This window comes from Capra hircus, chromosome 3 (genome assembly GCF_001704415.2).
Source record: "Capra hircus breed San Clemente chromosome 3, ASM170441v1, whole genome shotgun sequence".
NCBI classification, from domain to species: Eukaryota; Metazoa; Chordata; class Mammalia; order Artiodactyla; family Bovidae; genus Capra; species Capra hircus.
The window spans coordinates 94,299,762-94,361,383 of record NC_030810.1 but is presented as its reverse complement, the minus strand read 5'-3'; the positions used below and the strand labels follow the sequence as shown (position 1 = coordinate 94,361,383).

Here is a 61,622-nt window from a genome sequence, read left to right as displayed (position 1 = left end):
TGTCAAAGCAAAGTAGAGTAAGTTTATACATAATTATCCCTTCTGAAACACCTATACATAAATGTAGAAATAGGAAAGGAGTAAAAAAAACAAAGAGAGACAGTTTCATTATACCCAGATTGTAATTCTTGCATTGAGAGATTTCTATTCATATATTTAATAAATGCTATATTAGGAAAAGTAGACCATGAATATTGGATTTGCAGGACAAGGGGCATGATAATCTAATTATTTCTTTAAAAATGCCTTTTTGAAACAAGACAAAATCAGGGCATCTTAAATGTCCCATTAAGGAGGGACCTCTTCCTTTTTCAAGTATTCAAGCTAGTGTCTCAGGTCAAACCCCATGAAAGGGTGCACAGCCAAATCACAGAATGGGGGATTATTTCTCCCATAAATTTGGTCACAGTCCATGGGGGTGCAAAGAGTCGGACACCACTGACTAACACACATAGAGAATTATACAATATACACTTTTCAAAATATATACATTAGTATGTGTATATTGTTTATATCCTTAATTAGCCTATAGACTCTTTGAGACCCCTTTGGACACAATGTGCTTTATGGACCCTTATTTTGAGTTAAGTTGAGACTTTGAGTTTGTTTTGCTTTTAAACTTGATGTATTCAAAAATGAATGTGTAGGCTAGGTCCTAAAGCTCAGTGGTTTAAATCCACAGGTTAATGAGCCAATAAATTATTTGTGCATGGAGGTGGTCAGACATAAAGTATGTGACGGAATTGCTCTAAAACTCGGTTGTGGTAATGGCTGCACAACTGTATACATTTCCTAAGACTCGGGGAACTATGCACGGTAAATAGGTGAATTCTATGGTGTCTGTTCTTCAGTAAAGCTATTTAAAACAGTGTATGGGCAATACCAAAACATCTGCAAGGAAAAGAAAATCTTGGCTCAATCACCGAAATATTTCAGCATCCTAAAGGCTCTTTAGTTTTAAATAGTACTAATCCTTAAGCAGACTGGTTCTCTGACCTGTGGAATAAAATCCAGACTGGTACAAACTCACATTTTAATTCTTGGGAAATAAAGCAGTTGTATATTATCTAGTCAGCATTGTGCTGGGTGGCATATATTAAACATGAAAGGCATCTATAAGATACTGGTGGTGAGGGTATCAGCTGGAAGTCACCCCTTGTCTTTCTTGTCACTGTCTGGTTTTTCAGTCACTAAGTAATGTACGACTCTTTGTGACCCCATGAACTGCAGCACACCAGACTCCCCTGTCCTTCACTATCTCCTGGAGTTTGCTCTAACTCCTGTCCATTGAGTGAGTGATGGAAATAATCAGCAATTCTAAGTTTTGAGTTATTTGTAAAATTCACTTTCCATGCAACTGATGGCTCCCAAAATCTTGGCTTTCTCTGCCCACTGAAGCCAAATAAAAAGTATGGAGAGAGACTTTGGAGGAAATAGAAAGGTGGCTTTAATCCTTAGCATGTGGAGGGGAGACAAAGCAGACTCAAGCCCCCACTCCATGAGGAATCTGAGGGATTATATGGTTGAAGGCTAGCATCAGAGGTTGGTGATGACCAAAGGTGTAAGAATCTCTCATTCTTCCCCTTGCATTGTTTCAAAAAAATGGTCACAGGCTGGCGTCAGGTAGCCCGGTAATTGGGTCCATTGTCTTCTGTGTATTGTACTGTGGCCTTCTTTCTATTAATGTAATGCAAAAAGAGAAAAACTACAAGGGATGATCTCCAAGAGAGTGCTGTAAAGGTGAGCACCAGATATAGGATGTAATTAGCATAGAGTTAAAAGAAGTAGGTGCAGAATGTAGCTCATGCAGTGCTAGAGGGCAGAAAAGCAAACTTAAGTTATAGACAATAATTAGGAATGGTTACAGTGAAAACTAGGAATGATCAAGCCTGCTCACTGTTCTCTCTATCTTCTTTGTTCTCAGGAAAGAATAGAAAAACTCATTCCTCTTTTTTACCTTTTCACTGTTTTAAACATAAAGTTGTCCAAATATGCCTCTCCAATTAGCTGATAATCTAAGTTTATTGTGATTTTATATCCCTCTGGGTTTTTGCTCATTGCTTTGGGGTGGGGTGGGAGGGGTAACTAATTTTAAAGAGTAGGTAAAGGATTTTTTGTCCCTATGTAGCCTACTTCGGCAGTATATTTTGAGGTATGTGCTTTTTAAAAAAAAATATTTATTTATTTTTGGCTGTGCTAGGTCTTTGTTTCTTCATGTGGGCTTTCTCTAGCTGCAGCAAGCAGGGGTTACTCTCGAGTTGCAGTGCGCAGGCTCCCCATTGCAGTGGCTTCTCATGTTATGGAGCACAGGCTCAGTAGCTGTGGTTCCTGAGCTCTAAGGCATAGATAGGGTCAGTAGCTGTGACACATGGGATTAGTTGCTCCGTGTATGAGGCATCTTCTGAGAGCAAACGTAGAACCTGTGTCCCCTGCATTACAAGATGAATTCTTAACCATTGAACCACCAGGAAAGCCTTGAGATAAGTGCTTTTACAGACAGCACTTATAAGTGATTTTAATTCACACAGCTACCCTGGGAGCAGGTATTCCTTTATCCCCATTTTAAAGAATGGAACACCAAAGTTTAGAGAGCTATTAGCCACTTTCTTACAGAGCCCCACTTGAACTTTGGAACCAAAAGATTAATCTTTTCCTGGCTCAAAATCACAAAGCTGACATCAGACAGACCAGGAACTGGAAGTCACATTGGAGGGACTCCTATCCCAGTTCTTGCCACCACAGTATTTTTAGGAAGCATAAATTGTTCAGTGATGCATTCAGGCATTTAACCTATACATAGCCAAGCATTCAGATATTGTGTTATACAGATGCAGCTCAACAAACCCAAGGAAACTAAACAAACCAAGTCCTGCTGTTTTATAACTGATCACTAGGTAGCAGCATATTAACATAAAAACCGAACACAAGGTCCACTTCTGTGTTCACCCTCTTTAGTGATAAGCAATGGTGATTCAGTTTCATTTTATTTTGTGCCTTTTAAATATATGACCATTTTAAACTTTACCATTGATAGAAGCATAGTCAAGATGAGAATATAGTAAGGACAAATTTGGTTATTTGGAAAAGGGAAGAGATTTTACAAATTCTTTTGTTGTGCCAATATTTTCTATTAGGTTCCAAATGTCACTGGTGTTAAATTATTATCCCCAAAATGGCTCAAACCTGGCACCCCTTCTCTATTTGTGTTTTTCATTAAGTATACTAGTCAGTACTTTTTTTTAGTAAATTTATAAAGTTGTGCAACAATCATCACAATCTAGTTTTAACCCATGTCCATCATCCCCAAAACTTCCCTCAAACCTGTGTATACTCAACTGACACAACACCCTTGTTCTCAATGAATTGAAGGTTTTTGCTTCATCTTGAGAAAGAATTCAGAGTGGTAGCAGGGAGATTAAGAATGTAAAGTGAGAGTTTATTTAAGCTGGAATATGCTCTCAGACATTTCATGGCAAATAGATGGGGAAACAGTGGCTGTCTTTATTTTTCTGGGCTCCAAAATCATTGCAGATGGTGACTGCAGCCATGAAATTAAAAGATGCTTACTCCTTGGAAGGAAAGTTATGACCAACCTAGACAGCATATTGAAAAGCAGAGATATTACCTTGTCAACAAAGGTCAGTCTAGTGAAGGCTATGGTTTTTCCAGTGATCATGTGTGGATGTGAGAGTTGGACTGTGAAGAAAGCTGAGTGCCGAAGAATTGATGCTTTTGAACTGTGGTGTTGAAGAAGACTCTTGAGAGTCCCTTGAACTGCAAGGAGATCCAACCAGTCCTTTCTGAAGGAGATCAGCCCTGGGGTTTCTTTGGAAGGAATGATGCTAAAGCTGAAACTCCAGTACGTTGGCCACCTCATGCAAAGAGTTGACTCATTGGAAAAGACTGTGATGCTGGGAGGGATTGGGGGCAGGAGGAGAAGGGGACGACAGAGGATGAGATGGCTGGATGGCGTCACTGACTCGATGGCCGTGAGTCTGAGTGAACTCCGGGAGTTGGTGATGGACAGGGAGGCCTGGTGTGGTGTGATTCATGGGGTTGCAAAGAGTTGGACACGACTGAGCGACTGAACTGAACCTAACTGATGTTCTCAGACGGAAAGGAGGCAGATGGGTGAGGAGTTGCTGTCCTGGGTTTCTGTGGCAAGCCAGTTTTGAGGGGCATACAAATGAAGGGACGGGATATTTCACTGGAGAAGGAGGAGTTTGGGGATCACACTGTCATATTCTCTGATTTTCATCCCAGCTCCATCTTCCCAAAGGGAGGAGGGATTTTTGTCTTTATAGAAGCGTTGGGCTTCCCTGGTGGCTCAGTGGTGAAGAATCCACCTGGCAGTGCAGGAGACACGGGTTAGATCTCTGGTCTGGGAAGACTGCGCAAGCCACAAGCCGTGCACCACAATTACTGAAGCCCATGTACCCTAGAGCACGACAAGAGGAGGCGCCACAGTGAGAAGCCTACCACAACTAGAGGGCAGCCCCTGCTTGCTGCAGCTAGAGAAAAGCCTGCACGGCAGCAAAGACCCAGCACAGCCAAAAATACATAAATACATAAAATTTAAAAAAAAAAGAAGCACCACAGTGTCAGTGCATTGATGGGTACTTCTTATCTGCAAGCCTAATTTTACTGTGATGAGATCATAATGAGCAACAGGTTACATTCCTACGCAGGAGATTGCCACCCTCCCTCACCTTTCTTTGTATGCTTCCATGGCACTTATCATCCAACATCCTGTGTGTTTTCCTGTCAGTCTGGAGGTTTCTGCTTTTCTTTGTCTGCCCCTGGACCCCTGCTGTTTACAAGCTGTGTGATTTCCTGCCACCTGGCCCCTTCCCCCATTTCTCTGCTCATACCTAGCTACCTGCCTGCTGTAAGAAGCCCAACACCAAGGCCGCCACTGATCTGTTTTCTGTGTTTATTAATACGCCTTTGGGGAACATCTCTTATAAGTAGAGTTTACAGTATGCAGTCTGTTGCCTCTGTTTTCTTTCATTTAGCACAATCTTTTGGAAGTTCATCCATGTTGTAATGGACATCAGTGTTTCACTCTTTTTATGGCTGAATAGTATTCCATTATATTCATCACCAGTTGCCAGATCTTTGGATTGTTTTCCCTTTGGATTTATTAGGAATAATGTTGTTACGAACACTAACAAGTCTTTATGTGGGCATTTGTTTTCATTCCTCTTCTGTAGATACCTATGAGAGGAGTTGCTGGTCAGGTGGTAAGTTTATGTGTAACTTTTTAAGAAATTACCAAGCTGTTTTCCAAGTGGTGGTACCATTTTACAATCCCAGGAGCAACATATAAAGGTTCCAAGTTCTCCACAGCCTTACCAACACTTGTTATTGTCTTTCTTTTTTATTATAGTCATTCTAGAGCTGTGAAGGGGTATCTTATGTCAGCCTTATTGTACATTTCCTAATGACTACTGAGGTTGAGCTCCTTTTCACATGCTTATTAGCCATCATCTTCCTTTTTTATGTTGGTCTTGAAAGGCTTTTTCCTTTAAAGGTTTGTATGAAACAAACCAAAAAGCAAAAATGACATTTGCTGTTGTTGTTGATCAGTCGCTCAGTCATGTCTGACTCTTTGCAACCCCATGGACTACATACAGCACTCCAGGCTTTCCTGTCCTTCACCATCTCCTCGAGTTTGCTCAGACTCATATCCATGGAATCCTTGATTCCATCCAACCATCTCATCCTCTGTCGTTCCCTTCTCCTCCTGCCTTCAATCTTTTCCAGCATCAGTGTCTTTTCCAGTGAGCCGGTTCTTCACATCAGGTGGCCAAAGTGTTGAAGCTTCAGCACCAGCATCAGTCCTTCCAACGAATATTCAAGACTGATTTCCTTTAAGATTAACTGGTGTGATCTCCTTGCAGTCCAAGGAACTCTCAAGAGTCTTATCCAACACCACAGTTCAAAAGCGTCAATTCTTCAGTACTCAGCCTTCCTTATGGTCCAACTCTCACATGCATACATGACTACTGGAAAAACCATAGCTTTAACTATACGGACCTTTGTTGGCAAAGTGATATCTCTGTTTAGGTTTGTCATAGCTTTTCTTCCAAGGGACAAACGTCCTCTAATTTCATGGCTGCAGTCACCATGTGCAGTGATTTTGGAGCCGAAGGAAATAAAGCCTGTCACTGTTTCCATTTTTCGCCATCTATTGCCACGAAGTGATGGGACCAGATACCATGATCTTAGCTTTTTGAGTGTTGAGTTTCAAGCCAACTTTTTCACTCTCTTCTTTCACCTTCATCAGGAGGCTCTTTAGTTCCTCTTCACTTTCTGCCATTAGAGTGGTGTCATCTGCATATCTGAGGTTATTGATATGTCTCCTGGCAATCTTGAATCCAGCTTGAGCTTCATCCAGCCTGGCATTTTGCATGATATACTCTGCACATAAGTTAAATAAGCAGGGTGACAATATACAGCCTTGATGTACTCCTTTCCCAATTTGGAACCAGTCCATTTTTCTGTGTCTGGTTCTAAGTGTTGCTTCTTGACCTGCATACAGGTTTCTCAGGAGGCAGGTAATGTGGTCTGCTATCCCCATCTCTTGAAGAATTTTCCACAGTTTGTTTTGATCCACACAGTCAAAGGCTTTAGTATAGTCAGTGAAGCAGAAGTAGATGTTTTTCTGGAATCTCCTTGCTTTTTCTGTGATCCAACAGATGTTGGCAATTTGATCTCTGGCTCCTCAGCATTTTCTAAATCCAGCGTGTACATCTGGAAGTTCTTGCTTCATGTCCTGTTGAAGCCTAGCTTGAAGGATTTTGAGCATGACTTTGCTAGCATGTGAAATGAGTGCAATTATACAGTAGTCAGAACATTCTTTGGCCTTGTCCTTCTTTGGGATTGGAATGAAAACTGACCTTTTCCAGTCCTGTGACCATTGCTGAATTCTATCCTGTGGCCATTTTCCAAATTTGCTGGCATTAATTTTTATTAACTCAAGGAGACCAAAGAAATATTAATGTATAATATTAATGTTTGTATATTAAGTAAGAAATATGAATATATGCTATAATGTAGTTCTGTGGGAAATATATGTATATATATGTATATATATATATTGGCTGTGCCACCACATGGCACATTTTCCAAATTTGCTGGCATTAATTTTTATTAACTCAAGGAGACCAAAGAAATATTAATGTATAATATTAATGTTTGTATATTAAGTAAGAAATATGAATATATGCTATAATGTAGTTCTGTGGGAAATATATGTATATATATGTATATATATATATTGGCTGTGCCACCACATGGCATTTGAGATCTTAGTTCCCTGACTAGTAATGGAACGCATGCCCCCTGCAATGGAAGTGCAGAGTCGTAATCACTGGACCACCAAGGAGGAACCCTGTGAGAAATATTTTAATAAGCTATTAACTTTTTATAATTGAAGTATAGTTGATGTATAATGTTATATAAATTGCAGGTGTAGAATATAATTATTAACAATTTTAAAAGGTTATATTCTATAGTAATTATAAAATGTTGGCCATATTCCCTGTGTTATACAATATATCCTTGCAGCTTATTTTTTTTAATATTTGTATAATTAGTTTATTTATTTGCCTGTGCCAGGTTGGTTCTTATTTGCAGCATGCAAACACTTAGTTGTGGCATGTGGGATCTAGTTCCTGGACCAGGGTTCAAACTCAGGCTCCCTGTACTGGGAGCTCAGAGTCTTGGCCACTGAACCACCAGGGAAGTCTGCCTTGTAGCTTATTTTATACCTAATAGTTTGTACCTCCTATTCTCCTACCCCTGTGTTGCCCCTTACTTCTTCCATTTTTTCACTGGTAACCACTAGTTTGTCCTCTATATCTGTGAGTCTGCTTCTTTTTTGTTATGTTCACTAATTTGTTGTATTTTTTAGATTCCACATATAAGTGATACCCTACAATGTTTTTCTCTGACTTTCTTTGCTTACCATGATGCCATCCAAGTGCATCCAGGTTGCTGCAAATGGCAAAATTTTCATTCTTTTTTATGGTTGAGTAATATTCCATTGCGGAAATGGCAGTGGCACCCCACTACAGTACTCTTGCCTGGAAAATCCCATGGGGAGAAGAGCCTCTTAGGCTGCAGTCCATGGAGTCGCTAAGAGTCAGACACGACTGAGCGACTTCAGTTTCACTTTTCACTTTCATGCATTGGAGAAGGCAATGGCACCCCACTCCAGTACTCTTGCCTGGAGAATCCCATGGATGGGGGAGCCTGGTAGGCTGCAGTCCATGGGGTCGCTAGGAGTTGGACACAACTGAGCGACTTCACTTTGACTTTTCACTTTCATGCATTGGAGAAGGAAATGGCAACCAACTCCAGCGTTCTTGCGTGGAGACTCCCAGGGACGAGGAGCCTCATGGGCTGCCATCTATGGGGTCGCACAGAGTCGGACATGACTGAAGTGACTTAGCAGCAGCAGCAGCAGCAGTATTCCATTGTGTGTGTGTGTGTGTGTGTGTGTGTATCATATCTTCTTTTAACTTCTTTTAACAAACTATTAACTTTCAGGACTATATTCCATTTATATACCTCTGAGAGATTGGATTGGGTGCAGTTTTCATTTTCTACTGCTCACATGTATTGCTCTTATGACTTAGAAAAAATCCAATAAAGATCTTAAAAGCAGACACAAAGGAAAAATAACAAAGAAATACACAAAATTAATAATGATGCCAATTGAAGGTGGAAGGATTATTGGTGGCTTTTTTCTCTTTCTCCCCCTTTTACTATACAGCCTGCAGTATTATGATACTGTTGGGTAAAGTGACTGTGGGAACCACATCTCCACGCCTCACCACAGCCCCTCTTAAATCTGCTTAGTTCTTTTTTTTTTTTTTTTTGGCTTAGTTCTTAATCTAGCTATTCAATCCTGACCTTCCAATAATTGATCCTTTATTTTATCTTTTAAAATTCATCCCATTTCCTTCTTGGTATCTAATTTCAATTTTATAGCAAAATCCCACTTCCCTTAACTCTATTCTAGTTATTATTTTGCTTAATTCTAACCATATCCTCAGTTCCAATTCTAAATATTACTAGAGAGCAAGGACATTTCTCACTTGTTTTCTAAGACCTTTACCTCTTTAGAAATTATAGATAACCCTAGAAGGTTATCTATAATTTCTAAAGAGGTAAAAGGTCCTAGAGTCTTAAGGATGGCACCCCACTCCAGTACTCTTGCCTGGAAAATCCCATGGACGGAGGAGCCAGGTAGGCTGCAGTCCAGGGGGTCTCGAAGAGTCGGACATGACTGAGCGACTTCACTTTCACTTTTCACTTTCTTGCATTGGAGAAGGAAATGGCAACCCACTCCAGTGTTCTTGCCTGGAGAATCCCCGGGATGGGGGAGCCTGGTGGGCTGCCATCTATGGGGCCGTACAGAGTCGGACACGACTGAACCGACTTAGCGGCAGCAGCAGAGTCTCAAGGTATCTGAGGCTCTGAACTTTTTTGCTGGAATTCACCCTGAGTTGCACTTCTTCTGGAAGGCAACAAATGACACTAGGGTAGATTCCACGTTCTCAGGTTGAGAATGAATACACTGCCCAGTGCTCCAAAGGCTTCCGCCAGGATGTTTTGAGCCTCACTAGTGGCAAAAGTACTGGAGTGGTTGCCATGCCCTCCCCCAGGGGCTCTTCCTAACCCAAGGATAGAACCCACATCTCTCATGTCTCCTGCATTGGCAGGCAGGTTCTTCACCACCAGTGCCGCCTGGAAGGCTACGGAGGTCCTTCCTAATTGATCTCTATCTCAGCACCCTGTTTGTAGTCAGTTGTCTGCTTACCTGTTGGTTGTCTGTCTCCGCCATCAGTTACATAGGTAGGTGCCGAGAGAGCAGCTTCTGTTCTGCTCACCACTCACTGTATACACAGGACATAGAATTTCAGTATATACCTTTTAAGTGAAATAAATTAAACCATAGAGTGGAAGAGACCCCGAAGTCACCTAGTGTGTCCTCCCAATTCCCTCCACATCTTTCCTGATGAGTTCAAGATAGAAACTTCGAGTCACAGTAAATGCTGTATTTGGATATCTCAAAATGTCAATTAATTCTAAAGTATATTGAGTAGAAATCTGTCTTTCTGTCTGAAACTTCCCTTTACTTGTCATCTGGAGGTACACGTAATAGACTTAATTCTTTTCAATGTCACTTTCAAATATTTGAATATGACTCTCTCTTCCTCCCCACACTCTGCACATATTCTCATTCCTCAGAGAAACTGCTCCAACTGCTTCAATTACTTCTCCCCCCACCAGACCCCCCCACCAGCATTTTTCAATGAATCTTTGCTTCATTTGAGGCATCTCAAATAGAATTCAGTATGAAGAATACTGTGGGGTAATTATCTCCCCCCCCTTTTTTTTTAATACGGCCACTTTATGTATGTAATAAAAGCTGCAAAAATTGTTTTCTCCCTTTTCTAACAAATGTCATGCTAGTAATTTATATCAAGAGTGCAATCAGCCAAAACCACTGGTTTCATTTCTCATGCATGTACTCAAGTCTCCCTACCTGGTGCATCTAATTGCTTGAACTTAACTATGGCTTCCATCTTTCATCTTGTTAGCTCTGATCCATCATTCTAACCTGTCTAGATCTCTCTGAATCTTATTCCTGTCAGCTGACTTATTAGTGCTATCTCATGGTTCTTTGTCAACTGAACCCTTGACAGGCTTGCTCGTTTTGACTTTATCCAAGTTGCCAGTAAAAATGCTGAACAACGCAGACACATTAGCACAACCTGGACAGATCTCTTCCAGGTAAACATGGCGCCTTGGACATCACACTTTGGGTTTGGTCATTCAGTCAGGCATGGAGTCTCATTAATGCATATTGCTCCTTTTTGTTCAAATGCCTCACTGCAGGCCATTCACGTTCTATCTGTATAGCTATCCCTTGATGCCCCAGCCTGCAAAGCATAGGAGAAAAGGAAGTGAGGCAAATCTGGGTGACTTTTTTTTCTTGGTGAGCAGCACAGGAAGCAGCCTAGAAGCCGCAGGGGGATGTGGTTCTTCAGGATGAAGGCTTGTGCTTTGCACTGACCTAGTGATTCATTCAGTCACACCATCTCCTGTCTCATTGATTTGCCTCACAGCACCTCTCACTTCTCATATAATCTGCCACCTGCTACTTCTCTCTCTTGGTCCTCTCTCAAGATTTACATGCATTTGGATGAAGGCTAGGAAGTTCTAAGGGAGTGATTTGCTACAGTCCAAAGATGAGAAGAAGAAGAGCTAGTAATCCTTTTGATGAAGATCTGAGACAGCCTTCCTGGGTAGCCCAGGATATCCCCTTCAAAAGATGTAGCTCTTCTTAGCTCTTCAGTTCTTCTTTATACTTTCTCACCTTCCCTTTCCTGGACTGACTCCCACCTTACTCTAAGCAGAAGTTGACAGGTCTGTTTCCACACACAGTAGACGGAGCTTTCTCTACTATTCTGGAGAAACAGTGAGCCTTGCCTCAGGGCCATGGGGCTGCTGCCTCTCTTGGCACCTGAAGGGTTTCTTCCTGAAAGCTTTTTCCTTCAGAAGCCACCAGCACCTGGTGCAGGGCATCAAGAGAAGAGCTTGGATGGGGCTGGGGCTGTGAGGGTCTTCTTTCTGTACTTTGTGGCTTTAATTTCTGCTTTCTTGCTCTATGTGCTAATTGCCCATTTCTTCTCTCCCTTCCTCTTTTTTCCCTCATTTTTCCCCCACTACACCTCCTCCAACCCCTTGGTCCAGAAGAGACAAACCCGACATTAATGATTGGCTGTGGAGGATGATGTTCCAGGTTCTGTATATTCTCACCCAGAGCTCTGCAATAAGCAGTCGCTTTTCAGCCTGCAACTTTTTTCATGATGACATCATACCTGCCACTTCAATCATCACCTATTTGTGATGGAAGAGCTGAAGCACGGCTAAGTGGGAAGTGGGAAAATGCTGCAGGTTTGAATGGCTTTGCTTCTGAGTTGTACACCCTACCCATGTGTGTGCATGTGCAATAGAAAATACCAAACATGTAGCACTCAAATAACTTTCTCCATCTGCCACATGTAAACAGGCATGAAGAGCTCAGGTACAGGGCAAACCGCAGTTCAGGTCATCACGTTGCACTGTCAGATCTGCTGTGGGCTTAACTGTGTTCCCTCGAATTCTTATGATGAAGCTCTGCATCTCAGTGTGAGGGTATTTGGAAGTGGGGCCACTGGGAGATAATTAGGTTTAGATAAGATGAGGATGGAGCCCTTGTGATCACATTAGCGTCCTTATAAGAAGAGATACCAGAGAGCCTCTGTCTGTCCATCTCTTTCTCTTAGTCCTGTGAGGACACAGTGATAAGTTGGCAGGAAGAGGACCCTTGCTAGCGACCTGGCACCTTGATCTGGGACTTCCCAGCCTCCAGAACTGTGAGGGAATAAATTTCCATGGTTTAAGCTACCCAGTTTATGGTATTTGTTACGTCAGCCAGAGCAGACTAATACAAATTCCCAAGCTAATTATTTGCTACCTGCCATAACATTTGTTTTCCAAATGTGCCATTTGCACTCAAATCTACATGTAAATTGAATTAGCTAATTAATACAGGTATAAAATACCTCAGGATAGGAGTCCCTGGTGACTTCATTTCCCATTAATTCCTGTATATTTATATGTCTTCCCTTGGAACTCCTGGTTTAAACTATATTGGCTTCTTATTTAACTGTAAAGCACTCAGACAATTTTATCTAAATGTTCTCCTGTCCCTGTTACCTTGATATCCTGACTGTTTCCTGAAACTTTACACCTATCTATCCCTAAATTAGCCTCTTGGACTGTAGGCCCAAAAAACTGATCCCATTTTGTAGCAAAGCCCATGATTTCATTTCATTTCCATACCCTGTCTCTCTGCTGTTATGTTAAAAACTTAGGACTTAAAATGTAAGTAACTGGTTTCCTTTCAGGAAAAGGATTAAAATGGCCAATTTCTCAATGATGATAAGGATGATATCTAATATTTACGAGTATTCATTTAATTCTTATGACAAATGCTATGAAGTAAGGGATATTCTGTCCATGTTTATGGATGAGGAAGTGAGGGAAAGAGATTAACCACCAAAAATTATACATCCAGTGAGTGATGTCATCAGGATTTGAATTTAGACATCTAAATCCAGATCTCACATTCCTGACGATTAAGCTACCAGACGTATTCATTGGACATACCATCTAAAAAGACCCAGAAGTCAAAGTAGAAGACCCTAAGAGGGAGTTGTTAGCAGCCTGGATTTTGTTTCACTGCTTACTTCTCAGGAGGATTTATCTATTTCTTTTGTATAGAAGGGTTACTAAATATCACCTTGCCATTTGGCCTTCTGTTGCCAGATAGGAAGTCTCCTGGTTTACTTCATTTGAATGATTCATGCTTCATACCATACTGAATACTCTCCATCAATCAAGAAAAAGGTTTAACAAACTCACAGACATAGAGAACACACTTGAGGTTGTCAAGGGCAGGTCGAGTAGAAGAGGGATGGATTGGGAGTTTGGGATTAAACTACTATATAGAGAATAAATAAACACAAGGTCCTACTGTATAGCACAAGAAACTGTATTCACTATCCTGTGATAAACCATAATGGAAAAGAAAATGAAAATATATATATATATATGTTTAACAGAATCAATTTCCTGTATAGCAGAAATTAATACAACATTGTAAATCAATTATACTTCAATATAAATTTTAAAATAAAAATAAAATTTTAAAAAATTCACTTGTTTCAAATGAAGAGTTTAGATGTGTGTGTTAGGAGCTGACATTAGACAGAGCCAGTAACCCTCATTCAGTATGGATGCTAAAGGCCAGTCCACAGGCACTTCAGACTCCTGTAACACTGCTCAATTTTTTGCTTCCATAATGATGCTTTTTACACAAGCATCCTCGTTTGCCAATTTTAAGGCTAGAAGATATTTGGCCCACACATGGGAAACAAAGGGCACTAACACTTGGATCGGCTGATTCTATCTTGGATACTGAGAACAGAAGAATCTTCAAACAATTTCCTACTGCTAGCAGTGTGGTACAAATAGCTGTTGTTGGACAGACCATTAAACAATACAAAGTTTCCCTTAAGACAGACTTAAGAACTCATAACATCTGCCTTTAGTCATAGGAGACTGTAACAAAACATGCTCTCGTGTGTCTATTTGAACAGCATCATCAGGCGGTGCAGAGTAGCCATTTAATCAGCATGCACTGAGCTGAATGGAGATCTGTGGGAACCAGGGCAAAGAGGGCAACGGGATCCTCTGCTCCTCCAGGCCAAAGTGATCTCCCCTTTGCAGAGCTAACTGGCCTCAGAGAGCAAGTGGCGAAAAAGCACATGGCATTGTTTTCTGTCCCAACCATCCTCTCACTACCTTGTAAATATAGATCTTCGCTGGTGATCAGACAGTGGAATCTCCATAGCTAGAGCAGGCATGCTGTGACGGAGCATCGTTTTTGGAGGCCAAGCTTGTGCTCTGTCCCTTAATGCCTGGTGACCTTAAGCATAATGTTTAACTGCTTTTTCCGGGTTTGTGGTTTAATCTCCATTTTTTGCAGGTTGATCATAAAGATCCAGTCATCATCACTCATGAACCCCTTTCTTCTTTCCTCTTTGAGGAAATGGATGATGTCAGTTATTTCTGCATGGGAGCCTGGTGGGCTGCCATCTATGGGGTCTCACAGAGCTGTGCACGACTGAAGCGACTTAGCAGCAGTAGTAGCAGCAGCTCCTAGTGTATGTCTTGGCTTCTGTTTGACATCAAAAAGTGCTTGTAAAATGCGTGTCTCGTTTCTCGCATATTTAAATACCTCTCTATATGTTGGTCATCTAGTTGATTCTTAAATGTTTTTTTAAAGAGAAAGATTTTTTTTTTTAACTCAGGTCTAGGTTATTTACATATAAGCTATCTGTTAAGTTATGTATTAGTATTATTAGCATTAAGTTCAGTTATTTACATACAATAAAGTACTCAATCTTAAGAGGACTCATTCTTAAGTAAATTTTTATATCTCCATACAATCATGGAACCACTACTCAGATAAAGATAATAAAAAGCAATTCAGTTGCTTCAGAAGTTTCCTTCATGCTATTTGTAGTCAAGGCTCCCCTTGCTAGGGAAAATCATTATTCTGACTTCTGTCACCATAGATTCGTTTTGCTCATTCTTAGACTATGTACCTTGCTGGGTCTGGATTCCTTCATTCAACAGTGCTGTGAGATTCATCCATATTGTCATGTACATCAGTAGTTTGTTCATTTTTTCCACTGTGCAGTATTCTGTGGTTTATATAAACTGTAGTTAATCCACTCACCTAATGATGGACAATGAGTTTGTTTCCAGTTTTTAGCAATGACGAATAAAGCTATAAATATACTTGTGTACATCTTTTGGTGCATGTAGGCATTCATTTCTCTTGGGTAAGTGCAAGGAATGCAATTACTAGGTCATAGGGAGAAGGCAATGGCAACCCACTCCAGTGTTCTTGCCTGGAGAATCCCAGGGATGGTGGAGCCTGGTGGGCTGCTGTCTATGGGGTCGCACAGAATCGGACACAACTGAAGCGACTTAGCAGCAGCAGCAGGATCATTGTATGTTTACTTTTATTAGAAACTACCAAATAATTTTACAAACTAGTTGTACAGACTTATAATCTCCTCAGCAATGTATTGAATTCTAATTCCTCCAAATTCTTACATGAGCATTTCCCTTTTTTTCAATTTTATTTTTTGACCACACTGTGTGGCATGTGGGACCCTCGTTCCCCGACCAGGGATAGAACCTGTATCCCATGTGTTGGAAGCATGGAGTCAAGCACTGGGCCAGCAGGGAAGCCCCTGTCTTACGAGCATTTGATATCGTCAGTCTTTACAGTTTTAGCCATCTTGATGTAATGAATTTGGGTTTTCATTTGAGGGTTATTTATAACTTATGGACTTATAAATAATTCGTTTTCCAATGTGGTCCTCCATCTTAGTAAGTGGTTTAATGTGATAAATATGCTTCTAGTCAAAACATCTCTATCTGGCAGTCAGAGCTGCAGAATGAGGTGCAGAAGGAGACTTGGATTCAAACATGACATGGTAGGAACTCCAAATTTCTAACAGGTAAATTAAATGTAAAATCGAGTATTGAAAGATAGAGTAAATAGAACACCAGTTAAGACAATGAACAATGTAACTCTCTTTTGTCCCTACACTTATCAGTAGGAAGTTTGGTTAACAAATATTTACTAAACGCTTCTCAGGTGGCTCAGTGGTAAGAAAAAAAAAAATCTGCTTGCCAATGTTGGAGCCATGTGTTCAATCCCTGGGTCAGGAAGACCCCCTGGAGGAGGAAGTGGCAACCCACTCCAGTGTTCTTGCCTAGAAAAATCCCATGGACAGAGGAGCCTGCTAGGCTAAAGACCATGAAGTTGCAAAGAGCTGGACAAGACTGAGTGACTAAGCACACATATTAGCTACCTCTGTGAGCTTGATAGAATACTTGAAAGTTTCTGATAATTTTGTTCAGTACTCAAAACCTTCACAAAATTGGTATTATCTTCATTATATAACTTGGGAAAGCAGAGATAGTTTGCTGAGGATGACTACCTTGCTTTACCGTGGTACAACCACAGCACTCACCCCAAACCCTCTCCATCACCCAAGCTGCTGCTTTTTTTAAGTTTATTTATTTTTAATTGAAGGATAATTGCTTACAATATTGTGTTGGTTTCTGCCATACATCAGCATGAATCAGCCATAGGTATACATACGTCCCCTCCCTCTTGAACCTCCCCCCCACCTCTCAGCCCATCTCACCCTTTAGGTAGTCACAGAGTACCAGTTTGAGTTCCCTGAGTCATACAGCCAGTCATCCATACTGGCTGTCTATTTTACATATGGTAGTGTATATGTTTCCATGCCACTCTCTCCGTTCATCCTATCCTCTCCTTCCCCCACCCTCCCGCCGCCTTCTGGTCCACAAATCTGTTCTCTATGTCTGCGTCTCCATTAAGCTGTTGCTTTTTCAATCCTCCTAAAGGACAACTATTCTTTCCCTACTAAATAACACTCAAATGACCCACCTTGTCCACCAAATAAGGTCCAAGTTCTTTTTAAAAAAAAGTTATTGGAGTATAGTTGGTTTAAAATTTGTGTTAATTTCAGGTGTATAGCAAAATGAATCAGTTATACATATACATATATCCACTCTTTAAGATTAAATAATCTGAAATGAGCCATTACAGAGTAATCCCATATAAGCCATTACAGAGTACTGAGTAGAGTTTCTTGTCCTATATGTGCGGGTGTGCTAAGTCGCTTCAGTTCTGTCCGACTCCTTTGTGACCCTATGAACTGTAGCCCACCAGGCTCCTCTGTCCATGGGATTCTCCAGGGAAGAATACTAGAGTGGGTTGCCATGCCCTCCTCCAGGGGATCTTCCTAACCCAGGGATTGAACCCTCATGCCTTATGTCTCCTGCATTGACAGGCAGGTTCTTTACTGCTAGCGCCACCTGGGAAGCCCCTTGTGGATATCAGTTCAGTTCAGTTCAGTTCAGTCGCTCAGTCCTGTCCGACTCTTTGCGACCCCATGAATCACACCACGCCAGGCCTCCCTGTCCATCACCAACTCTCGGAGTTCACTCAGACTCAACGTCCATCAAGTCAGTGATGCCATCCAACCATCTCGTCCTCTGTCGTCCCCTTCTCCTCCTGCCCCCAATCCCTCCCAGCATCAGGGTCTTTTGCAATGAGTCAACTCTTCGCATGAGGTGGCCAAAGTACTGGAGTTTCAGCTTTACATCATTCTTTCCAAAGTAATCCCAGGGCTGATCTCCTTCAGAATGGACTGGTTGGATCTCCTTGCAGTCCAAGGGACTCTCAAGAGTCTTCTCCAACACCACAGTTCAAAAGCATCCATTCTTCGGCACTCAGCTTTCTTCACAGTCCAACTCTCACATCCATACATGACTACTGGAAAAACCATAGCCTTGACTAGACGGACCTTAGTCGGCAAAGTAATGTCTCTGCTTTTCAATATGCTATTTAGGTTGGTCATAACTTTTAGAAGGCCCTTATTAGTTGTTGTTGTTATTTAGTTGCTAAATTGTGTCTCACTTTTCTGCAATTCCATGGACTGTGTAGCCCACGAACCTCCTCTGTCCATGGGATTTCCCATGAAGTGAGTTGCCATTTCCTTCTCCAGGGGATCTTCCCCCATCCAGGGATCAAACCAAAGTCTCCTGCATTGTCAGGTGGATTCTGTACCACTGAGCCACCACAGAAGTACTTCTTATTAGTTACCTATTTTATATATAGTAGAGTGTGTGTGTGTCAATCCCAAACTTCCAGTTTAAGGTCCAAGTTCTTACCCATGTTCACAATCTCTTTTCCTGCCCCTCCCCACCCTTAGTTAGAGTTTGTTACATTTCCATGTTTGTCTCTCATTTCTCCCCTTCATAAATCTGACCCTTAAAATCAAACCAAAGATATTCTACACATTGTGCTCTACATGGAACTATCTCTGCCCTCAGACTACTGTTTACTCCAACTTCTATCAAAATATTTCCTGACATTTTGAAAGTTTAAATGACACCTCTTTTGTGAAATTGTCTCTGATTTCTCATTGCCCACAGCACTTCACTGCACTGAGGGGGAGGTAAAAATTGAAAGCTAGCATGATAGAAGTCTGAACTGAGCCTACCAGGAATACCAATTTCTCCAGACCTGTCTGATGAGTGGGGAGCCTCCCACAAGCACAACCTGCATGACGCACCTGCAGGAGAAAGGGGGCCTGTGATGAAGACATTTCAGGGCTTCCCGGGAGCTGAGAATGGGGAGTGAAGAGCACAGTGCGAGGTTTGTTTCCCATATTGGTTCCAGATTGGCCAGCGTTTAGGCCCTATAGAGAAAAAAGAGACGATGAGTGAATGCTAAGGGAGCAGTGTTCACAGGAGAATCTTTAGAGATATGGGGGCAGAAGCAACCTTGGATCTGCCTGCAATCCAGAGTGTCATGCAAAGACAGAATGAGGTTGGGTACTCTCCCAATCTTAGAGCCCAACTTTGGCATTTCATGGGCTCCAGCATTGCAGGGGGAGCCCATAGATCTGATCAGAGCAGTGGGAAGTCCTGTGGGAAGGGACTTGTCTGTGAGTTCATCTCAATTCCCAGAATCTGAGGGAAGCCTCACAAGTGCTTTAAGAATGCTTAATAGATGGCCAAGACTCTGTGTAAGGACTTCCCTGTAGCTCAAATGGTAAAGAATCTGCCTGCTATGCAGGAGACCAGAGTTCAATCCCTGGGTCAGGAAGATCCTCTGGAGAAGGAAATGGTAATCCACTCCAGTATTCATGCCTGGAGAATTCCATGGACAGAGAAGCCTGGCCGGCTGTGGTTCATGGGGTCACAAAGAGTCAGACACGACTGAGTGACTCACACACACACACACACACACACACACACACACACACACACACATACACACAAGACTCTGTGTAAACCTGGGGCAAAAGCCTGTAGAATTTGGATTATTATTAATAATAATAATAATTATTATTATTCAATTTCATTTATGTGCACAGACAAGGAAGGCCTGGAAAAACTTGGGTTATGCAGATGTTCATTTATGACTTGAAATGGTTTAAAACTTATCTTCATGTAAGTATCTGATTTGATCACCTCATAACAACCATATGAGGCGGAATTAATTATCACTAGATTTTTCTGATATTAGTGGATTTGAGCACAGTATTGGTTGTGGAAAGAGTCTAGACTTACTGTCAGCAGGCCCAATATTGAGCCCTTTCTCTTCTACATATAACTGGGTGATCCTGGATAAACCCAACCTCTCTGAGCTTTAATTTCTTACCGGCAGGAGAAGAGTAACAGTTCATTTCGCATGGGGATGCTGTGGACCTCTGAGATGATGAACAACTCCTGTGCAATTGTGAGAAATTATCATGGCATGACTTTCTACCAATGGCATTCCCCTTCTGCCATGAATCAGTTGTTTCTGTCACTCCAAATCTTTGTTGTGACATTTCCATACATGTCTCAAGAGACTGAAAATACCAAAAGGAATGTATTCAGGCCTTATTCCTCTCTGTGTCATCTCATCCTGCAACTTAGGATGGTGTGGAATACCTCAGGGTGATGTGTTTCTCATCTTCAGTGGGAATGTGCAGGAAAGGATTCATGCTTCATTCATTCAGAACTACTTGGACTAGACACCAATCCGGAGAGTCTAAAATTATTTATTAAAGCATCAGCTGTATAACAGAGACAGATATAACTGCTCTAATCAAGCTTCCTAGGAACATAATACATGGCTAAGATAGAACATGAGCTACTGAAAGAGAGCAGGGAGTGGCCAGTTTTTTCCATGAAGGGTCAGATAGTAAACATTTTAGGTTACTGTGGCAACCACTTTATTCAGCCATTGTATCATATCAGCAGCCATAGATAATATGTAGGCAAATGAGAGTGTCTGTATTCCAACAAGCTGCATTTTAAAAAACAGGTGGTGGGTCTATTTTTGGCCTGCAGGCTACAGGTAGCCAACTCCTGAGGCAGAGGTTTGTCCTGTTGCCCAGGAGGATTTACTGACACAAGAAGCAAAAGTGGTGACATAAAAAAGTTGAAGTCACTGAGTAAAAGTAAAGATCTCTGTGAAGTCTAAAAAACTAAAAAGAACAAGCCCATAATCAGAGAGAGTCCATATAAAATGCTTACTGAATTGGATAAAAACAAATTTTATTCTAAAAAAGTTCGGAAAGGTAAAAAGAAGACACACAGGTTTTAGCTGCCAGAAAACTACTGTGGGCCAAACAGCATGATGTGACTTCTTAGAAAATCTAACGCGCTCCAGCCTCCATTAAGGAAAGCAGAGCATCCAGAACAAAACAAGGTGATCATCCCAGGGGGGTGGGGCTATGTCAGCCCAACTCACAATAGCAACCTTCACACCCAGGAAGTGCTCACTGGACAATAAATCTGTTCCAGGTGGAGCAGTTAGATATCTGAGTGTCTGTTGTGTGCAATCTCCATGCTGAATTCAAATGTGAAGAACTGCTGTTTGAGCTGAGAGCTGAAAGGCAGTATCCAGGTAATGTGGGAGAACAGTGTTTGGGGGAAAGGGTACCCAGGCGGGGGCAGCACTAGAATCTACTCTGATTCTCTGATGGAGCTCCATTCCACTCTTTCCCTTCAATATCCAATTAAAATAAAGGTTTCCGGAAAAAAAATGGTGGGGGTACGGAAGGCATCACACTTTCTAAGGTATCTTAACATTAGCTTTGTTTTTGGAAAGTATTGTTCCCTTCACCTGAGAGAGAAGAAATAAATGCACTGACCTGTTTAAGAAAACATTTGGAATATTTCAAATAGGGCTACAAAGGAAGATGAATTCAAAAAACCCATAGGTCTGCAGTGGGAGTTCTCATGGTCACCCATAATCCCCTTGCAAAGGAACTAATTATGTTTGGAGAAGACGTGTGTGCCTGATAAAATAATTAAAAATAAATTGCTCTCCTTGGAAATCCAAATTAACGAATGTTAGAGCAACCCTGTTGGTCACATAGATAATAAATAGACGTGTTTTCTCAAGTCTGTTAGGTGGCCCTGATTGATTTCCAATTCTGGCTACAACAGGGCCTGAGCAGCTTTTGAAACAAAGGTGAGGGGACCTCAGGCTCAGTGGGGACAGTTGATATCTCTTAGGGGATGGTGGTTGAAAGTCATCAGCCATGACACTCCCCATCCCCCAGCCCCTGACTTTTCCTGGCTGAGAATAGTGGACGCAGAGGAGCCAGTTTGACCCTCTACTTCCCCAGAGCTCCTAGTCGCTGCCAGAGCAGGGCAGGAGAGAAGCACTGCTAACCCTCTGCCCTCACATACCTACCACAGCCCCTTTTCCTGCCACTCAGTGCTGTCAGATCAAGGAAAATAAGGCCTTTGGCTAAGAAGGGCCAGGAGCCAGATGGACCTCTGGGTGTGGGAGGAAAGGGAGATTTGAGGCCTTAGGGAGCTGACGGGAGCACTGTTGCAAAAATTAAAAAAAAAATTTTTTTTTTTTACCAATGACTTACTAAGTCTTCTGGAGAAAAAAGAAGAAAGAAAGGCTACAAAATACTTTATCATTCCATTAAGGAACCCATATTGATTAAGAACCTACTATGCTGAGCTTGCTTGTGAGTAGCTAGCTTTTAGAGAAGGGATGGCGATGGGGTGGAGGAGAACATGGGATTTCTGTCTTCAAGGTTGTCACAGTCTGGTTGGGAGGCACATTTGATGCGAATGAAGGGCACATTCCCAACTTCTCTTGCCTTGCTGGCTTCAGGTCCTCTCCTATGCCTCTGATTTGGAGGCAAAGATCACCTAGAGCCAGGATGGCTGGACCGCTGAGTATTCTCCAGAGAATCAGTGACCTAAGAGAGCAAGGTGGAAGAAGCATGGCCCTGGAATCTGCCATAGGATCTCACTTCATCCCCAGCAACTGAGTGAGGGAGGTACTCTTCTCCTTACAGGTCTTCCGGATGAGGAGCCCAAGCCTTGGGAGGTGTGGCAAATGTAAGACCTAGCTCCTGGGGGCAGAGAAGGCAATGGCACCCCACTCCAGTACTCTTGCCTGAAAAATCCCATGGACGGAGGAGCCTGGTAGGCTGCAGTCCATGAGGTCGCAAAGAGTCGAACACAACTGAGTGACTTCACTCTGACTTTTCACTTTCATGCACTGGAGAAGGAAATGGCAACCCACTCCAGTGTTCTTGCCTGGAGAATCCCAGGAACAGGGGAGCCTGGTAGGCTACCATCTATGGGGTCGCCCAGAGTTGGACACGACTGAAGCGACTTAGCAGCAGCAGCAGCAGCAGCTCCTGGGAAAATGCAAGGGGGTGATTAGATGAAATACAAAGAAACTCTTAACTGTTTCTGGCGCCACAAACAAGCTCAATACATGTTTCCTCTGAGTCCTGGGTAGTTTACCCCAGGCCACAGACTCAGAGAAGGAAAGAACCAGGGGGCGCGCCTATCTTGGGCAGTCCAGTTCCAAAGTCTTTCCTCTTTGTGGGCACCTCTCAGGATTCAACTGTCTTCATCATCGTTGTCTCCCATCCTGTTTGTGGTCCAGCCTCCAGCCCCTTTCAAGTTCACCCAGAGGCTCTGTTCTTTCTGCACGCTTAGACTCAGAGCTGACAACTTCTTGGCCTTCCAGTACAGGCAAAGCAGGGATATGAGCAGAAAGAGGAGTATGACGAAGGGGCAGATGAATAGGAAATAGACTAAAGGTGCTGACGAACAGATCCTGGAAGGAAACGTGGACTCTGTACCAAAAAGGAAGAAAATAAAGAGAATCATTAGTCTCCAGCTTATTTGTACTCATCAATTATAAACACTTCTGGGATTTATTGTTACAGGAAACTATATGTACAAATAACAGGGCCAGATAGCAGGGGGCCCCTTAAATCACACTCGAGGAGCCAAGGAAAGGGAGTTGGGAGAAGAAGGCTCTAGGGCGGCTTCTTCCAGCCCGACTCCCCCTCACCCAGCAATTTCCAACCACCAGAGGTTCTGGTGACCTACTTAAAACTAACAGCCAGAAATGAAAACAAAACAAAAAAGAAAACCTCTCCTTTAATCTTCTTTCCTCAGAAAAGATATCTATAATTCAACCCTCGTTCCCAACTCTGTTGCCGATCCTGAATTTTTAACTGAGTTATTCCCACTGCTGCTTCTGAAACACACACACAGGCGCATGCGCGCACACACACATACACAGACACACACACACACATTCTACACTGTCCTTATATAACAAGAGTGCCCACAAATAAGAAACACCATCCCTTCCTGAATCTCCAAATTGGCCTCTCATCCCCTGGCAGCCCTGCCTCAACCCCATTCAGCCCCTTCACCTCTTCCTCTTACTGTTGCCTCCACCTGGTGAGCTCTCTGCTCCCCTATCATATCCTCATCTGTCACATCCTATAGCCTCTGGGTCCTGCCGGCCTCACTCTCCATCACATTGGCCTTCCTACCTTGCCTCAGGTACAGTTTTCCTCTTCTTTCTATCCTCTGCTCACACATACCTTTGTTTAGACTTCTTTCATTCCCTTTTAACCATCTTTGTCATCACAGTTACTCCAGTAGGTCTCACAGTGTCCTTTGTTTCTATAGCCCCTACAGTGCCTAGCACATGTGCCTTGATAATGCTTACTGATCTGAATTAAACTGGCTGGCCTGCAACCTCATGGGCAAAGGCTACTATATAAAGGCATGCTGAAGCATCTGGCAGCTGCAGCCCGCGGGGAAGTGCTATCAGCACATAGACTCGCAGAGCACACACCAGCAGCCCCTAGGGGTTCCTGGCCCAGCTACCAGGAAAGTAAAGGCGAGCGGACAGGGATTTAGTCTCTCAGTGCAGAAAGACACACGCTTAAAGAGACACCAACTATTAAATGCAGTTTTCCAACTACGTTTATTTACAACAGGATATTCAAAATCAGGGCTGTTCTGAAAACTCTGATATTAATGGTAGCTGTGCTTTTATTGGAAAATTGCAATGACCTAAGCACTTTCTTCTTCAGAGGTAAAACTATAGGATTCATGGGATTACAGATGCTTAGAGATGAAGACAACAGGTTGAGAGGTCCTTGTGACCAACCTCATGCTGCAAGAATTCCATTTTTGGCATTGCTAATACATTTTGTACCTTGAAAAATGTCTCTTTGTGGGAAGTCAAGAAAGAATCTAAACGTGGGTACAGCTCCTGTATTTGTAAACTTCCGGAGGAGAAGCCCCATGTCTTACGCATCTTTTCCTCCCGTGTAGCACTTTGTTCACAGGTCATCAGTGGAGATTAAAGAATGAGACAATTGCATGAGTGATCTGCACACACAGGAACTCAGGGGTCACTGCCATGATGTTCCCCAGAGTACAGATCATCTCTGAACATAAGGCTGGCAGCTTTAAACAGGGCTGGCAAGCAGCTACAAGGGCTTATTCCCTGGCTTTTCTCTGGCCTCATTTATATTCTCCACCCTAAATCTAATTTTTGGTTTTAAAAGTGTGGGCAATGATAAAGCTAGATTTTGAATTCTTTCTCATTCCTTTTCACATCCTTCCTGACTCTTCTCTCCAAGGCCCTCCTATAATAATTCTACTAGGTCTTATCTGAATACATTTGAAAGCATATAGTTAAGAAAAAGGTACAGAATGCAATGTTAAAAAAGAATGGTGCTATAGAGACCAACAAGCACGAGTTCTGGCCTTGCTACTTCACAGTATCTACTTTGTCTCAAAGATAGCTGGGTTCAAATCATGGCTCTACAACTTACCATTATTGACTTTGGACACGTTACTTATCCTCTCTTTCTAACCATTAGTTTCCTTGTCAATCAAATGAGGATAATAATTTCCAGAGTTATAATGAGATAATGCTTAGTAAAGCATTAAACAGTGCTTGGCACATTTGTTGAATCAACAAAGAATAAATATCAGCTAGAAAGCTACGAACAAAGTTAGGAAAATCACAAGCAAGTTTTCCCCAGGAGACTAGGCAGAAAAGAGGGCTGCAGGCCTGGCTCTGTCCTTCCACAGCCCAAGCCTCTCCCTTAAATCTCTGATCTCTCTGTCTACAGGGCAGGGAGACATTCAGTTGAGAGTCAAATGATTACTTGTGAGACTCTGGCTTCCTTTTCCAATCATGGGAAGCAGAGAATTGGGAGGTAAGAGTCCCACGGCACCCATGTGTCACTGTTGCTAGGATGGAGACATGCTGATGGGAAACAGGGCCGGCACAGAGAAGGTAGAAAGAAACTTGGCTCTTGGATTTTTCTGCCACTGAGACTCTAACCTTCAGCATGAAGGGACTGCCAGAGGGCCTGACTATATAAATGGGGAGGAGGCTGCTTGACTTCGAGCAACCTGTCATCCAAGGACAACAAAACAGACCCCTCACAGTGCTGAATTGGCCCACAGCTAGAAGCTGTCAGCTCCAGTGCTTCTAAATGACCTCTCCTGGGAGGGCAGCACTTGCTCTGGGTCCCACAGTCACTGTTCCCACCATCTGCCTCTCACCCATATCTGGATGAGCATTAGTGACATTCAAAACCATTAGGGCTTGGCATTTTGAAGCAATCCGAGTAAATGCCCTGTGCTCCAAGCACAAGGCCTGTAAGGCAGAGCCAAAAGTGTAATGAGAATGCTTTATCACAAGGTTTAGTTTGTAACTTGTTTCTACCTTGCAGCCAAGCATATCATGAGGAGTGTTCTTGTCTGATACTACCCCAAATATACTGACTTTGGGCTTCCCCGGTGGGCTAGTGGTAAAGAACTAGCCAGCCAATGCAGGAGATATAAGAGACGCAGGTTCTATCCCTAGGTTGGGAAGATCCCCTGGAGGAGGGTATAACAACCCGCTCTAGTATTATTGTTTGGAGAATCCCAAGGACAGAGGAGCCTGGCAGGCTACAGTCCATAGCATTGCAAAGAGTCGGATACAGCTGAAGCAACTTAGCATGCACACATGCATACAGACTTTGGAGAAGAAAGGTTGAGGATAATGAGGGGACTATCAACTCCCTCGCAACCCTAACCCACTCTTGGGCAACTGACATGCCAGGTGTGGCCATGTGGGAGAGGTGGCTCCTGCCAAGAACTGAAGGCAAGGTTAGGTAATGTGATACAAGTACATCCCAGGATAAATGAGCCCCTGACAGCATTGGTTTTAACTCCATTAAGACTCGCTTGCCCATTCTTTCATCAGGCATTTGTTGAACTGAGAGCTATGTGCCAGTCCTTGTTGAAAGCACCAGAGTAGCATTGATAAATGACATGTCCTCTCCAGAAACATCAGTGTGATAGGGGCTCGAGACTCCTATGAGGACTTGCTTTCTAAACATATCCTTACCACCCAAAAGCTGGGAAATAGTAACAAACACCATACTACCACAAATAATCCAGCACCCAGAAAGCCTTATAACCTTGCCTATTAATTAATCAGAGAATTCTCTAGAATGAGATACAAAACGACTCAGGTAGTTGTTAGCCCCTGCGTTGGTTTAGTCATAGCTAAGAAAGTAAGCTGGAGAGAAAAATGCAAGGTGAGATCCACCAGGGAAACACTTCTCCATTTCCTGCCTTCACAGGAGTCACAGGCTTCATAGTTTTATTAAGTAGCCCCAAACTAACCCAACCCAGTAATGACAAACAGAGATGGTAGAAAACCATTTGAGAAGTGAGAACTGGTAGCCTATTGTATTTGACCTGAACTTTATTAATATACAGAGCTGGTCCTGACCAGGAGGGCGGCTATACTGATTCAGTAAGTGTATCTGAGCATCTTCTGTGTGCCAGGCACTGTGCTAGGGCTGAGAACAAGACACTCAGTCTTTGCCTTCCCAGAAGGTATTGTCTGGCCCTGATGATGGATGTTAAACAGGTGTGATGACTAAGAGACAAAAGTAAGTCACTGAGAATGTAGCAGTTAAGCTGGTTGGTGAAGGATTAGTAAGTGTTGACCAGGGACAGATAACATGAAGGAGAATTCCAATCAGGAGGTGGTATAAATTCACTCAAGATGTTGGACTGTCAATCTGCTCCCCTCTCTTCTGAGCTTCCTCTTCTGATTCTCCAGTGGCTCTGTTCTCTCTAGAATATAAACGTGCTCAAGTCCCTACTAACTTCAAACCAACACAGAACAAAGCAAAGCTTCAGTGAACCTCTTGCCTTCTGTTCTTGTCTTCTCTCCCTTTACATCAAAGCTCTTGAAGGACTTTCTTGGCGGTCTCATGGTTAAGAACCCACCTTTCAATGCAGGGGACATGAGTTTGATCCCTGGTTGGGGAACTAAGATCCCATATGCTGTAGCGCAACTAAGTCCACACACTGCAACAAGAAGTCCTTGCACCGCAACTGGAGAAAGCCCATAAACCTCAATGAAGACCCAGTGCAGCCACACACACACACACACACACACACACACACACACACACACACGCTCTTAAAAGCATGAGCTGGATTTGATGTGTCCACTTTTTCCCTGCGGTCTCACTTTACTACTTTTCTGTGATTGTCCTATGTTGTCAAACCCAAAGGATATTTTCCTATTTTTCTCTTAATTGATCTCTTTGCACTAGCTGAAGCTGTTGGCTCTCCCTTTCTCCTTGATACCCTTGCCACTTTTGGTGTCTGTGATACCACCAAACCCCAGTTCTCCTATCTCTGGCTACTCCTTCCATTCTTCACAGGCTTCTCTTCTGCAATCCTCTGAGAAATAGTGGCATCTCAGGGGTCCATCCTTGGGCATCATTATAGGCTGTAAGTTGATGATTTCTAATCTATAACTCTGGCAGAGATCTCACTTGGAAATTCCATAGTTTATTGGATAGATCTCCCTAGATAACTCACTGGTACTCCAAACTCAATTCCAGCCCAACTTACTCAAAATTGAACTAATCTTCTTCTTTAGATCCTTTTCTTACATTACCTCATCTAGTGACTGTCCCCACTATACCAGAAGCCTGGTATTTATTCTTGATTCTCTTCTTCTGCTCATTCACCCTCCACATACACACATAGGCATGTGATCTCAGTCACTTTAGTCATGTCCGACTCTTCATGACCCCATGCACTATAGCCTGTCAGGCTCCTCTGTCTGCAGGATTTTCCAGGTAAGAATACTGGAGAGGGTTGCTGTGCCCTCCTCCAGGGGGTCTTCCCAACCCAGGATTGAACCCGCGTCTCCTGCATCTCCTGCTTTGCAGGCGGGTTCTTTACTGCTGAGCCACTGGGGAAGCCACATACAGATAATCAGTCTCTAAATCCTGAAGACGCCATCTCCTAATATGGAATGCAGAGTGCTGTCCTCTCAGCCCTCATAGGCACTGACTTCATTTGGGCCTTCATCTTGTCTCTCCTGGGCCCCTACAGTCAATTTCAAATAGTTCTCCCAGCTCTGTGCGTGCCTCCCTTCCAATTCACTTTTAACATTGCTCCCGGGGGGAGCTTTCTAAAATGCAAATCTGACATGTCACTACCCTGCTTGAATTTGTTCAATGACACTCTGTAACTTCCATGATAAAGCTCACCTCTCCTGGCTCTGTACAGAGGACCCATTTGACAACAGTACCCTTTCCATCTCCTGAGTCTCCTCTCTTGCCATCCTACCACAATTTCTCTGATCATCTGGCATATCCTTTCCTTTTCCCAAAACATGTGCTTTCCTTTGTACAGGCCCCATGCTCTGGGAACATTCCCAGATCTCCTCCCCACCTAGCCCTGCCTCTGCTCCCTCCTTAGTATCCTGAGACTACTTCATTCATGACTCCTATCACGTTGGACTCTCCTTCCCCTACCAGCCTCAGCTCTGTGGGAACAGATTCCATAATACATTGTTTTATGTGCCCTTAGAATCTCAGTCCATGGGGTCGCTAAGAGTCGGACACAACTGAGCAACTTCACTTTCACTTTTCACTTGCATGCGTTGGAGAAGGAAATGGCAACTCATCCAGTGTTCTTGCCTGGAGGATCCCAAGGACGGGGGAGCCTGGTGGGCTGCCGTCTATGGGGTCGCACAGAGTTGGACACAACTGAAGCGACTTAGCAGCAGCAGCAGAATCTCATACGGTTATTTATTGAACAAATTAAAATATCTTGCCACATAAATGGATATATACAAATGTAGATGTGTGTGTGTGTTAGCATGTCTGGAGGCATAAGGGGAAACCGAGGTAACATTTGTTAAGCACTTACAGCGTGCCAGGGACTGTGCTAGATGCTTCATATGCGTTTGTGTTACGACCCTCATTTTATGAGAAAGCTGAGTAACCAGGGGACGGCTTCACAGCTAGTAGGGAGGTGACAGAGCAACAATTTGAGCCTAGGCTTCTCTGATTCCAAATGCTGGAATTTTAATTATCCCACACTGTCTCCCCAAATACCGGAAAGGAACAGTCAGGTAGAGGAAGTGAGATGCTGTATTATAAAGATTGACTTGGGAACACGGAACTATACTTACAATGAAAACCCTCAGGTTCTTATGGCACAGGCCTCTAAGCACCTTCACTTGTGAAGAATACAAAGACCATTTGGTTTGTAATGCTTTTTTTTTCAGAGTTCATTTTTTTAAAAAACCTTACACCTGCTTTCTAAGAATTCCACAAAGATGAGCAGTATACACACACACACACACACACACACACACACACACTTGCTGTGAACAATCCCATCTGTCTCAGGAAAGATGTGCTTTTTAGTCATAGAATATATGCTTTTTATAGTTATTATCTATTTATTCTACTACAGAAACTGCTGAATCTACAGAGCCCAGGAATTCCAGTGGGAAAACATGTACAGAATATGCTCAGGGTGGGGACTTCCTACAATTGTTGGAATGGAAGAAAAGCTGATAGGAAAATCAGTTCTGCTTGGAAACTTGGGAGAAGAATCCTGCTGAAGAACAGTCAGGGAGAGAGAGTGATGGACTCCAGGGAACAGGTTAGATAACCCTGATTTCCACTCCAGAAGCCTTGCTGGGGCTGGGATGCAACTGTTACTACTCTGAGACAATGCCATTCATTCTCAGTAGCCCTTGTTCCCACCTATGGACTGTCTCCAAAGCTAGCTGACACTGTAAGGAGGTCATCTTTATTGAAGCTTTTTACTCTTCCTGGCGTGGGGCACCAAGACCACACCCCTGCCTCTCCAGTGATCCTCTCTTACTGCAAGCGCAACCTATAGCTCAGCTCTCGCCTTCTCCTTAAACCCCACCAGAAAGAAGTTGCTCGAAGGATGAGCAGGCTATGACATCTACCCGCTCATTGATCACCTGGGAAGATTTAGTGGTCTGGCTGGAGGGATTTTTTGCTTAATGAATGCCTGTTATATGCTTGGCACTGCACTGGCTGGAAGGAACCCCTCTTCTCCTTCACAACCTCTTATTCTGCATGCCTCCTGAAGCTGAGTGCTCAGCAGAAGAGACTGACCATCCACACAGAGATGATCATTGTGGCCAATGGCCTCAAGTACCTGCATTTTTGCTAGAGCCTGTAAACAAGTTCTATGCGGCACACTTCCTCCTGTGATGCCTTTCAAGGTGCAATAAGGAGAGACACACCCACTGACTATCATGATCAAAGATCTGGTAGTTTGTTGCTCACATCAGTAAGAAGCTTGGCACTTATTGAGAAAGACTTTTTGTTTGTGTGGTTGGTTTTTGCCTCAGGGAGCATCAGGGAGCGTTTAGATGTAGCTGATTTTGGTTGAACAAGGTTACAGACAAAGTCAGCATGTCTCTCTTCCTCACCCCACTCTCACCACCGGTCAGTATTCTGAGATGGGAGTGTCAGCTAAGAGACAAAGCTGTCTGCTTCAAACATTATTTGGTTACTTAAAGGGATACAATATTGATGGCTTTTTTGTTTATGAGGGGAAGTGGGGGAGGAGGTCAGATGCCCTTGACATTTAAACATCCATGCCAAAACCTCACGTAACCTTGTCTGTCTGAATGAGTTACTATTGAGAGAAATGGAGAAGTCATTTTCTTTCTGTAAATTGCGTTCAGCCTGAGAGGAAGCAAAGCATAGCAGGGCAGGAAGGCATAGGAGCGGAGACAGACTCTCCTGACTGCGAGCCGTGGCAGGTGGACCTCTGGTTACCTGGCCGCAGCACTCTGAGCACCACTGGCTGTGACTCGTCTGATGCTTGGCTGACCCACTTGCTTGGGTTGCTGTGGAGCCGCCACTCCGCCACCTTGCACCAGTATTTTCCAGCGTCCTTCATCTCCACCCGCTGTAGCGCCAGGACAAAGTCGGCAGCGGATGAGCGGTAAGAGTGCAGGCGCCACCTGAGCCCCTCTTCACCATATTCCAGCAAGCCATCATGCTGCAGGTGCACCAACATCCTACTTCCAGAATCTTCTCTCTGCCGGTACCACATCACAGAGAACAGGGAGGCAGGGCTGATGGCACCCTCCAGGCTGCAGCAGATGGTCGCCTCACTGTGCTCGGAGGCATTTTCTGTCCGGGACACTTTGGAGACACGCACCTTACTTTCTAGGAAACAAAGCAGCGGTGAATTTGAGAGGAAGCCAGACTCCAGACTGGACACCTCCTCTGAAAAAACTACTTTTCGTTGAAGTGATGCTGTCTGATAACCTTTAGATATCAGGTCCTTCATCTTTAACACTTTGCCTTGACCCCTGTCCTTCTTCCATATCTGCCAGAACATCCTCTGCTGTGAATCAAACCAGCCACTTTCATTCTTCAGCCCACCTCTTGTCCACTGGCCCTGTCACTGAAAACCACCCAGGTTTGCGGGAAGCTCTGCCTGCTGCTTTTATCAATACTTCTCCCAGGTCAACTCTCCCTTCGGCTACTTAGAAAGGTCATCTGAAACTTCCAGTCCTCTCCTCAAGTCCTGTATTCCACCACTACCCCCCCCCCTTTTTTTTTTTTTAGCAAATTACCCTCTTCCCATATACCTAGATATTAACCTCCGGTATGGACACAGGAAGAGAGGAGGTTAGGTGAGAGACTGAACATTTTCATACATGTGTTAGAACATCACTCAAGGGACTTCCCTGGTGGTCCAGTGGTTGAGAATTCATCCTGCAATGCAGGGGACACAGGTTCAATCTCAGGTGGGAAGACTAATATCACACATACCACAGGGCAGCTAAGCCCAGGAGCTCTAACTACTGAGGCCACACGAAAAGATCTTGTGTGCAGCAACTAAGATACCACAGCCAAATAAATATTTTTTTTAAAAGAATACCATTCAAGGAGACTATTTACATGACTAGATTAGATTATGTTTTTAACAGATTTTGACATTTGCTTTTTTCTAAATGTTCCCCTGTTAACCAGCAGGTGAGGACCTGAGGCTAGAGGAGTCACAAACAAAATAAAGAAATTATGTTGTTGTTGTTCAGTCACTAAGTCTTATCCAACTCTTTGTGACCCCATACACTATAGCCGGAGAAGGCAATGGCAGCCCACTCCAGTACTCTTGCCTGGAAAATCCCATGGACGGAGGAGCCTGGGAGGCTGCAGTCCATGGGGTCGCTGAGGGTCAGACATGACTGAGCAACTTCACTTTCACTTTTCACTTTCATGCATTGGAGAAGGAAACGGCAACCCACTCCAGTGTTCTTGCCTGGAGAATCCCAGGGACGGGGGAGCCTGGTGGGCTGCCATCTATGGGGTCGCACAGAGTCGGACACGACTGAAGCGACTTAGCAGCAGCAGCAGACTATATTATGTCCATCTCCTCCATCCCCCACTATCTCTTGGAGTTTGCTCAAATTCAGGTCCACTGAGTCTGTGATACTATCTAACCATATCATCCTCTGCTGCCCCCTTCTCTTTTTGCCTTCAATCTCTCCCAGCATCAGAGTCTTTTCCAATATGTTTGCTAAGTCACTTTAGTCATATCTGATTCTTTTGCGACCCCATGGACTATAACCAGTCAGGCTTCTCTGTCCATGAATTCTTTAGGCAAGAATACTAGAGTGCGTTGCCATTTCCTTCTCTAGAGGATTTTCCTGACCCAGGGATCAAACCTGCATCTCATGTCTCCTGCATTGGCAGGTGAGTTCTTTACCACTAGCACCACCTAGGAAGCCCCCTTTTCCAACAAGTATGTGCTAAATTTTCATCTCTACTACAAACATATTTATTGGTCTATCTTTAAAAGATTAACCGTGTCTGCTCCTAGATTCTTTTATAGTTACATCTTTACTCTCTCCTCTTTGTAGAGAAGTGTGTGAAATATTAGTTGACATGGTACTGTCTCTGCTTTCTCACCTCAAATTACTCTCTACCTTATTGCCATCAGCTTTCCAATCCGATCACTATGTTCTGGCCAAGGTTCCCTCCCAGTAAAGGCGCAATTTCCCAACTCAAGAGACCTTCCAGGATTTTCTGTTCTCTCTGCAGTTTTTGTCACCAAAACCAATTTTCTTCTGAAATCCTCTCCTCCTTTGATTTCAGAGAAAATATCCCCGCCCCCTCCTACAGCTCTGACCAGTCCTTCTCAGTGTCTTTCCCTGGGGCCTCCTCCTTACCTTACTTCCTACACCAGGGTAACCAGCTAGCTAACCCCAGCCAGCCACACCCAGCCCACAATTATGTTTTATTTGACATCTTCAGTATTTTAAAAAGAATTTGAATTCATTATGGACAGTCTCAAAATGGGTGATGCCACCGAAAAAAGAGCTCAGGCATTTCTCGATAGACTAAAAGATTGGACAGCACTGGCCCCTCATTTCTGAACAGGAAGCACTGGCTTGAGCTAAGAAATGGTGTGCAATTCTTTTTTTTTTTCATGATTTTTTTGATGTGGGCCACTTTTAAAGTCTTTATTGAATTTGTTATGATATTGCTTCTGTTTGATGTTTTGGTTTTTCAGCCAGGAGGCATATGGGATCTTAGTTACCTGACCAGGGGTGGAACCCACACCCCCTGCATTGGAAGGCAAAGTTTTATTCACTGAACCACCAGGCAGGTCCCTTGGTGTGCACTTTTTAAAGGGGTGGGCACACATTATCAAGATTTAGCCTGGACAACTGGAAGAAAGGGATGCCAGCCACACAGATGGAGCATTGAGTGGGCCTAAGCCTTGTGGGACTGAGCAGCAACAACAGAAAGCCTGTGGGATGGCCCAGATGATAGACAGTATCATGATGATACGGGACATGAGGATGATTAGGAACAAGTGGAGTGTGCGGGTCTCCGGGGCAGCCGAGCAGAAATGTGCAACAGGCAGTTGAGTGGCAAGGCCTGGAGTTCAGGAGATGGGGGCTAAGCGTAAAACACTTAGCGCTTGTTTCACTGAAGGTGGTAGTTGGAACCCAGGCAGCGTTTAGGAGGTTCTGAAGGGAGCAGAGAGTAAGAATAAAAATGGGTTCATGTGTCCCTGAGGAACACGCACATTGAGCAGGGAGAGGAAGAAGGGCCTGAAGGGCATGGAGAAGGGGAGCCAGAGGAGAAGGAAGAGACCCTCGCACTCAGCTACTGTTTTGCCCCTACTGCTCCCAACTGACTGTGAGCTCCTCAAGACTCTGCCTTATTTATCTGTGGAGCCCTAATTGCCTAACACAAAGCAATGTTCATTATAATCTTACTTTTTGATGTTACGTTGAAAATAGAATTTTAAGTGCCAAACTAGATTAACTTATTTGCATTGTGCTTTTGGATCTCAGCCAGTTCCCGAACCTTAGATGTGACATTCATTTAATTTTAATCAACATTGGAGGTGACCTAACTAATGCTGACAGATCTAATCAACCCTGCCCACGTTTAGACCACGGCACTCTTGGACCAATGCAAATGAATGGAACTTCTATTTCATTTTTAAAGATCTCCTGAGGGGAGGAGATGCCCTCAGTAAGCCATTCCAACAGTTAACTACTCTTATCTGCCTTATGTTGAGGCAGCCGTATGTTGAAAAGCAATTTCTCCACACATCCCTATAGAGTTGTACAGTTTCTGTTCACAGTGGGAGAAATATGCTTTGTATTACTCTTTCTCTGCCAAATTACAGTAGAGCCCCACTGGAATGACACAGCTTGTTATTATAGAGAGCTGGAGATAGGATACCCTGGGTAGCTGCATAGACCAGGCTGCCAGGCTGAGAAGCCAACCATTCAAAGGGATCTTGTTCCCATTTAAACTTCTCCAAATCTGAGACTGACTCACCAGAAATGACTCCTACTCCTCTGGTGGGCTATTCCGTCCTGCAGTTGCTGTGCTGGTGGCCACTGTTCCTATGACTCTAGGTCATATTTTCACCCGCATATTATCATCCCATAGAACTGTTGCCCAAGAGAAGGGGGTCATTCTACAGAAAGATGCTAGAGAATATACTTGCAAGGTTTACCTGTGGGCCTGAGTTTCAATTCTGTGAGACCTGATGTCTGTTCTCCAAGCTTGTGCCACGTGCCATTTGTAGACCAGAGCCATTCCTCCACAGCACAGCGATATTTGCCCTGATCACTGTCTTCCACATTCAGAATGTGTAGCTGAAACAAGTCTTGGGAAACTTTCTCAGCGTGGAATTTTTGTTTTCTCTGTGTGGTCTGAAATTCATCCCCATATTTTACTATGTGGTTTTGGTCCACTTCCAGGATCCTCAGCCAGGGTGCATCAGTGGAAATGGGAGAGAAGTACCAAGTCACGACCAACTGGAGGTTTCCAGGGGATTGGGACAGGATGCTACACTCTACGTCAGTGTTGGAGTTGATGGCGATCTCTTGGACTTGACTGCTTGAATTCACCTTCAGTTTGCTCTCTAAATGAGAAGAACAGTACAATTACTTTTGTTACTTTGCTAGAAAATAGAACTTGAAAGTAGAAGGGACATCAGAGGTCAACTAAGGCCATAGCTCCTTGGAGAAGGAAATGGCAACCCACTCCAGTATTCTTGCCTGAAAAATCCCATGGACAGAGGAGCCTGATGAGCTATAGTCCATGGGGTCGCAAAGAGTCAGACATGACTTAGCAACTAAACAAGGCCATAGCTCTTAGATCTACCAGATGTGTGAATTCTCTCTTTAGCAGCCCCACCAACTGCTCATGCAGCCTCTGAACAACTCACTAACAAAGCACCCATTCCATCTTTGGACATGCTGCCACTAGAGAATTCTTTCCAATACCAAGGTGAATCTTACTTTTTCATAATTTCCACCCACTGGTCCTAGTTCTACCCTGCCCTAAGAGTGGAATGGGGAGGGTAGGGCAGGGAGGAAGTATCAAGCCAGAAAGCCAATCTCTCCCACATGAAAATGCTTCAATATTAGATAACCAAAAAGGACCTACTTATAGCCCAAGGAACTATATTCAACATCCTATAAAAAATCATACAGGAAAAGAACATATACATATAAAACTGAATCACTTTGATGTATACCAGAAACTAACACAACATTGTTAATCAACAATATTCCAGTATAAAATACAATTTAAAAAAAGAAAATTCTTCAATATTTAGGCACAGACATCTTCTCTTTTAGAGCACCTCATAAATCAAATTGAGAGAAAGTGGCCCTTGGATGCTTTGTCTGGGTGTTTGCTATCCAGAATACTCCTTGACCCATAATTTGCCCAAGTCTAGTTGTACCTGTCTGCAGATATGGGTAAACAAGAGGAAGCTGTATGTTCCCTATTAAAACTGAATGTCTCTTTGCAGTTACTCAACTCTGGGAACATTGTATGGATAGGGAGTCAACTATCCTTTAACCCCAGAGCTTTTCTGCTTTTTCAGAAGATGAATGGCAAAACCTGGCTTCTAAATCTTATTCTTATCTTCTTGCTGACATCACAGATTATACTTTTGTGCCTGCTTACTGATGCTGCCAGTAGGTCTCTTTACTCCTCCTTCAACAAACATTTATTAATGCATACTATTTTATGTGCCAGACTATTCCAGGCTCTGTGGATCCCTCCCCTCAGTTTCTGCCTAGAGGGAGAGACTAGTACTGGGACAGAGGCTGAGAGATTATAGGATTGTGTCACCCAAGCAGGACAGAAGTCTGCAAAAGTGACTATCAGAGCACATAGCAGGACTGTGTAACCCAAATATGGGAGTGAGGCTTCCTGGAGGAGATATCTCTAAGCTAAGTCTTAAGGGTTAATAGGAATTAAGCTGATGGAGAAGAGGTAAAGGAATTCCATGCAAAAGAAACAACTTGAACAAAGACTAAACATGAGAGAGAGCGTAGCGTGTTGGAGGAACTGCAAGTAGTTCAGTGTGGCTGGAGCTCAAATTCAAGATGGAAAGTGGAAAGAGATGGTGCTGGGAAGACATAAATATTCCAGATCACAAAGGGCCTTGCCTGCTATGTAACGCAAGTTTGAACAGGAGTTGGATGTAGTTGAGTAGTGGATGACTCAGGTTTCTTGCTTGGATCACTGATGGATGGTGGGGACATAGAGAATGATGTCAGAGGAGTAGCTTTGACAGGATGGTAATGGTGTATTTATGTTCTGACATGTTGAGTGTGGGCATGTCTTGAAGGCAATTACATGAGTTTGGAGATCAGAAGAGAAGTCATTCAAGATAGTGAATTTGGGAGTTGTCAATACATAGCATAAATCCCTGGGTAGGAATAAACCTACTTTGGGAGACTGTATAGAATGAGAAGAGAGAAAGTTGAGAATGAAGCCCAAAGGGCTGAGTCAGTGCGAGAGGAGGACTCTGCAAAAGAGAATGAGAAGGAGCTATGAGAGGGCTAGGAAGGAAACCAAGAAAATCTTGTGTCACAAGGCCATGGAAAAAGAAGTTTTAAGAAGAAAGGACTGAACCAACAATTTGAAATACGTCAGAAAAGACAAGTAAATTAAGGCATGAGTTAACCAACAAGGAGATGACTACTGTAACCAAAACTATTGCTCAGTAGCTGAGAGAATGATGGTTACCATGTTTGAGTATCTGCTTGGTCAGACACTGCACTAGGAACATGTCACCATCTTTCAATTGCACATCAGCAATTTACCCATGGAGTCAATAGGCTTGGACAGATTCTTGATCTGTCGGTCGGTGGCACAGGCAGGGACCAAGATCTAAGTGATGTCAAAGCCTCTTGAACACTCCACCTTAAGAGGATGGAAATCAAGAAAGAAGATACTGGCACAGCAGAATTTGGGAAGTTGCGTCTTACTTTTCATCTCTATGCTCTATTACCAATTGTATGTTGACTATAATCATAAATTCTCTAATTCTTATACATTAACACATCAAAATGAATGGCTAAGTGTACTGAATGGAATTTGCATTATCCATACCACTAGGAGAGACATTCTAAACATTTAATGACTGGCCAGGCACAGGCAGGGACCAATCTGAAGGAATGCCCCAGCACTGGAGCTGATCCTGGAAGCCCCCTGCTGTGCCGTGTGGTGTCCAGCTGCTGAGCAGTGGAGACTTACAGGATATGAGGAAGGGGCCACAGTTATTTTTAGTGTGGAACTATTCCAACGTTTTAAAAACCAGTGTGGCCATTTCGTGCATATTAGCTCTATGTTAATCTAGATCACTTTGTATGTGTGTGTGTGTGTGTATGTGTGTGGGGGTGGGGGTATGTTTTTTATTCTGGTTAATTTTTTAAAAATTGAAATATAGTTGATTTACAATGTTTCAGGAGTACAGAAAAGTGATTTAATCTTTCTCAGATTCTTTTCCATTATAGGTTACTCTAACCTGTTGAATATAGTTCCCTGTGGTATACAGCAGGTCCTTGTTGTTTATCCACTTTACATATACTAGTGAGCATCTGTTAATGTTGTTGCTGTTCATTCACTAAGTTGTGTCCGACTCTTTGTGACCCCATCGACCACTTCCCTATCCCTCACCATCTCCCAGAGTTTGTCCAAGTTCATGTCCACTAAATCTGTTAATACCAAATTCCTAATTTATCCCTACCCTGCTTCCTGGATATCACTTATATATTGTACTTACTTATAGTACAAACATGGGGAGAAATTATTTTATGCTTTAATTCCATAACTTTCCCCAAACGGGAAGAATGTTTTTCAAAAAAGCGGAATTAATTTCAAGTAGTGTTAACCTGGTAAAGTGACAATGATCCTTAGTGGGTGAGAGGTAGCAGAAGCCTTCACAGGACTCCTTGTGTGCAGAGAATTTCTGTCATAAACTTCTACTTTACACTGATAAACTCCTGCTTCTTCCTCGGTGGCATCATGGATTAGGAGCCGAGAATGAAATGGAGACTGTGAAATCTTCGTCTTCCTTTGGAACTGGGGTAGGCAGCTCCCCCATTCAATAGTGCCATTGTGGGTGATTTGAAGAAACAGATCAAAGGCTCGAGATCTGGCTGGCTGGAACAGCCATGTCACGGTGAGTGGAACCCTGAGGTCAGAGTAGCCAACCCTCACTATGCAGGACAGGTCGAAGGTGTTGGTTAATTTCACTTGGGGTAGACGGCTCATCAGACTAACTTGCAAACTTGACTCTGTGGGCAGAAACACAAAACATGATTTCGAACATGTTTATCAAATCGAGGTACAGTGCTTCTAAGTTTTCCTAGTCATCACCTCTTCACACGGAACCATGTGTTCACATACTGGGAGTATCAAATATTTGGGGGTAGAAATTGATTCACAGTACAGGCTGTCCTGAATTCTGACCCCAGTTTTCTAAAGTTGAACCTCCTGTAAGAGTGTTCTCAGCAGAGACAACAAACAGACAGTGTTTCTCCAGTCCACTGCTTAGACAGCTGCTACTGAGGGGGTGGGGAGCCCAGCCCTGCTGGCCGGCCTCCTTCCCTTACCCCGCTGCTGGGTGAACTATCACTGTTTAACACTTGCTACCGGAGATTCCGCAATCCCAGGCTGCAGCTGTCAAAGCCTGAAGGTATGAGGCTCCGCTTCACTTGGCATATCTCTTTTCTAAGTCTACTCCAAATGATTCGATTTTGTTGTTAGCCTTGAATAACAACTTATAAGTTGCACCCTAAAGACCATCTTTATAAAGATGAGTAAACTTCAGAGACCAGCTGGCAGACTTGGTAACCAGAGACCCTGCTCTGTATTCTGGGGTATACGTACTGTAGCTAGAGGATTCAGAATGACGTGCAATCAAACTCCATGGCATCCCACTACAGAAGGAAGATACTGATGATATGCAAGTTCAGCAAAGGCTTTCCCTGACACTTACTGAGGGGCTTTACAGTGATCGACACCATCTGAGTCCAGCTCTGATCTCTGGCCTGGCTCCGGGTCCTCTCAGACACTCTGCACTCGTACATGCCACTGTCTGTGATGGTGATGGAGGTGATCTCAAGTTGGAAGGTGGCCCAGTCTGTTTTCTCCAGCCTTGCATTTCTGAGGTTATCGAGTTCCCCATATGAAGCACCTAGCTTCACGGTGCCATCCTGCTCCATGCCAGCCACAAACACCGGCTGTGTTTGGTTTTGTGGGACATGCCACCAGGCCACAGTCAGGAGATTCTCAGCTCCATCTGCCTTGCAGAGAAGGGTTAACACCTCTCCTTCCCACACTGCTTGCTGCCGGTTCTTGGTAGACACGACCACATTTCTTGCTGTGGATTACAGGTTTTAGAAGAAAAAGATATTTCGAGTAAATGAAAAGTTTTCTATAAAACAGTGAACTCTCATTAATTAAGACTTGACTACTTTGAGACAAATCCAATCAAATTGTTCACTCTTGTATCATCCCCCAGAATAAAAGATTTAATCAACACTTAAATAGTAGAAATGGCAGAAAGAACACCAGAAGAACTAATTTACATGTGAACAATTTACAGTTTGCCCTAAGTTTTAGTGATTTGTTCCTTAGGAACATCTAGTTGGGAAAACACATGGTAATATTTTGTTAAATTAATTAGAGTTGGTGTATGAGAGTGAAAGTAATGAAGCTGTGTTTATTTCAATGTTTAGTTTTCTAGAATTCAGACTTTAACAGTTTAGAATGACTTTCCCCTCCTTACTTATCTTTCCCTAATTAGTATGTATCTGAACAGTGAAAAAGTACTGTTAATTATATTTATGCTCAAAATACTACCATTGAAAAACAATTACTTGAAGAGGGCGTGGAGAAAAGAGAATCCTCTTACACTGTTGGTAGGAATATAAATTGATACAAACCCTATGAAGAACACTATGGAGGTTCCTTAAAACACCGAAAATAGAACTATTGTGTGACTCCGAAATCCCACTCCTGGGCACATACCCAGAGAAAACCATAATTACAAAAGATACAGGCACCCCAGTGCTCACTGCAGCACCATTTACAATAGGCAAGACATGGAAGCAACCTAAATGTCCATTAACAGAGAAATGGGTGAGGACATGTGGCACACATATACATGTAATATCACTCAGCCATAAACAGGAATGAAACTGCGCCACTTGCAGAGACTGGGATGGACCAAGAGCTGTCATACAGCATGAAGAAAGTCAGAAGTTGAAAAACAAATACTGTGTATTAATGCATATATGTGGAATCTAGAAAAATAGAACAGATGAACCTATTTGCAAAGCAGAAATAAACACATAGATGTAGAGAACAAGCATATGGACACCAAGGGGGGAAACAAGGGGTGGGATGAATTGGGAGACTGGGATTGACTTATACACTACTATGTATAAAATAGATAAGGACCTCTGTTGGGGCACAGAGCACTCTACTCAATGCTCTGTGGTGACAAAGAGGGGATATATGTATAGGTATAGCTGATTAGGTTTTCTGTATAGCAGAAACTAGCACAAAATTGTAAAGCAACTAAACTCCAATAAAATTTTTTTTAATTAAAAATTTCTTCTTTTAAAAATTATTTGGGGGAAAATGTATGTATATATAAATATACATATACTATAAATACAGATATACTTCCCCCTCAAGTATTTTTTAAAATATATTTATATATATACACCTACACACACACACACACACATATATATATTTCTCTTTTTCAAATCATATATTCATTCATATATATTGTTGGCTGAAGGGAGAGCCTTCCTATATCTGAACTACAGTGTAAAACAGTAAGTGTAAGTCTGGCTCCCAGATGGAAAATTCAAGATGATCAGAAATGTGGACATCCTTTCAACAGATACTTCCTGTGAGAGGCCTTGTCCTGGGTGCTTTGTGGGCAATGCAAAGATCCCTCAAGCTCATGCATCCTAGGCAGCCCAGCCTCATGCTTAAGGCCAAGGTCCCTGGAGTTATTATAGAATTACCCTGGACAATACAGTGAACCTCTCTGAGCCTCAATTTCCTTTCCTGTAAAGGAAAGAAGGTAATAATAGCGCCTCACTTTTGCACTGTGAGAAGACTAAGTGAACAGCACGTGCAAAAGGCTTACCCTGGCTGGCAAGGGAAAGTGCCCAGCAAAAGTGAGCTACTAGCATTAGTGTGTAATGATAGTCCCTTCATGAGAGCAGAGGTGTTCAAAGTCAGAATAGGAAAATAAAATGAATTTTTTTTAATTTATATTTTCTAGACTCGTGGGATCTTAGTTCCCTGACCAGGGATTGAAACTGGGCCCTCAGCAGTGAGAGCACAGAATCCTAATCATTGAACCACCAGGGAATTTCCAGGAAAACAAAACAGAACTGGCTTTTGAAATCTTAATAGTATCTAAATGAATTTGCAGATTGATCTTCTCTGCTGAGGAAGAGTTCTGTCTTTAACAGCTTTATGGATGAACACAATGTTACCAAGACAGAAAGAAGGCTAATGTCCACAAATAGATTAATATATATCTACCTATTACATATATATGTATATAACATAAATATATATACATATATAAAACTTGCTTCCAAATTTGGGTATTAGAGGCATTATTACACTTAATTTTTTTGAAGTTAAAAATAGACTCATAACTAAAGTTTCAAAATTAGAGGGGAAATTATTAGTCACAATCTTACACTTCAAGTATAACCATTATGATAGGTTTCGAGCAGTTTCAGTTTTTAAAAAAAACTGTGGTTTCCTTACTTTATCGTGGTCATTGCTATCTCCGAGTTAGAAGTGACACACTCACCAGGCATGCGTACGGTGGGCATGCACAGTGGTAGGCAAGTACCCTCTTCTGTTTAAAACATTCACGGGATGATAAAACTGCTCATGCTTGAAGTAACGGTTTGCATTTCAAAACCAAACATTCAATAGGATCTTTAATAAATCTGTTACTAACCTTTTCTGTTTCTCCATAAAAAGAAACAGGTTGGACTCTGGCCTGCACAAAGTATTATTTTTAGCTTGGGCAGACCACCTACTTGATAAGCTTGTGATCTATGTGCCCCAAAGCACACCTTTTGGTCCCTTTGGCACAGATTCCTATGTCCTGAGTTTATGAAAGGTTTATAGTTCTGCTCCAGTGGAGACAGATACCCAAGGTTGAGATTTAGCTCTGTGTAAATAGGTAAACACGCCTACATAGTTTTTTCTGAATCCTAGCAAGAAAGACCAAATGTTTAGTGTAAAGACTAACACCAACACACTTCCTGGCTCGCCAATCTAGGCCAAAGCTGCGCATCTTCACTCCAAGCAAATGGGGTGATGGAGAAGAGCATGGAAGTGTTTGTGTCTATGGAGATGCCTCCAATAAGCGAGTACAACAAGGACATCTTCATTTGGGGTTTGTTATTTATTTATTTTTTTGGTTTTTGCTTTGGGACAATTCATCTTTCTAGACTTTGAATTTAATACTCAGCCCAGAAAATCATAGTATTGCTTGTGGATTTATCAGTTTTCTCTCCACACAAAAAGCACTGATTATTCAAACATGCTTAAGGTCACGCAGCCTTCAGAAACTTAACAGGAGCTGAATGGCCTTCCAGATAATCAGACCCAGCCTATCTGACCCAGATAGGCATCTCGCCACATCACAGCAACATGCAGGCAATAGAGTCTGCCCACTCTCACTTCTTTTCTTACTCTGAGTCATGGGTTGATGCAGAATTAAGACTAAGTATCATTCCCTGTGTCAGGTTAAGAACAGAGAACTGACGAAAGACACCTGAAAGATGCTGAAAAAGTGCAAGGGGTAATGTGGGTGTTTATTTCTCAGGAAAGAGGCAAGTATAAGCTCTTTTCTCTTAATCTACTCAAAATAGACACACACACAAGGAGACAGGGGGCTTCATGAACGCAGGTATTCTCGGCTGAAAGAAAACCCAACACACCAATCAGAAATAATAGCAAATAGAATCAAGAATCTAAGATGGCAAGAAGGGACTTAACGACAGTGAAATTAGATTATTTTATAGCTGAGGAAGCTGAGAATTAGTAAGGTGAAGTACATGGAGTATTCATGGTCACAGACCATTTATTGGCTTAGGAGTAGGACTCAGGTCTTCAGCTATATGGGTGCGTGCTCAGTCACTTTATTTGTGTCCAACTCTTTGTGACCCCATGGACTGTAGCCCACCAGGCTCCTCTGTCCATGGGATTTTCAGAGAAGAATACTGGAGTGGCTTTCCATTTCCTCCTATAGGGGATCTTCCCAACCCAGGGATTAAACCTGAGTCTCCTGGTTTCCTGCACTGCAGACGGATTCTTTACCCACTAAACCATCTGGGAAGCCCCCAGGTTTTCAGCTAGTTTGGGTGCTTCCCTTTACTCCACTCCACCTCAAAGTGACCTGATTGATACCTGACTTCAGGAGACCTCCCCTGTGTCCATGAAGGTATCCAGTACTCACAAAGGAGGACACTGAAATGCAGCCCACCCATGTCTGGCCCCAGCTTCACATACCTGCTTGCTTCCAAAGGTGCACAAAGCTGTCTGGCGACTGTTTGTTCTGCAGCACCCGCCAGGAGCCCATCTGGGCTCTTGCTACCTCTGCCACTGCACATCTGTATGCACCTTCATCCTCTGGGCCCACAGAGAAGATCTTGAGAGAGAAAGACTTGGGGCTTAACTTTGAAACCTGGAGCTGTCCTTGACTTGCTCTTTCTTGGTAATCTTTCTTCAGATCCAGAACTCCACCAGCATCAATGTGGGCCGTTTCAACATCATTGAAGAACCAAGTGGCCTGAAGGTGTGGGTCCTGGCCACCACCCACGACCAGGCAAACCAGTTCTAAGGATTTTCCTTCACGTACTGTGCTCTCAGCTCTAATGTTGACTTGAAAATCTCTCACTAGGAAACAAAAGCAAGGCAGATATTTAGAGAGGCCATTGCACCTATTCCTTTAATACCAGAGAGAGATGCGATCTCCTATCAGGATAGTACAGGGATTGAATTTAATGTGGGAGATCAGAGATAGGCCAAAGAAATGCCTAGAATCAAAAATGTCCTCGACTATTTTTTAAATCATCTAGAAAGAACAACACATGTGATTTTCTGAATGCAATACTATTAAGCAAGATGAATGCATGGATGTGTAAAGTACATAGTAATGTATATTTTAAAATAAAATATTTTATACTATGTTGAACTGACATAAATTGTGATTTCTTGCTCTCATTTTTGGGTGAGAATATCCAATGGAATTTTCCTAAGTTAAAAGCATATGTGATATATGGCAAATCCACAGCTAACAGCACACTTAACAGCGGAAAACTGAAAGCTTTTCATCTAATATCAAGAATAAGACAAGGATGATTACCCTCACCACTTCTATTCAACATGGTATTGGAAGTCCTAGCCAGAGCAATTAGACAGAAAAAGAAATTAAAAGCATCTACATTGGAAAAAAAGAAGAAAGACTCACTGCTGGCAGATGACATATTCTTACATATAGGAACCAAAAGAAAAAAGGAAAAAAACCCCCACCAAACTCCACCAAGAAGCTGTTAAAACTAATAAAGAATTTCAGTAAAGCTGCAGCATACAAAATCAACACATGAAAAAATCAGTTAAATCTCTATATATTAACAGTAAACTATCAAAAAAAAATCAGAAAACAATCCCATTTACAACAGTATCAAAGAGAAGAAAATATGTAAGGATAAATTTAACCAAGGAAATAAAGAGATGTGCAATGAAAACTGTAGAACACTGATGAAAGAAACTGAAGATGAAACACATAAATGAAAAGATATCCCATGTTCATGGGTCAGAAAAATTAATATTATTAAAATGCTCATATCACCCAAAGCAATCTACAGATTCATTGCAATCCCTATCAAAATTCTAATAGCATTTTGAAATAGATAAAAAAAATTCTGAAATTCATATGGAACCACCAAAGACCCTGACTGGCCAAAGAATTTTGAGCAAGAGCGGTAGGTTTCACATTACCTGTTTTCAAAATGCATTACAAAGCTACAGTAATCAAAACTATGATACTGGCATAAAGACATATAAACCAGTGAAACAGGATAGAGAACCCAGAAATAAATTCATGAATCTTTGTCAATTAATCTTCAATAAGGGTTCCAAGAACACACAACAGGGAAAAGATAGACTCTTCAATAAATGGTGTTGAACCAACTGGATATCCATATGCAGAAGAATAAAGTTGGACTCCTATCTCACAGCATATTAAAAAAAAAAACTCAAAATGAATTGAAGATTTAAACCCAAGACCTGAAATTGAGAAACTACTAGAAGAAAATAAAAGGGGGACTTCCTTGGCGGTCCAGGGGTTAAGGCTCTATGCTTCTACAGCAGGGGGCATGGGTTCGACCCCTGGTCAGGGAACTAAGATCCCACATGTCATGCAGCATGGCCAAAGAAAAAAAGAAAAGGAAAACCTTCCTGACATTAGTTTGGGCCATGGTTTTCTGGATATGATCCCACAAGCACAGGCAACAAGAGCAAAAATAGACAAGTAGAATTGATTCAAACCAAAAAGGTTCTATACACAAAAGAAACAATCAGCAGAGTGAGGAGACAATCTATAAAATGGGAGAAAATATTTGCAAACCATGTATTCAACAGAGGTTCCTATTCAAAATGTATAAGAAACTCATATAAATTAATAGCAAAAAATTCCAAATAAGTTGACATAAAAATGAAAACGATCTGACTAGGTATTCTCAAAAGAAGACATACAAATGGCTAAAAATATGGAAAGGAAGATGTTATCACTAAATCACCAGGGAAATGCAAATTGAAGCCACAAGATATCACGTCACATGTTAGAATGGCTGTCATCAAGAGGCAAAAGATAGCAAGTGTTGGTGAGGATGGAGAAGAAAAAAGAACCTTTGTATACTGTTGGTAGGAATGTAAATTGGTATGATCATTATTGAAAACGGTATGGAGGTTCCTCAAAAACTAAACGTAGAACTTCCACATAACCCAGCAATCCCCACTTCAGGGAACATATCCAAAGCAAATGACACAGCGTCTCAAAGAGATACCTGCTCTATGTTCATTACTCATAACGTCCAAGATATGGAAGCAACACAAGTGACTACCAAAGGATAAGCGGACGAAGAAAGTGTATACATACACAATGGGCTATCATTGAGCCATGAGAAAAAAGGAAATCTTACTCTTTCAGAAACATGGATCAACCTGGAGGACACTTTGCTATGTGAAATAAGCCAGACACAGAAAGACTGTGGAAACTAAAGATGTTGAACACATGGAAGCAGAGAGTAGACCCCTGGGTGCCAGGGCTTGTGGGAGTGGGGTAAATGGGGAGACGTTGGTCAAAGAGTACACAGTTTCAGTTATGCAGGATGAATAAGTTCTGGAGATCTAATGCTTACAGTTAGTAATACTGTGTGGTGTTACCTAAAATTTGCAAAGAAAGTAGATCTTAAGTGTTGCCACATACATGACGCAACCATGTGAGGCAATGGATATGCTAACGAACTTGATCATAGTCATTTCACAATGCAAACAGATATCCAAACACAGTACTGTACACCTTAAACATATACAAATTTTTATTGATTTAAATGAATAAATTTTAAAAATAAAGACTTTTACATTAAAAAAAATATATTTTTCAAAGAAAGGGAAAAAAAGCATATATGTGTCTCCACAAGACTCCCCGTGTATAATTTGGACATATAACGCCATCAGGACAGTTTTTAATGGAACAAAATAATACTCCTCTTTAAGAAAAAAAAAGAAAGAAAACTTCAATCAACCATCACTGGATCATTGCTGTTAGCATGAATGTTTATGGTTTTAGATCTCCTCCTAGTGGACCAAAGCTCATGTGGAGAGACCAGGAATTACAATGGAGGCTTCTTGCTTGCTCTGTGAAAATGCCAGTGGATCACGAAGAGTGACATTGTTGCAAGGTAAAGGAGTCAGGCAGAGGGAGCACTGACAAGGCTTCGCATTGGAAACTGGGGCTATTCTGAGGCCCAAGTGACTGTGGTGAGAGGGCCTTGGAGAGACACACCTGTCTTCAAACACCAGCTCCACTTCTCACCAGCTGAGCAAGCTTAGGCAGACCATTAGCTGGGGCTCTGGGTCATGTTTCGAAAAGTGGAATTTGACAACTTGCTCTGAGGCTGGTTGTTAGGACTATGTTAGATAATGCAGCTGAAGTGCTTACACAGAGCCTGGCAAAAATGGCAACAAAACTATTCCCCTGTATGGTTTGTGGAATCTAACTAACAGTCAACAGATGTTGTCCCATATAAAACCTCCCGTGGACATAGCCTGTGGACAGAGCCCCAGATGAGTATCTTTCTTATTTATGCTCCAAAAATGACAAAAGCAAAATTTATCCAAACTTTCTAAACAATCTTGTTTTATATTCAACCAAAGATTTTAAAATAAAAATTGGGAGTTCCCTAATGGTTCTGTGGTTAAGACTCCATTTCTGGTGGCCCTGTGGTTAAGACTCCAGGCTTTCACTGCCGAGGGCATTGATTTAGTTCCTTGTTAGGAAGCTAAGATCCCGCAAGACATGTGGCACAGCCAAAAAAAGGGGGAAAAAAACCCCAAAGAAACAGAAAGATATTCCCCAAATACCCACCACTAGCATACTAATGAATTTCCTGAGAAGATAATTACCTGCCGGCTGGACCCTGAGGGTTGTTTGATCTGTCTGCTTTTTCGTGATGGAAGTCCAGGTTTCATCAGGATCCTGAATCCATTCAGTTGCCTCACAGAACAGCTGACCTTGGTCCGAGGGCTGGAGCCTCCCCATGGACAGCCTGAAGGTAGTGACCCCAAGCTTGTCGAGTCGCACATCACCAGCTGCAAACCTCTCTGTAAACAAGGGCCCAGGGAGCAACGTAAAATCTTTGGAGAGGGAAATAATCTTGCTGGCTTGGCTTCCTTCTCCATCCTTCATCAGGTACCAGGTGATGGAGAGGTGGGTGTGTTGAGCTGTGGCTTTGGACACCTCACAGGTAAGTTCCAACCGCTCACCTTCGTCCTTGTTTAGAGTCTGGGGCGCCATGGCCACCGAGAGGGTATCTGGAATAACTGGACAGAGAGGAATGACGGTAATTGACTTAGTTTCAATTAGAGGCTTAGTTAGACTAGCCTCTCTAGATGAAGGTGGTGGCCTGACCCACCATCTGTAAAGTACATTCTTTGAGTTGGCTTCCCATCAGCCATATGCTTCACCTATTACCAACAGGAACACTGGCATCTATGTACATACAGTCTACGGAACCTGGCAAAGCTCTTGGTTCGCTGTTATGTTTTTAGCATAGTCTGTAACCCATTTAGCTACTCTGACACAGGTTTTAAATGGGAAAAGCACACGGAGCTAGAAGACCTATATTCTGATCCTATATTTGTCCCTATTTGACTCCATAAACTGGAACAAGTCACTTGTTTGGGCCTTCACCCGCTCCTTTATAAAATAAAGTTCGGAAATAATCTGTCATAATTTATCTTTCAGCGCCAAAATTCAACCCTTACCAAAGTTTTGATAACCATCCTATATCCTAACATTCTCTTCCTCCTCAAAGGAGATCACTCAGCCTAAGTTTATGTGAAAGCAACATTTAGATTCAACAATGAATGTTTATTGAGCCTCTACTCAGTGCTCACCACTATGCTAGGGAGTGAAGTAAATGTTCTCTTACATTGCTCAGGGTAAGATCAGAGACGGTCATATAAGAAGCCAATTACCACATAAACTGAGTGAGTGCTAATAACAGTGGCGTGAATAGAACCACAAGAAGGAACAAAGATGGGAATATTGCCTGCAACAGTCAGAACAGGTTTCACAGGAGAGGAAATGTTTAAACTGGGTTTGAAAGTACATGTAGGAGTTTGCTAGGCTGAAAAGAAAGTGATAAGATATTCTAGGCAAAGGGACAAAACAGTAATTTCAAATATGATCCTTGCCACATAGGAAAATACACTAGAGAATGGTAGTTTGAGAATAACTATTTCCACGCTAATGACTTACTTCCTATGATATTCAGTTCGGTTCAGTCGCTCAGTCGTGTTATATATAAATGTATTATATCAATACCAGCTCTTCTATCAAGTTAATATTCTGCTTCCAAGAAGAGACATGAGAACTCTCAAAGCTTTGTCTGATGCTTTGTTATATTATCAACTATGGATAGCTGTGGGCAAGGCCTAGGAATACCACATCATATCTAACTCTTCATGACAAAGTTGATTGGGAAAATGAATTGAGAGTTTTAGAGAATATGAGATATCTATCTGTGACAAACTCCAAAATATCCAGAAGGGTTCATGGGCTCTTTTGCTAAAACAAGCAGAACAATATAAAGCCATGTCACAGTGCAAGGCATTGTGATGATGGAGACTCTGGTTTGTCAGGGGCTGGCTAGCAAAGAAGGGCACACAGCTTACCAGTAACAGTAGTCTTCGCACTGTAGGTCCCATAGTATTTTTCATCAGTGTTGGGTGTGAAACACTCATACTCGCCAGTATCCTTCATCTGGAGCTTGGAAATGTGCAAAAAGACTGAGTTACCCTGGACCCTCTCCACGTAGATTTCCCTACTTTTTACCCGCTTTGCATACACTACATAAGAGAAGGTGTCATCCATGGTGCTAATGATCTGGATTTCTTGTGTCGGGGCTGTCGGCAGGTAAACAGACCACTGGAAATTCTGCTCAGAAGGTCCTTGGTGGCCAGTTACATTGCAGCCGATGCTGATGGGGTAACCTTCAGCTCTGAATAGCGGTCCTTTCTGAACTGTTACTTCTCGCTGGCCAATGCTGAGCTTAGCTTGCAAGTAGGAGAAAGAAAAGGGAATAAAAATAGATTAGTGCTCCAGTTCCCAATGTGCCACAATATGTAGCTCCCTGTATTACAATTCTAGAAAATGAGATCACAGGTTATTAGCTGTAATCAACTCAAATGTTCAATACCTTCTTCAGGCTGAGGAGCAGTGGAATGGCATGATGAGTTAATTGTTCTTTTATAATTCTGATTTCTAGAGTAATCTCTAGTCTCTTAAAAAAGAATAGCTTCATCAGTGTAACATGACCAATTCTATAAAATGCACCTACTTACCTAAGTGCACCTGAAGTAAATATGATGCATGATAATTCACCTTTTATGTTATTTTATGGAAAAATTCTCAGTATACTTCCTCGAGCCTCCAGTTCTTAGGGACCTGCCGTTGAGCTGTCCTAACAGAAATGATTGCTACTGTATAGGTGACCAAGCTACTTGGGAGACCACTCCACGGCACTGGCCCTGGTGCTATGACTTTTCCCACTGGTTGGTTGGAACTGTTTGTAGCTCCCGGCCAGGTCTGGTGCAAGATTAGCTAAACTTAGCATCTGAAGCAGCAGCAGTAATTCCTTTCTATACCATAGAGGGTTTTTCATTTTGTAATTTTTTAAAGAGCCACTACAGCTTTATTGAAAAGCTTCATAAAAGATGACTGTCAAGTCCAACAGGATCCGGGATCAGACTTAGTTTAGTTGCTCTCTTATTTAAAGCTTTCAGTTGGGATCATAGTGGAATGCTTCACGTTAGGACAAATCTCAAGTATTAGGTTTAAAGGAGAAAATATTATTTAGGAAATAAATATTTCCTTTGACATACACATTTTCAAAATCAAGACTTTTTAAGAAATTAAAGTGTATTATTTCTTATGTTAAATTCAAGTGTTTATTTCTTATGTTAACATTAAAGGCTGGTTAATTTTGTGTTACAGAAAGAACAATGAACAAGTGATAAAGATACCACAAAGGTGAGCTAGGTCTTTCACTCAGGGCCTAGGGCCCAGGGGAAAGACATCAGAAGAGTCCAACGGGGGCAATTACTGGTATTACGGAATTACAGAGTTCATAAGCCGGAATGGAAGAAGCAAGAGCATCTGCTGAATTTTGTGAATCCACAAGGACAAAGAGTAAGGGAGACCAGATTGGAAAAAAAAGTGAGAGAAAGGAAAAATGACATTACAGAGACCATGGTAAGGCTAAATTTAGAAATTTTAGAATGAAAACAATTCTGATAGGAGGGGACCTGCAAAAACAGGGAGAAAGCGTAATTGGTCACGATGTAGTCAACTAAAAATTGCATATGGATACAATCAATGCAAAACTGGGAAACAAACATCCAATCAATCAACCAACTGTATACATTTCCGGTAATCATTTAAAATATACTAATTTATTCATAAATCCCAGTTAAATGTGAGACATATACATTAGGCTTTTTTTGTAATAAGCACTTAGGAATAGAAGTTAGAAAATATGAGAAAAAATTTTGTTACGTTAATTTTTTTCAAAACAGGACTTTTTACTGAAGTATAGTTGATTTACAATGTTGTGGTAGTTTTAAATGTACAGCAAAGTGATTCAGTTAACATGCTCATATATCTATTCTTTTTCAAATTCTTTTCCATTATAGGTTATTACAGGATATTGAGTATAGTTCCCTATGCCATACAGTAGAAAAAATTTTAAATATTATTTACCAAAAAATTATTCTACAGAGGCAATTTAAAACATTGTCAGCAATGCTAGCCATTCTTAGACATACATCTTAAAGAAATGTGAGCACTGCCCCAGCCTGCACATGGAAAAGCATCCACAGCAGCACTGTTCATTGCAACCCCAAACTGGAGACAACCTATATGTCCATCAGCAGTAGAACAGGCAGGCTGTGGTACAGTCATAAAACGGAATCTTATACAGAAACAAAAGTGAGTGAATTGCAGCTGGTTGCAGAAACATGGATCACTGTGTTTAAGGAAGGATGCTGAACACTTAGAACCTTTTTGACTATATACAAAATGAATATAAAATTTAAAGAAAGGCAAAAAACCCCCACACTGTATTGTCTAGTGATGCAAACATAAGAAATTAAACCTTTATTTTTTAAAAATAAAGCTAAGAAGTAGTTATCATGGAAGTCAGTAAAGTGATTGTGTGTGTATCTGGTGGGGCACACAGCAAGGTAGGTGGGTGAGTCTAGGGTCCTAGCAATGTTCTGTTTCTTCCCCTGCATAGTGATTACATGGGTCTTACTTTTTCCTTATTTATTAAATTTCATAGCTGTGTTTTATTAACTTTCCTTTGTAATTAATTAAGTTTTGGCTGTGTTGGGTCTCGTTGCTATAGGCAGGCTTTCTCCACTTGTGAGAGGGGGCTAATCTTTAACTGCGGTGTCTGAGCTTCTCATTGCAGTGGTTCCTCTTGTTGCCAAGCAGGGGCTCACTCGTCGTGGCACGTGGGCTTAGTTGCCCTTGCAGCACGTGGAATCTTCCCCAACAAGAGATCGAACCCATGTCCCCTGCCTTGGCAGGTGGATTCTTAACCACTGGACTACCAGGGAAGTCCCTTTTCTTGTGTGTTATATTTGCACAGTAAAAATGTTTTTTAAAATATGATTTCTGAGGTACCACCAATATGTTTATGTCAGGCGATGTTTCCACAATGTTATTTTTTATGCCTAGGCAGCATTTACTCCACATTTTTTATGACTTTTCAGAGAGATGGGTACATTCAAAACATTTTATTGTGAAAAGTAGTACTTTATTTTCTTCTGCTTCAGTTGCTAATTCAATTAATATTTATCCAAAGCGTCTGCCTGCAATGCGGGAGACCTGGGTTCAATCCCTGGGTTGGGAAGATCCCCTGGAGAAGGAAATGGAAACCCACTCCAGCACTCTTGCCTGGAAAACTCCACGGACTGAGGAGCCTGGTAGGCTACAGTCCATGGGGCCACAAAGAGTCGGACACAACTGAGTGACTTCACTCACTCACTCAACCACTTATAGTATTTCTGATGCTTCAAGGACTAAGATATGAAGATGAGTTTAGGATAGTCTCTGACTTCTCGACTTTACAATTTAGTCAAGTAGGGTGGTTGTCATCTCTCCTGGAAAGATATATGATAAAAGTTCTTTGAGGAATTTGAAGGAAGGAGAGATTACATCTTAGGGGAGGAAAATAGGTAAGGTGTATGGAAAAGAGAGTATTAAAAATGGACCTTGAAGAAGGTTATGACAATTTAAGCGGAGAGAAAGAGTATTTTTCAGTGAAGGAGACTTCATGAAAAGACTGTATAAGTAGTAATCAAAAAAATTGTTCAGGAAATAGGGAGTAATCAGTTGGATTCGGGGGTGGGTTACACAAAGATTAATAGAAAGAGGTAAGATTGGGCAGGAATTTTGAGTCCAAAGCATGAAGGGCTTAACTGGCATGTTTAAAAGGTTGGGCTTGATTGATAGACAATGGGGAACCCACTGAAAGTGTTTTAAAATTCTTAGTAAAATTAACCTGATGGTGTGTAGGATGATGGAGTTAGAAATAGATATCAGATAGTTACAGAATCTCAGGAGATAAGTGATGAAGGCAGTAGAAATGGAAAGAAAGGGGCTATAATTTGAGAGCCACTGTAGAGATAAATCTATAGAGTATTTCAGCATCTTAGATGCTTGGAGGTCAAAGGGGTGGATGGAAGACAAGAGGAAATCAAAGATGATACCAGGTTTTGTAAGGGTGACTGGGAGTAACAGTACTATTAACAGGAATAAGGCTATCAGGAAGAGGTACTATTATGTGTTCAGGGGTGAAGGAGAAGATAAAGAATTTAATCTTGGAAACATTAAATTAGAGTACTATGGAATAAACAAGAAGGAAATCCAGCAAATATTTAGAAATATTATTGAAATAAATGTCAATATCTGTGTCTCTTTCTTTACTTTAAAATCTACTCTTTGAAAATATTTGTCATCTAGTTATCTTAAGAACTCTGTGATATTCCCATATTTAGCAATTGCAAAGTTGTAAATGTTGGAGCCAGACTTGAACTTGGATTTACAAATGTCAAATTCCTGACTCTCTCCATTGCTTCTTCACTGCTTCCTGTAAATGCTTGTTTGTAACTAAGGAGAGTTCTGGGCTGTAGATGCTGATTAAGTCATTTACACGTTAAGTAGTGGAAAATGTTAGGGGATATAAGAAGAGAGCTAAAGAGAGATTATCAGAGGATCTCTCTATGTAGGAAATAAGATGAGAAATGCATTCTACAGAAAGAAGAATCAGGGAGGTGGGAGGGTAGCCAGAGCACTGCAGCTTGAAAACCAAAGGAGCAAAATGTTCCAAGAAGAAAGAGCTTGTCAGCACTGCTGAATGATGCTGAGAGGGTCAGGATTCAAAAGGCAGAGAAGTGTCCTTTTAATTTGATGATGAGGATGTCGGTGGTGATCTTTGTAAAAGAGATTTCAAGAGAGCAGAAGCAGAACATTTCAAGGGTAAGAAGCAACTGCAAGAAGCTTAAACTAAACTACTTCAAGAAGTTTCATGTAGAAGAGAAGAACAGGGTGATAGTTAGAAAGAGCAGCTCAATGGGGCAGAGCAGTGAGGGCAGATGGACACGGGTGCCTCTGCATGTTTATGGGCAGAGGAGATGCAGAGGGGAGAGATGGATGAAGCCAGAGAGATGATGATGAATGCAGTAAGGTCTTAGTGGAAGCATGAGGTCAAGAACTTGATTGGGAGGGTACCACTTTCTCAGGAAAGTGAAGGAGACAATGTGAAGGATTCATAGGTATTATGGGGGTACAAAGGAATGATGGACAGAGGCCAGTTCAAACGGTCATGCATGGGGAATCATACACTTGAAGCACCTTATTATAAATCTATTTTCCGTGGGATGTTGCATGTATCTCTCCTCCAAAAGAGGAAAATACCTTAGAGGACTGGCCTGTTGCTTTCTCTTTTAATGGACAGAGGGTTAGGTACCTCTGGACAGCAGATTCTTGCTGACTGATGCACACACAGCTTAACAATGACATACTGCATCAGAGTCACACTTTTGATGCATGAAGAATTTCCTGATGGTATTGGCTTTTTTCAAAAACATCACTGGCTTTGCCAAATTTTCTATTTCAGTGTTATTTGAATTGAAGTTATTTGATTGAACTATATAAAATGGTCAACACCTGACCATTTTTGATATACAAAAACAGCAACTTCAAGTACTTCCACCTTATACAAAACCTAGCTGGAGAACATCAAACACAACAAACAACTTCTTTTTCTTTACCCATACAAAATCTCTGCATGCTTGGAGGCTGAAAGCGTTTTCATCCATAATTTAGTGGATTTTTTTTTTTCATGAATACAGTCTTAGTAGGACAAACAGTATGCCCTCCCCAGGACCCTCCCAAGTTAATGACTTTTATTTGTAGGGCAGCTAGTTAGGGTGAGGGGTGACAGACCAAGAGGACAAAGTTAAGTCCAAGGACTCATTTATCCATGACTTTAACCTCATCTGGCCCCATATTCTAACAGGATTCATCAGTCTTTACATATTTTTTTGAACTTTTAATTTTATATTGGGTTATAGCCAGTTAAACAATGTTATGATAGTTTCAGGTGACTAGTGAAGGGACTCAGCCATACATATACATTTACATATTTATTTTTTTAAATTAACTAAGACTAGTTAAACATTTGCTAATCAATACAAGTGCTCAACTGACCATCCATTATTTAGTTTATTGCCTTAATTTCTCCCCTCTGTATTTGTAATGACAAATAGCAGGCTTGCAACATCTTTTTCAAGTTACTTCCTGATTAATGTGTTTTTCACATAAAAACTGTGGCTCTACACAAAATTAGTATTTATGGAATCTAAATTTAGAAAAATAAATATATAACCCAGTTTAGGTAATGGTTCAAATGAACTAGGAAAAGCCTGGCAGCTTCCCCTTTTTGAACCTTGGTTACTTTCCTTTTCCCAGGCCCCCATCCACCCCCCCACTAAAGAAAAAAAGACACAGAATTTGCAACCATTTGACTTGTTGCACAATGTAAGCCCAGTTTCCCCATACGCAAGCCAAACACACAGTTCAGAGACACAAGGCACAGACACTTGAGAATCACACTCAGGTACCTGAATAGGACAAGTAGGAACATGCCAGGCAAGTCCCCAAAGGACCCCCCAGTCCTCCTAGTCATTAGTGCCTGCGAAGCCAGTCTGGTGGGCAGCAATTAACGAGCAACTGGTCCCAATAACTTCCCCTGCAGGCTGTTTGTCACCTCCATCAGGCCCCATATCTGACCTTCACCTCTCACTACCCAGTGTCCTTTGAGACATGCTGCTGCTGCTGCTGCTGCTAAGTCGCTTCAGTCGTGTCCAACTCTGTGCGACCCCATAGACGGCAGCCCACCAGGCTCCCCCGTCCCTGGGATTCTCCAGGCAAGAACACTGGAGTGGGTTGCCATTTCCTTCTCCAATGTATGAAAGTGAAAAGGGAAAGTGATGTTGCTCAGTCCTGTCTGACTCTTAGCGACCCCATGGGCTGCAGCCCACCAGGCTCCTCCATCCATGGGATTTTCCAGGCAAGAGTGCTGGAGTGGGGTGCCATTGCCTTCTCCGTTTGAGACATGAGCCCAGTTCAATTCAAGCCAAGGGTTTCTTAAGCGCCCCTTTGAGCTGAATGCAGCACCCTTTTTGTCTATTAGCCACAGCCTTGGTTACTCTAAGCTCTTTTAGTTCCCCTATTGTCCAAATCCCTTCGCTAATTCCATCTAGTCACTCTAAAGCAGAAGTTTTAAACCTGAGTCCACATGGGGGATTAAAGGGTTTGTAAACTTGGGTGGAAAAACACCCTACATCTTTATTTTCACTAACCTTAATGGAAATTCAGTATTTTCTTCAGGTATGAAGGTAGACAACAAACCAAGATATTTTCAAATCACATCTATTGCGGAGTCTTGAAATATTATTCACACTCATTACTAAACTGAAATTTGGTAGTTAATAGACTACCTCTAGATCTTATCATATAATGAATAAAAAAGAAAATAAATGACTACATCATGATTTACTTTAAAATATTTTGATAACTGCATTTCAATATGATTGTTTTTCCCTATAATCTTATATGTTTTAATTTATGTATTTAAAAACTGTTCTAAGATGGGGGTGAAGATGAGCTTCACTAGATGCTCAATGAACCCATAGCACTAAAAAGTACCTGCTCCCTGCTCTGTCTGCTCTGAAACTACTTCATGTCCTTCCCAGTTCATCTGTTCTCCATCACCCCCAAATTTCTACTTCCTCCACCCTGTTCAACCGTATACAAATGCCCCTAGGCTCGCTGAGGCCCTTCCACATGCCCCTCAGCAGAGCCATGTGACTCTTCCTGCCCCCTTCTCAGTTTTACAGTAGTCAACGCCCACTTCAGCTCACAGGTGAAGTCAGAACCTTCTTTTAAGTTAGCCTAAAACTATTACGTGCTTTCATAAGCCTTTCATCCAGCCACATCCCCAAGGTGTATTAATCTAGACAAGCTCTTATCAGGCATCCCCGGTCAGTCTGAAGGGTTAAGCCTCATCCTATCTCCAGGAATCGGTTAGCCCAAGAAAATAAGGTGAAGGCAGGGCCAGCAAAACTGGCAGATCTAGCACCACACACAAATATAAAACCTATGGGATCAGGTTCACGGGACGCAACCCAGCATTGCACCACCTGGAGCTCAAGGTCGTCTAGGCAGCCAAGAACATCATCAAAAGTCAAAAATGATTGCCAGCACCAGAGATGTGTGCCATTGTTGTCCCTATAGAGACCAAACTGTCCCACTTTATCACCTTACAGTCTCTGTTTGACTAGTTCCTGTGACAACAGTAACATACAGAATTATGACACTTACTCAGAAAGAGAAAAAATGATGCCACATGTGGGAAGCGTGCCATTTGGACCGATGTAGACCTTTCCTGGTGGTGTCACTGAAGTTGCTCAGACGCTGAGTGACAAATGCTGCGCTCTCACTACAAAGATAAAGAGGAAGCAATCGTGCGGTTTCCAGCCCACTGAGAAGCAGAGATGGCCTGCAAAGGGCAATGCAGTTTGCTTTATATGGCTCTTTGATAATCATTCCAATTCGGTGTGAAAAGTTATCTTCATGGGCAGGTAACCATATATAGATACAAATAAGAAAAGATGGCCTCCTCCTGGCTAAATATATATAATTAGGTAATAATGAGGGAATTAAAGTAGACAGAATAAATAAAACAATCAAGAAGAAATGTTCTCTTCTTACCCCTTATCTTGCCTCCCATCTTGGGAGGATAGGGTTGAGAAAAGAGAGAAACACAGCCAGAAGACAGGGACCCGGGGAAACATGAGGTGGCGGTGATGCCGGCATGCTCTAGAATCAGGCTGCCTGTGTGTGCACACAGACTATGTTTTTAGTAGTTGATCTTAGAAAAGTTAGTTAACATTTCCTAACTCTCATCTACACAATAGAGATACTGTGTACATCCCATAAGACTGCTGTGAGAATTGAATGAACTAATTCACTGAAAGTGAAACATCAGAAAAACATCTAGTACATAGGAAGTGCCCAGTGGATATCAAGGAACATTTACGGGAATCTTCAGCTGCTCAGTGTGGACCTGGCCACTAAGGATGGCCCTGAATCCAGGCCAAATTAATCCTAGTACCTGAAAACAAGACTGTACAAGGGACAAGCTCACTAAGGATGCTAGTTCTCCAGACCAAGCCTCTATTTAGATATGTCAGGAATGGTCTGGTCTGCTTCAGGACACAGTTACAGCAGATCCCTGCTCCATCCATCCACAGATCCATCCAACGATTTCTTTTTTTAATCTTCTGGGTGCCGTGGTAGGTGCTGCACATACTGGGTTGGACAAAATGTTTCTTTCTGACCAACTCAATACAAAGTCTTTGTTCTCAGGAAGCTTCCACTTACTCAGATAACCGCAAGGTAATTTTGCAAGCACAACAATCAATGGGGTACCTCAAGGGAGTCTGGGAAGTGAGTGGGTGAGTGGGAGGGTCAGGATTGGTTGGGTCACCTGAGGCAACCAGGGAGGAAGGTTGGGGGGGGCAGTGAGGTGTGATTGGGGAGACAATCCAGCATGGATTGTGATGCATCAGCTGTGCCCTCTTGGAGTAAAGTTAAAGGCTGGTGTGAAGGGAGAAGGTTCTATGGAGGTGGGCTGGGACAGACCTGAGTTGGTCATGCACACCAGGCCTAAGAAATTGGTCTTAACCTTAAAGAAAAGGGAAGCTATTAAGAGGTTGCTTGTTGGTTTGTTTTTTAAGTAGGAAAATGACCTGGTCATGTTTTTCTTTTAAGCTGAGGACCAAGATGAGGAAGGGAGGCAAAGGTAGTAGGAGGAAGGCCAGATACAGCCTTTTGCAATTTTCTGTAGGAGCAATGGTAAGGGCCTGAATTAGGGCATTTAACATAAAGACAGAGCTGGAAGAGATGATGAGGTCATGAAATACTTCACCGAGCACCTGCTTTAGGATAAGCACCTTACCAAGTGCCAGAGACACACATGGAAAAGTGCAGCCTCTGATCTTAGGAAATTTTGATGGTGGAGCCTGGTGCAGGTAAACATGAAAGAAAGAAGAACATGACTGGCTATCACATAAGGTAAATTCCGGGAGGCCCACTAGGAGAAATACAGGTGGCAAAGAGACATGGAGAACTGAAGAAGAGAAAGAATGTATCTAATTTGAGTAGAATGGGAAGTCAGGAATCTTCAGGGAAAAGGGGGCATTTTATGATTTATTTTCCCAGGGGGAATTAGAGTAGGGTAGGGTAAGATTCTACAAGCTTTCATCTGGAAGCCTATAACTTAAAAAAAAATTATTTATTGGCCATGCCACACAGCACGTGGGATCCTAGTTTCCTGAATAGGGATCAAACCCCTGCCCCTTGTAGTGGAAGCATGGACTCTTAACTACTGGGCCACTGCGGAAGTCCTCGAAGCCTCTAACTTCTTT

At 42.2% G+C, this 61,622-nt stretch overlaps 1 protein-coding gene across 1 annotated transcript; it reads right to left on the bottom strand.

The window, feature by feature from the left end:
* On the bottom strand, window positions 22,884–59,634 carry CD101 (CD101 molecule). The gene is made up of 9 exons (XM_005677811.3): window positions 59,515–59,634; window positions 51,237–51,617; window positions 49,464–49,880; window positions 45,285–45,671; window positions 40,714–41,097; window positions 39,605–40,009; window positions 35,920–36,330; window positions 31,698–32,093; window positions 22,884–23,363 (listed from the first exon to the last, which is right to left on the bottom strand). Exons 1-9 carry the CDS (start codon window positions 59,555–59,557, stop codon window positions 23,125–23,127), a joined length of 3,063 nt encoding a protein of 1,020 aa, XP_005677868.2. The 5' UTR covers window positions 59,558–59,634; the 3' UTR covers window positions 22,884–23,124.

Bases quoted from the DNA above. Each gene is read 5' to 3' on its own strand.
- CD101 (XM_005677811.3), bottom strand. From the start codon at position 59,557: ATGGCACGCTTCCCACATGTGGCATCATTTTTTCTCTTTCTGA. The intron at 40,010-40,713 runs GTAAGTGTCAGG...TTCTGCCCACAG, and splicing joins GATCACTGTAAAGCCCCTCA to AGTCAAGTTTGCAAGTTAGT. The intron at 36,331-39,604 runs GTTAACACTACT...CTTCTCATTTAG, and splicing joins GATCATTGTCACTTTACCAG to AGAGCAAACTGAAGGTGAAT.